Below are 60,948 nucleotides of genomic sequence, written 5' to 3' on the forward strand. Positions count from 1 at the left end.
TGTTGGGGTTTTTTTAAACATTATTTTGGAAGGTGTGAGCCCCCATTTGAATTTTTTTAAAAGACAATCAGGCTCTAACTGTTTATTAAAATAATATTTTGTTTGTTTCCACATTACATGAAAAACATCAATACCAGCTGTCATTTAGGAAAAACAAATAGGCAATATGGTTTTTCTGTTAATGAAGGCTCCCTATCTATAGGAATGATGTATGATCTTTTCATTGTGCATGAAGCTTTATTTCTGGATAGGCTGTACGTAATTCAATGTGTTGGGATTTATATGTGCATATTTATTCTTTGGGTTTATTGTAAAATTAGATTGTGAACAATGGAATAAGATTGCTCTCCACATTTTTTTTGCTGTTTTATCATAGCCAAAAATATAAAGATTTATGTCCATATAAATATGTATTTGATTAAACATTTAATATTTAAATGGCCATTTCAAATATTAAATGGCAGATGTGAATAGTTGCAGTGTATTCAAAATAGTTATAAAAATCTTTACAGCACAAATCCTTAAAAGTTTATTTAATATTAAATAGTACTTTTATACAAAATATCTAGCTAACATCTAAGTTAAGACATTTAATCCCTCATACAGCAACATTTGATTAATAAAAAAAAAATACAGCTGAAAACTACATCCTTCCTATAAGTAAGAATGTGATTTTTTAAATCTCTTTGTAAGCTGTCACTGATTATGGATTTAGCACTGTACCTATCTAGTCTTGCAAAAGGCGGGGAAAGATCTTGTTTATGAGAATAAAGAAATGCAGCACTGTATTATTTTTTCTCTTTGGTATTACATCACTATTTAGAGCTTCTATATCTGCCTTCCACTCAGGTCTCTTATACAGCCTATGTTCCCTTTTCTGGTTGTATCACAATATGGTAGAGAGATAAATACAGTAAAAGGGTATAAACAATAGAACTGCAATCCTACCTATTTCCTACTTCACTATAACAGTGAAGTAGTCCATGCTCACTTGAAGGTGGTATTGTTTTCACCTTATAAAAATCTGTAATTTTATGATGTTCCATGTAAATTTTCATGTGCTGGCATGCTTACAAGTTAATAGTGTTACAGAATGCTCAGCTCTCAATGACGGATTGTGGTGTACTGCATTACATATGTCATCTATTTGCTGAAAGAATATGGTGTTTAGCAAAACTACCTGCTGAGCAACATAATAAGATTTTTGTACAAAGTACAAATTACTAATTATTGTATTTTATTTTTCTATGATTTCCTAAGAGGCATTATCAGGGTCTTACAGATGGAGTAAGCCTGTTTATTACAATATCTATTAGCAAATAAAAGTTACAGTTCTGGTGGTTGAATGTGTTTCATTTTTGTATTTTATTGGTGCATATTTAATATTTATTGTTTTAAATATCTACTATGTTTAGATGCTCTGTAGATATATTAGAAATTCTGAATACAAAATCATAAGTGTAATTTTTCAAAATAATATCATTAAGGTCAAGACAAATTCACATAAATCAATATACATAATTGGTACATATTTTTGTAGTGATTTTATATGGGCAAAATGTTTTGTAACCTTCAGGTAAATTGTTCAGTGCAGAGGCACTACTGTATACAAATTGCCGATGACCAAAATATACACATAATGTCTAACTGCTCAAACAGCTTTAGACCATCAACATTCATTCCAAAACTACCATTAAATTACAAGTCAGGATTTTCTATATTATTTTTAAAGTTTCTGGTAAGAAAATACATAGAAAGTATCATGAATTAATCAGAATAGGATTGTATTCATCATCTCTCACTCTTACGTCTTTTATCATTCTACTACAGTTCCAAAAGCCAGTATGAAATTTAAACTGGTAATAAAGTACCTGAAACTTTCTTCCCTTATACTGGTATCTTAAGTAGCTTCCAGAAAATCACATACCATTTTTAAAACTGCTCGATCTCCTAACAAAATGAAGAGAGCCAAACTAACTTCTTAAATCAAGATGGAACAATTTTTATGCTGAGCCTTGAGTGTACTCTTAAAAGCTGTTTCAGTTGGCAAAGCACCAAACAACAGATTCAACATATGAAATATTTACTTTTTTTAAAGTTGATATTTTCAAAACTGGCATTTTCTAGAATATTGAGTAAACTGTGGCTATTTCATCTCTAATAATCATAAGCCATCACATCAACTATACTCATCTATTTATTTAGCTAATTTTTGGTAAAATAATTATATGTCTGCCTAAATTTACTGAAAAGTTAGATATTCAATCTCTCCATTATATTTCTAGTTTTCACCAAATGTTTTGTACTAACTAAAAGGTTCAGGTTGGGCCGGGGTCACACAGAATGAACTCAAGGTTCAGTGTAATCAGAATGGTATTTATTGCCCTAACCAGTTTGGCTCAGTGGATAAGAGCGTCAGACTAGGGACTGAAAGGTCCCAGGTTCGATTCCGGCCAAGGGGATGTACCTTGGTTGCAGGCACATCCCCAGTAGGAGGTGTGCAGGAGACAGCTGATCACCATGTTTCTCTCTCATCGATGTTCCAACTCTCTATCCCTCTCCCTTCCTCTCTGTAAAAATCAATAAAATGTATTTTTTTAAATGGTATTTATTCATGTCACGTGGGTGCAGGTGGACTGACTCAAGAAAGAGCCAGCGATGAATGGGGGGGGGGGGGGGGCGGAATGGCGAGCAGGCTTTTTGTGCGCTCAGGGAGAGCTACAGATGGGGCTTTGGCTTGACACAAATATCAGGTCCATAGTTTTACGGCCTTGCCCTTTGTCCTTCCGTCCTTCCTTGGGGGGGGGGGGGGGGGGTGCTGTAAGGAATTACGGCCTTCAGGCATTTCTATAAAATAATCACTCAAGGGGAGCATGTTTGTGCAAGGCTTCAGCTTGTAGAAAGAGCTTTCCCTTTGACATTTGTTAGATTTTGTAAGGCTCAAGCCTGGTGTTCTCCAGTTAACGCTTTCACTAACCAAAAATAGAACTCAACCTAGGGGCAGAATATAGCAACTCCAAACAGGAAAAATTAAGTCTGTCCACTAAAGTTTCCTAAAATATAAGATTTCTGCCTATGTTTAAGAGAAAGGAAAAAAAAAAAAAGTCAAATTATGGCTAAAAGCAAATTAGTTACCATCCCTTATCAACGTGAGTCATAATGCGTGGACATACAGAGGAAGAAGTTAAAGAACCACCACACTTAAAAATCGTATCCATATAATAAAAATTTCAGTACAAAGGGAAGACAGGAAATTATTTAATACCTACTATGTGCCAAACATATATACTTTTGTTACCTATTTTTTCCTCAAAACCTCTAGATGAGACAAATAGTCCTTTTGAAGATGAGATTACTAAAGCATAATGGAGGATTAATTGGCCTAAGGTCACAGAATAAGGATGAAAACATATTTTGCATATTCCATTATTACAAAGACATTTGTAAGTCAGTTCTTTTGGCTATGCAACTATATAAGGGTTTTGTTTTTTGTTAGTTTTTGCATTTCAACAGCCACCAGCCCTGGCCATGTTTCTTTTTCTTTCTTTTTTTCTTTTTTTTTTTTTCATTGTAAAAATACCAGCCACAGTTGGAAAAGTAATGAAACAAAAAGCATCCCATAATTATACACATAATGAGAAGGCTAAAAAGGGCTAATTTCAATGTAACCCTGATATTTGGGGCGCTAGCAATCTGGATTTTGCCAGCAAGTCCAGTGTACATTCTTGATAACCTATAATTAAGTCACTACCTCTTTCCCAGAAACTGGTCTTGCAGAATCTGTTACAGAGGCCATAAAACTGTGAACAGTGCACTGCCCCAGAGGGAGGGTTAGTAATACTGGCACCAGGCCAAAGCATCAGATATGGCCTGGAGACCCCCAACACCAGGCCAAAACATCTGATATGGCCTGGAGACTACCAACACCTGGGGGCCTTCTTGCAAACCCTGAAAAAAGGACCAGAAACATAATCCATATTCAAGGGATAAAGACCCCAGAAAGATATAAAAGAGAAGCCGCCTGCATGTTACTTTACTCAGATTTGGAAAGTTATTCCCTGAGTTTGCCAGCGAAAATAAACAGTGTCACTCCTTGTCTCTAAATCAGCGGTTCTCAACCTTTGGGTTGCGACCCCTTTGGGGGATCGAACGACCCTTTCACAGGGGTCGCCTAAGACCATCAGAAAACACATATATAATTACATATTGTTTTTGTGACTAATCACTACGCTTTAATTATGTTCAATTTGTAACAATGAATTTGGGGGTCACCACAACATGAAGAACTGTATTAAAGGGTCGCGGCATTAGGAAGGTTGAGAACCACTGCTCTAAAGCGTCACTTGGTTTTTCTCTGGTCTTCTGCAACAGTATAACCCTCCCCTTCCCCCATCATTACTTTTGTAAATTCTTTCTAGTCTCTTTTTTCACCCTCCATTTAATAGGCCAAATTAATTACTAATTTGGTAGTTAATTGCACTAGGTAGTTGGAGGAGGGATAAATCCTATACTTACGGTAACAACGTAGATGAGAAATGACAACTCTTTGAAGAACTTTTAAGTCAAGAACACCATTCATGGGGGGGGGGGGGGAGATTATGCCTATATAGGAAGATTAAAAGATTTACAGAAAAAAAAAATCCTAGACCTTTAAAACTATTGCATCTGTGTAACCAGGACAATCAATGGGTCCATGCTGCCTGTCACTACTTGAGCCAACTAAGCAGAGACAGGGTTGAATCATACATGAGTGTTTATTCCAGTACTGCCAGTTGTATGAGAGAGCAGCTGGTTGTCCACAAAAAGAAAAATCTGCTCTGCAGCCCCTCACAACCCAGCTGCTGATATAGGGTAGGACAAAGATTACATGGGGAAGTAGGCTGTGGTGGGGCTCCATTGTTTGGGCAACAAAGCTGTTAATCTTTCCAAGATAATAGGCAGGTCTTGAATGAGAATGGAAGGCATTCCAAGGTTGACTCCCAGGCCTCAGGGCATACAACTTCCAACCAAGATAGAATGTCCTTTCTTTAACCAGAACAAGGCAAGCATGGTTAATAGAGCATGATTAATATTTCCCATAATCATAACTAGCCCCCAATATTCTTTTTGCCCCTAACATCTGTAGTCTCCACTTTGGCAAGGATAGTAAAATGTGGAAAACGTGTATGTCAAAATATTTTCAATTGGAGGATCATGTGTTACTATAAAATCCCAGTTGCAAGCTAAGGTGGCTAACTTGAAGCACTGAGACTATTAATGTTTTTCTGACCACCTGCTGGGTTGGTTCCGGGGACTGTAATCCCCTCACAGGAGATGATGCCTCCTGGAACTCTGCAGATCAGAGCTGGGAAGCCAGGATGCAGGCATTCTTTGGCGGAACAACACCTGCGAGTTCATCTCTCTCCCAACCTACATTAACACCTTTACTTCGGCAGCATCCAGGGTCCCAGGCCTATCAGAGCCCAGAAGAGGGCGGGTGCGCAGGGCAGCGGGGCGCCTCCCGCACACACCTGGCCCCAGGGGACACAGCGCGTCCAGCGGTCGTTGCCACCACGCCGGGCCCGTGCCCGGCAACGGCGCACACTCCTCCGCGTTCAGGGCGCCGCCCGCACAGCCCGCTCCGGGCGCTGACATCCCGCAAAGACCAGGACGGAGAGCGGTGCAGCTACCGCAGGCGCCACACGCTTCCCAACAGGCTGTGCGCGCCTACAACTCCCATCGCGCCCCACGGGACCGCGCTCCCGCCTTCCTAACACTCCGGGCGGCGTTTCCGCCAGCTCTTCCAGACGCCGAGCGGGAGGACGGCGCAGGCTCGCTGTGACCGCGGAGGAAGCGTGGCTGCGGGACCGGAAGAGCCTCCGGTTGCCAGGGGAACGCCACGCGCCCAGCTTCTGCCCACGGACTGAGGCTCGGGCGCCGTGGGCGGCTACTCGTTCTCCCAACTTGTGGAGGCGGCTTTGCCCGGGACCGGGGAGCCTTCCGTGGTGGCCGAGAGAGGAAAGGCGGAGGGCCGCCCGCGGCAGATTCCGGTCCCCGGGAGGGACGAGCGAGCTCTCCCTCCCCGTCCCTCACCAGCTCCCGGGCCCGCAGGTATTTCCCCGCCGACGATTTTCGTGGCCAGCGGCGCCCACCACCTTGCCCTCGCCCGCTCCCGGCTGCATTAGGGTGGCTCTGCCCCCCGTTTTTCACTCTGTGGTTATTTTACCTTTTAAAAGGGGGGAGGGAGAAGGGCACTTCTGCGGTGGGTACTTGGGGACCCCAGAAAACTCATTCCACTAGTTTGGGCACGTTTGTGTGCTGTTTAGTGGCGGTGCTTGTTTTCGTACTGTCCAGTTGGGTGTTTTTATGTGGTGTGTGGCAAGTATAACTGAATTTTCATAATCAAAAACTGAAAGACGAGTAAAAATGTCTATTTGAGATAGAGTGTGCTGTCATTCACGCTAGAAACATTTTTTAAGGGTTAAAAAGTACAACTCATAGTGTTTTCTTTGCCTGACCACTGTCTCTGCAACTTATCTTCTAAGTTCTTAACTGTGAATAAAATCCTAATTCGTTAGGACTTCTTTGGCAACAAGTAGTCCGTTAGAAAGCAGTGTCTCGGATAACAGCCAAAAGAATTTGATTCGCTGGTGTGCAGCGGGAGGAAAACTGAGATACAAAACTGGAAAGGTAGATTGGAGCCAAATTGCGAACAACCTTAAAAGCTGTGCGTGCTAGTTTGGAATTTATTCTGAGAGCCAGTAGTTCTCAGTAGTGACTATACATCAGAAACACCGGGTGGCTTTTCAAAATGCGGATGTCTGATCCCATCTTCAGAAATACTAATCCAATAGCGTGCAGAAAACTTTCATTGTATTTCTCACTGTACACTTAGGGCATGATAAATAAATGTCGAGTAGTTTGAATTGTCTTTTTCCCCCTCCTTTCATGCACACAAGAGTCACCTTACAGAAATACATAATTACTAAGAAATAGAAGCATATGATGTGTTTATAAAGCAACTTCAATAAACGCAATTACACCTTTTAGAACAACTGACTGCTCTTTCAAATTGTATGTCACAAGCATTGGGGCCTTTGATAATCCGTGAAAAGCGGATGGAAAATCACAATCCAAGTTTCTGTGAAAAATGAATATTCAGTATCAGGCTTTTGACTATTGATGCTTTATAGTCGATGCCCAGAGGGGGATCATGAGAGAAGTCATCATGTTTTTTAAAATCGGTTCAAAATTGTATGGAAAACTATATATGTATGTCTTTATATCCGTATTTTACTACAGTAAACAACAAAGTGAATTATGGCAAATTTACTTTGAATTAAAATTGTGTGAATTGTTTTATGAGATCAAAAGGCTAGCTTAAAGTAGATCCTACAAATGCTTATCCTTAAGCTGAGATAAAAAATGAAAGAAATTTAAATCTCCACCACAAGGAGAAAAATGGATTCAGGCGGGACAAATGGAGTACCTGCCATCAACCCCATTCCTTGGGGAAGGCAGCTGGGGCTCTTCTATCAGCCCCATGCTTGGATGGGTCACTGCACCTTTTTTTCCTACACGTTACTAGAATTCCATTTTGAAACTTCTGTCCATAATGATCTCCCAAGGGTCCTAAGCAAAACTGATGCTGCAGCCTCCTTTCAAGTGCAGTTGTCTTGGAAGCCTCGTATGATTTACGTTGCTGGAGCCTCACATCCTTCGAAGTCTGACCTCATCTGGGATAAAAAGCACTGAAGGAGCTGTAAGATGACAGGCTTCTGGAACCTTAGATGGAAGTGAGAACAAATCAAATAAATGAGGTTAATATTTAGAGAACTTTAAAAATCATGGTTCAGAGAGTAATAGGAAATATTTGAAACATCGGTGTGTTATAGTTACTGCTATAGCAGTCCCTGTAGCAGTTAAGGGCTGGCAGAGAAATACATTTCTTCTCCCACTTACATAGTAATGTTTGGGTAGGCGATGGACCTGAAGGGAACACCTTTGGGAAATTTCATTTGGAAACCTGACATCTAAATTTGACAGTACCTTAGAAGGATACGAACAGGTGACCACATAGTGAGCAATATGTTATCAGCCGTTTTATTTGACTCCAAAATACTTCTGTTTGGATTTCTAATGGAGATTTATTTAAGGTTCGCATTGGAAGGATTTTTTCCCCCCAAAGAACGAATTAAACAAATGAACACGTCAGGGATGAGTTAAAGAAACTTTTACAGTATTTAAGAAAACTAGATTAAAATCTAAGATCGGTATTTACTTTCTTAAAATACTACTTAACAGGCTACTTCAGATACATTATTGTTTAAAAAAATAGATATTAAGGTTTGATAAAACTGTGTGTGTTCACGCATGTGTATATATTACACATAAACTTCTTCCTAAATGAGTTTGTAGTGGCTTTCCAGAAATAAATGTAAAAACTATGGAAAAATTAAGATAAATACAAGATGTCCAAAAAAAATGTATATACACTTAAATAGCTGATAGCTCAGTTTTGAAAATGAAATGTATTTTTAATATGCTTTTACTGATTTTTAGAGCGAGAGGAAGGGACAGGAATAGAGAGATAGAAACATCATTGAGAGAGAAACATCATTTGATTGGCTGCCTCCTGCATTCCCCCTACTGGGGATCAAGCCCACAACCTGACCAGGAATCGAACCAGTGACCTAGTGGTTCATGGGTCAGTGCTCAACCACTGAGCACACCAGCTGAGCGAAAATGAAATGTATTTTAATAAACACTGCCTTTATAATTATTCAAGGTGTGTGTAGACATTTTGGGAGGACATCCTGTATATCAGAATTCTTTGTTTCTAATAATAGGAAATGTAACCTAAACTGAATATTATCAAGCAAACAAACAAAAACATGAATTTAATATTTATTACTTCACATTCTTGCAAAATAAAACGTTGGAGCTGGCTTCAGAAAAAGATTTAGCCAGTGGGTTCAAATGATGTAGCCAGAGTCTCAATTTTTCTTTCTTTTTTTTCTTTTTCTTTTTGTTGTTGTTGTTGTTGTTAATCTTCACCCCAAGATATTTTTCCATTGATTTTTAGAGAGTGGAAGGGAAGGGGTGAGACAGAGAGAGAGAAAAGTCAATGTCAGAGACACATCGATTGGTTGCCTCATCAAGCCTGCAATCGAGGTAAGGTAACCGGAATCAAACCCGTATCCCTTCAGTCCTCCGGCTGATGCTCTCCAGTGGTTCTCAACCTTCCTAACGCCGCGACCCTTTAATACAGTTCCTCATGTTGTGGTGACCCCCAACCATAAAATTATTTTCGTTGCTACTTCATAACTGTAATTTTGCTACTGTTATGAATCGTAATGTAAATATCTGATATGCAGGATGTATTTACATTGTTCTCGACCTACAGGTTGAGAACCGCTGCTTAAGCCAAACGGGCTAGGGCCAAAAAATTTTTTTTAATCCTCACTCGATGGTATGTTTTCTATTGATTTTAGAAAGGAGAGGGAGAGGAAAAAACAGCTATGTGAGTGAGAAACATCAGTCAGTTGCCTCCCGTAGGTGCCCTGACCAGGAATTTAACACATCACCTTTCGGTGTCCGACACTCCAACCAACTGATCCACACTGGCCAGAGTTCTCTTTTTTTTTTTTTTTGTCTGCCTCCTACTTCTAAGCTTCAGCCTTAGGCTCCACATTAGAGGTGGGGAACGTCGGCCTGCAGGTTGTATAAGGTCTGCGAAATCATTTGGTCTGGGGTGAGTTAGTTAAATGTTTAGCCAAATACAGCAGGCTAATTTTTAAGTTGATAATTTTGTATGGCCCTCGAATGATGTAATAAATATCTAAATGGCCCTTGGCAGAGAAAGGTTCCCCACCCTGCCATGAACCCCATTGTCCATACATTGTTCCAAATTTCCAGAAAAGGCTGCAGATATTTTCATGTATCACAAATGGTGGACTCCACAGATACTGAGTTTAACCAGGATTTCTTCTTAAATATTACAAAATTACAGTGACAAATGTACAGCTATTTCCAGGGCATTATTCTGTGTTGCCAGGGGTTATAAGCTGCTGATCTGCATTTCAATTAAGGCTCCTTTCTGGTAATCAGCTTATACTCTGTTTACTAAATGCAAAGCTACCTTGACATGGTTTTCACATCATTGTGTCTTTATATTATTAAATATTTATATACATGCTCATATTTTCCATACTTAACGTGCCTGTGGATAATGTATTTTTTTTTCTGACTTGCAGCTGGTTTGTAAATACCTGAATCGCATTATGGGATTGCTAGACAGACTTTCAGGGTTGCTGGGCCTGAAGAAGAAGGAGGTCCATGTTCTGTGCCTTGGGCTGGATAATAGTGGCAAAACAACCATCATTAACAAACTCAAACCTTCAAATGTAAGTGTCTTTGTTCGGTGTTTTATGTGTTTTCTTCTAGAGAAAGTTAAAATGCAAAATTATTTTGCATTTTATAATGCCATTATAACTTCATGTAATCATGTTATGAAATCCTATTAACAGTAGGGGTGGGGAACTTATTAAATTAATAAGTATCAGTAAGCCATTGTTTGCAGTATTTTTTGCAGGTATATAGGTAAATCTTGATTATTTAAACTGGTATATTTTCCAAATGTCTTTTTTTCTCAAAAGATCTTCACAAATTTTCCCAGTTTACTTTCAGCTACTCTTGCTGTCTTTTTGGCTCTCTCTTTCTAAGAAGAGCAAAACAAAAGGAAAGGTGAATCATTTTTACAGGTTCTGTGGATAACTAGGCAGTTTCTCATGAGTATGGTATGCGTATCAGTAGTAATAAGCAAGATGACTTTTACGTCATTTAAGTAATAAGTGTATAAGTTTATTGTTTTAATAATTGAAAACTATATAAAGCTAGCACATTTAACACATGACGCATAAGTTACAGCTAGTTTCTGCTACATATAAAGGAAACCCACATAATAGTGGACTAAATAAAATAGAGCCTTCTTTTGCTATCATCTAAGTAAGTCCAGAGGAGGTATTCCAGGGCAGGATGGCAGATACACGGTCACGAGAGATCCAGGTACCTTCCATTTTTTTGCTCTGCTATTTTTAGTGCCTGGTTTTCATCCTCAAGATCTTCACATGGTCACTTTGGTTAACTATCATATCTCTATTCTAAGTCACAAGAAGGAGAAAAGACAGGACAATAAGCCTTCTTGGAAGAACTTACCCAGACACTCCAACTAATGACTCTTAGGCCTCAGTGGCTACTCCTCCCTGTAAATAAGGCTGGATCTTTTAAGCAGAACATATATTACTGCTTTTAAAAATAATAGGGGTCTTGTAAGTATAGAAGAAGGTGAAAGTGGATGTTGGAAGACAACCAACATTTACAGTTATAAATACTTTAATTTAGGTAAAAACTATTAGTCAATTAATTTCACTTAAACCATTAGTTGAATGAAAAGATAACATGGACTGTCCAGATAGGGCAAACATTAGGAAGCTGGTACTCTTAATGACTGAATGAGTAGAGAGTGGGGATATTGCCCCTAAATATGGTACTTAAAGGTAGACTTCATTAACTCCAAATAGTGCTTCAGGTTGGGTAGAATGACTTCTTGCTCCATTTCTTTTGCAACAGCTTCAGTTTTACTTCTATTTAGTTGGAGATTGCTTTGGAATTAAGAAAATGCCATTATTTCTTTTCTTCCGGTCATTATTCCCTACTTCTACATAGATGAGTTTGCCATTTAAAAACAACTAACCACTGGTGTATTTTCAGGTGGGAATTAGTTTGAAGTAGCTGGGATAAGAAGCTGAAAATGGATTTGGAAGGTAATATAGATGTTTTAAGGGGACTTCCCAGCTGAGTTGGGAATCATTGAGATGCTGAAATTAGGCAGAGGTCAAAAAAATAACAGCTTTATTGAAAAGGTTGATTTTGCAGGGCAAAGTTTAAGTCTGGCCAGAGGACTTGTTAACACACTCTTGAATTGAAATTTAGGCTTCCAAACTTTCAGTGTTTCCTCCTTAAGGAAGGATCTAGCTCTTCTAGGTCTACCGCATAGCTAAGAACAGGTGAGAATGCATGCTTGGGAAAAGCATGTGGCTCTCAAATGAGACAGACAGACAGACAGGCAGAACCAAGGATATTCAGTTCCATTTGACAAACTGAGCAAAGAAGTCATATTTCCCCCTCATGGGATAGGGGAGATAGAGAAACTAGGAGTGTCACTGTAATGGAGTTGTCTCTATATGGAAGCAGGGAAAAAGAGATTCTTCCCCAGTAAGGAAAAGAGCGGGTTAAAAAGCCAACATATATGGGAGTCTGTCTTCTGATCTAGGTGATTATAAGAAATTTCTCATCAGTTCTTAAGAGGAAGATATAGCATCCTATCTAATTGGAGGGGGTCCAGAATTGAATTTAGAGAACAATGGATATATGGAAAAAAAAAAAAAAAAAAGTAGAACCATACTCAACTGGCCTCAAAAGGAAATTTTTTAAAAAATTGTCTCCAATAAGTACAAAATGATGGAAACCAGAGCCACAGTTAATAGCCCCCCAATGGACCAACCCCCCAGTGTCTACTATACTCAAATACTCAATCACTATACTCAGTCACTATATTATACTCAATCACTATACTCAAATTGAGAGAAATAATATTCAAAGAACAAAATAAAAATTAGTCTGTTCCTCTATCACCCCCAAAGTATAGTGATTTCTACCCCAAAACATGGTTATTACTATAGGAATAATCTTTGATATGGATGGGAATAGCTTTCTCCCTAAACATTATTGGTCCCTTGAAGACACTTGCTCTTATTTTTTAACTTGAGAATTTATTTTCTGTGCTGTGTCAGCACAGCCAAGGGTTTGGTGAGCCTGAGGAGGGGTGGTGAAGAATTAAAGAAAAGACAGACAGCCCTAACTGGTTTGGCTCAGTGGATAGAGCATTGGCCTGCATACTCAAGAGTCCCAGGTTTGATTCCGGTCAGGGGCGTGTACCTTGGTTGCAGGCACATACCCAGTGAGGGGTGTGCAGGAGGCAGCTGATCGATGTTTCTCATCATGTTTCTAGCTCTCTATCCCTCTCCCTTCCTCTCTGTAAAAAATCAAAAATTTATATATATATATATATATATATATATATATATATATATATGAAAAGAAGGAAGGAAGGAGAAAGGAAGAAGAAAAAGAGAAGGAAGGAAGGAAGGAAGGAAGGAAGAAAAAGAGAAGGAAGGAAGGAGAAAGGAAGAAGAAAAAGAGAAGGGAGGGAGGGAGGGAGGGAGGGAGGGAGGGAGGGAGGGAGGACAAAGAGAATGTAGCTGGGGCTCAGTGGATCTCCTGTGCCTGGATGAGGCCATAGAGAAGGATCCAGCCAGCAAGCTGAGCCTTTATTTTATAGCCAGGGGTAAACAAGGTTGTGGTCACCACAGTTACAATGTTCTTGTGAGTTTCACTTGTTTTGGCAGCACTTGCAGCACCTCCCACAGCCCATTAGCTACCCAGGAAGGATCTAGGGAGAGGCATAAGGTCAAGCCTAATTATGCTAAGAGGGCTCTGCCCTCTAAGCTGGGGCTTGTTTGTGGCTCTGCCACAGGTCAATCGGAGGCATAACTCTAGAGCCGCTCCATACAATTTTCATAATTTATTCTGTCATTTCTAGAGATTTGGGGTAGAACAGGAAGGAAGCAGCATGTGCTCAATATGTCATCTTGAAATTTTCTGATATTCCCATTTTATACACCACATTAGTGAGAGCCTGCCGGAAAATCTGGATAGCCAGCCAGTGTTCTCTCTGGTGAATTATGGAACTAGCAACTATCCTTTTTCTTCAGAAAAATTGACCTCTAGTCTGAGAGCAGACTAAGTTGCTTGAAAGGGACTTCTTAAAGACCCCCAAACCTCTGTCACACAGGTATAGATACAATACTCGCTTCCTCCCTACCTTTGAACCAAAGAAGAGCCTCTTGTGAGTTTAGTCTTAGAAACATTACTTATAATAAATTAAGTGAATTATAGAAATCTTCAATACTGTATCAGAAATGTGCTACAAAAAAAATTACAAATCTCATTTTATTGGAATGTAGTCCCATATTTTTTTGTGGATAAAGTCAGTTGCTAGATAAGTAGTAAATAATTCTAGACCCAAACTGATTTCTAATATTAAGCCGTCCTAATGCTGATGTATTGTTTATATATTGAAGTTGCTGGTGTTTTCTAAACTGATGAATCGGGAGAGAAGGGGGAAATTTTAACATGTTATTCTTCTCAAGAATATGGTCTTAGCTATATTTCTTAGAGATAGATGCACTCTATAAACACATTTCTTTAAAATTCCTATTTTTTCTCCCATTCTCAACATAGCATGCTTTCATTCTACCACATCATCCAGTTTTGTATTCTTAGCATTTAAAGTAATCTGAAATTATCTAGGATTTTCAGTTGGTAACTTGTTTACTAAATTTCCTCCATAAATTTAAATTTAAATTCCATAAGAGCATGGATCTTATATTGTTTAACACTGAATCCCTAGAATATTGCTTGGCACTTAAATATAGTTTTGGACAAAGAGATTGATGGCTGATTTTTTTTTCATTTTTATTTTTAGACAGGCAAGGATGATTGCTGGCACCAAGGATACAATTTTTACTAGACTTACTGAAACTAACCAAATAGAGTCTCTCTCAGAAATCCCATTCTCTCCTTGTTGATGTTGGTCTATCCCTGGGCTGTCTCAGCCCTAAGAGGTCTTTCCCTCTTAAGTAATAATTCCTATGCTCTTTGTTGACTTCGTACCATTCCCTGTCCAATTTTGAGAATGATCAAAATTCATTTGTTCCTGGATAGAGCAGAGGAAGAGTAATGTTGGAGACTATTTTTTGAAATTCTTTAGAGGAAAATAAATCCCACTTTAATGTAGAAACATCAGCTTACATATCTCGTTCTATCCTGCTTAATTTTTGGAGTTTCTTTTTTCTAATTATCTTCCATTAGAACTTTAGAAGTAAGAAGAGGAAAACAAAGTTGATTAATTTTATCCCTATTAAGTAAAGTAGCAAGTTAAAAGGAGCTTCTCTGGGAACAAAAGAGTTTGTGAAGAAGTTAGGCAAGGCTTCAATTTTCAGAGATATCTTAAATCTTTTAACTTCCTCACTTTTTTTATTATTGGTATGTTTTTCCTAATAATAATAGCTGATGATTTTATCACAAGATTGGCACAAGAAACTTTTAAGATCAAAACAGTGGGGTATTTGGGGGCAATAAAAATTAGGAGACTATTCCAAATCTGTTGTGCAATGGAAGTATGAGACATGAATCTGAGTAGCAGGAATGAATTCTGCACAACATCATCAACAAAAAGAAAGCTATTTTTGGAAGAATACTAGGCACTTCATAAGAAGGAAGGAAAGGCTGAATAAACAAACTTCAGAAAGGCAAAACCAAGGTAGCTCTGAGAATGCCTTTTCACTGGCACATTGGTCCCATTAAAGGGACCAAGCTCCAGTGACTTTGCATTTTCTCTCTTTCCATTTTAATTTTAAACTAGAGGCCCCGTGCACGAATTCATGCACGGGCGGGGCCCCTCTGGGTGGCCTGCAGAGATTGGGCCAAAACCCGCAGTCCAACACCGCCTGCAGCTCCAACCTGCCACTCCCACTCATCCAGGCCCCACTGTGCCTGCCGCAGGCTCATGTCCTATCAGACCTGATTGAGAGAGGCTCACACTGCCACAGCAGCGCTTGTCAGCCATAAGCCCAGCTTCTGGCTCCCTCCCAAGGGAGTAGCCTGCAGGATCGGTCTGAAACTAGCTCTCCGACATCCCCTGAGGAGTCCCAGATTGTGAGAGGGCACAGGTCAGGCTGAGGGACCCCACTGGTGCACGATCGAGCCAGGGAGGGACTGCAGGAGGGCTCCAGGGCGTGCCAGCCCATCTTGCTCAGTCCCGATATGCCAGACCCCAGCAGCAAGCTAACCTACTGGTCAGAGCATCTGCCCCCCGGTGGTCAGTACACATCATAGCAAGTGGTTGAGCAGCCTTAGCATATCATTAGCATATTACACTTTGATTGGTTGTTCGGTTCTGCCGTTCGTTCTATTTGCATATTACCTTTTTATTATATAGGATTTCCAGTAGACTAGCAAAGTGAACTTATGGTGTGAGGCAACAATTTCTTCTCTATTCTTCCTGTTTTCACATAAAAGCAATCAAATGAACTGAAGGGGGATTTTTTTTTTTTTAAGTTAAACTTATGGGAGTATGGAGAAAATTGGGAATAGAATAAAATCACTGAGAGTAATTATAATAATAGCAAACGTTTGTTGAGTATTTGCTATGGACCAGACACTGTTGAGTATCTTGCATCCATTAACACATGTAATTTTCATGATAACTTTATTAGCTAAGGACAATATATTTTAAATTTGAGAAAACTAAGGCTTAGAGAAATTAAGTAAGGTAGCCTATTAGCAATTAGGAGTAATTAGGAGGCTGTTACAATAATTAAAAGCAAGAACTTATAAGGGTCTGACCTGAATTAGTAAGATGGAACTAATGAAGCTTATTGAATGGCTATATAGAGAATATAAAAAAGAAGAGAGTCAAGAATAACCTCTAGGCACCTGGATCAGAAGGTGGATGATTTTTAATCAAAGTAAGGAACAGTTTTGATGGTGGAATTGTTAGGAGACACTGTGTTAAGTTGCCAGTATAAGGCATGTTACTTGCCTGTGGGACTTGCCAGTGGGTCCCCTGCTGTACTCTTGCCCACCTACAGTCTCTCCACAAAGAATTCCTCATCATGGCCTTCAAGGCCGTACCTTCCTTACTTTGTTGCATACAGCTCTTTCTCTTATGTAATATGCCTTAGACATATAGGCTTTATACTTTTCCCAGGTAGTAAGTTTCTTCCTGTCTTAGGGTCATTTCACTGTAATGTTCTTTGCCAAGATCTTGTCATAACTTTTCCTCTTCTTGATATTCACTCCTTGGTCAGATATCACCTCCTCAGAGAAGCTTTTCCTGCGCACCCCTTTTCCATGCCTCCTAACAACCCTCTGCCCCATTGCCTCCCACCCCAAACACCTCATTGCACTTAATCGCAGCCCAAAATTGTGTTTGTCTATAACTTAATTGCTTATTTAGCAGGAAATGAATTCTGTCCAACATTATCAACAAAAAGAAAGATATTTTTGGAAGGATACTAGGCACTAATCATCTAGATTATAAATTCCATGAGAGCAGGGACTGTGTATAGCCCCCAGTCGGCAAGCTGCGGCTCGCAAGCCACATGCGGCTCTTTGGCCCCTTGAGTGTGGCTCTTCCACGAAATATCGACTTCTGCGCATGGGCCATGAAGTTTCAATTTTACTGTACATGCGCACCCACACGTGGTATTTTGTGGAAGAGCCACACTCAAGGGGCCAAAGAGCTGCATGTGGCTCTCGAGCCACAGTTTACTGACCACTGGTGTATACCATCCAGACATGAGGACATTCCCCATAGTGTATGTAAACCAATAAATAAGTATTGAAAGATTTAAAAATCCTGTATGTGAACTCAGCATGACTTATCAAACCACTTTAAGTGGTTTAACTTGCAGCAAGCCACAAAATGTGAATTAATACATGTCATAAAAATTCACAATTAGTAAACCTTAAACTTCTATAAAGAATTTACCCCCAGTGGTCCCATTACAAAACCTGCCATCTGTTTAGTAACAGATTTTTAGAATTGGAAAACCTGGATGCTCTTTTTTAACTTGAGGGAAAAAATTCATCTTTGATAATTGCAAATTTCTAAGCTTTGTCTTTTCTTATCTTAAAGGCTCAATCTCAAGATATAGTTCCAACAATAGGATTCAGCATAGAGAAATTCAAATCATCCAGGTAATTCACTTTGTTATATTTGTGACTAAGAACTGTGGGTGCCGAAACCGGTTTGGCTCAGTGGATAGAGCGTCGGCCTGCGGACTGAAAGGTCCCAGGTTCGATTCCGGTCAAGGGCATGTACCTGGGTTGCGAGCACATCCCCAGTGGGAGATGTGCAGGAGGCAGCTGATCGATGTTTCTCTCTCATCGATGTTTCTAACTATCTATCTCTCTCCCTTCCTCTCTGTAAAAAATCAATAAAATATATTAAAAAAAAGAACTGTGGGTAAAAATGATAATATTAGATCTTTCTAGTCATTCCTCCTATTCTTAGAAAAAGTACTTTGTTTTTTCAGGAGTCCATAGGTGTTAAAATATTTATACCAATTCCTCTGGATTATTTTTAGAATTTAGACTTTAGACAAATGTTGATAACCTCACTAGCAAAAAAAACCATTTTTTTTATGTTACTCATTACAAAATCATATTTCTATTCAACAAATTTATTTTATAGCATTTGTACTTGAAAATTGGCCCAAGTTGAATATTGTATATTCAAAAATGACTTCTTTTTTCTTTTTTTAAAAGATTTTTTATTGATTTTTAGAGGGGGAGGGAGAGAGAAAAAATAAACACCAATGTGAGAGCAGAACATTCATCAGCAGCCTCCTGCACGCCTACTACCAGGGACTGAGCCCACAACCAGGACTTGTGTCCTGACTGGGAATCGAACCAGCAACCTTTCAGGGCATGGGAGGGCACCCATCCAATTGAGCAACACTGGCCAAGGCTCAAGAGTGGTTTCTTTTATTGAAAGCAATTTAAAAGTTTAAGTAAAAGTTACACTTTAAAGTTAGTAGCTTATAATATAGTCATGGTTTTTTTTGTTGTTTTATTTTTTTTTAGTTTGTCTTTTACAGTGTTTGACATGTCAGGTCAAGGAAGATATAGAAACCTCTGGGAACACTATTATAAGTAAGTATAATCGTGAATGTTGGGTATATCGTAATAACAAATAATGATTAGAAATCCTAGTGATCACATGGGCTGGGTTGCAGTGTTTTATTTTATATACTTTAGTGCATTTTCTAATTTTATAAAAAGGACAGTCATACTTCACATTATTTCTCATATGCATGAAATCTTTTATAACTTTGGGCTTTTGCATGTGTTGTTCTACCTCTCTCTCTTTTTTGTTTTTTTTTTAAGAATAGTTTATTGGCCCAGCTGGCGTGTCTCAGTGATTGAGCATTGACCTATGAACCAGGAGGTCAGGGTTCAATTCCCAGTCAGGGCACATGCCCAGATTGTGGGCTCCATCCCCAGTGCAGCGTACAGGAGGCAGCCAGTCAGTGATTCTCTCTCATCATTGATGTTTCTATCTCTCCTTCTCCCTTCCTCTCTGAAATCAATAAAGATATATATATATTTTAAAAATTGTTTATTGCCCTAGCTGGTTTGGCTCAGTGGATAGTGTATCAGCCTGCAGACCAAAGGTTCCCAGATTCAATTCTGGTCAAGAGCACATACCTTGGTTGCTGGCTCTTCCCTGGCCCAGGCCCTGGTCGGAGCTCATGCAGGAGGCAACCAATTGATGTGTCTCTCTCACATCGATGTTTCTCTCTGTCTTTTCTTCTCACTCTCCCTAAAAATCAATGAGGAAATATCCTCGGGTGAGGATTAACAAAACAAACCAAAAACATCGTTTATTGGTTTTTTAGAGACAGAGGAAGGGACAAGAGAGAAACAATCATGTGCGAGCATAACATTGATCCGCTGTCTCCAGCACGCCCCTTACTAGAGATCCAGCCTTCAACCCCGGCATGTGCCCTGACTGGGAATCAAACCAGTGACCTGTTAGTGCATGGGTGATGCTCAGCCAACTGATCCACACCAGCCAGGACTGCTCTGTTTTTAACACCTAGTTCTACTATGCTCTGCTGCTTACGGTTAATATAGTCATACTTCAAGGCAGGGGTGGGGAACCTTTTTCTGCCAAGGGCCATTTGGACATTTATAACATCATTCGCAGGCCATACAAAATTATTAACTTAAAAATTAGCCTGCTATATTTGTTCAGACATTTAATTAACTCACCCCTCATGCCTTGACAGGGCCAGACCAAATGATTTCCTGAGCATTAGTCAGCCTGCAGGCCGAATGTTCCCCACCCTTGCATTAAGAACTTGCTCAAAAGTCCCCTCCTCTGTGAAATTTCACTATTTTGCCCAGTTATTCTGTCCCAGTGCTCACACAGTAGTTTCGCATCTCTGTAATCACACTTATTACATCTTAAAGTCTTGTGAACTCCTCTTCAAGGGCAGGGATTATTTTTCCTTCAGATTATTTCAAGGCCAAGTATAATGCTGGGTGCATGCGTCAGTAAATATTTATTGAATAAATTTAGTTAAAATAACAGTACTCTTGACCCATTTGTTCTATAAGCAATTCTAAAGATATTTTTCAGCGTATGCAAATCAAGCACTTGCTACTCACATTAGATTAACAGCTGTCAAGTTACTAGCATCCAGATGTGCTACACCCTCTCAGGGTTTCTATTCAGTGTTAAAATGAATTCATTAACTTCTAATATTACTAGGACTCTTCATTTAAAGGCAGTATAACTCACTTTTAGAATCTGAAATTTATAAGCAATATATCTTGACTAAATGCCTCTTATGAATACTTGCCTTGAAATGGTGTGTGATGACTGCCAGATCAGATTTTGATTTAGATTGGTTAATTTTTCCTGCTAATATGAGAACAAACATTTTATTTCTCAGATAGGAACCCAGAAGATTTACTTCAGATATTTTTCAATGAATATTTTAATAGATTGAAGTCCTCTTTAAATCAAATATTGATCCAGAGGACCTCTGAGGTAGAGGGAAAAGTGTATTTCAGATCTGAGGGTCAATTTGGAAAGGGGAAAGTGGCATGTGTGGTATCTTGCATTAAATTTCCTGGGGAAATGTGAGTTACTTTTTTTTTTTTTTTAAGAAACCCTGAGTTTTCAGTATAGAAACTTTAATTCCTGCTCCAATTAGTGGTTTTAGAAAAATTCTTTTTAAAATTAATGTATTTGTCCTGGCCAGTGTGGCATAGTTTGTTGGGCATCATCCCATGTACCGAGGTTACTGGTTTAATTCCCAGTGAGGACACATGCCCAGGTTGCAGGCTTAATCCCCAGTAGGGGGCATGCAGGAGGCAGCCAATCGATATTCCACTCTCATATCGATGTTTTTCTCCTTCTCCCTTCCTCTTTTTCTCTAAAAAATAAAGAAAAATATTTTTTAAATAAATAACAATTACATATTTACTTTAGCTACTTTTTAAAAAATAATTTTTATTCTAATTACTTTATAAAAAATAAAAAAATACGTAGAAAATAGTAAAACAAGGTAACTTTTTTTTATTTTAACTCCCTTCAAAATTTTTTTGGAAGAAGTTACTGGATTCATGAATATTATAGATAAATTGTAGGTTAAATAGTGAAATGGTTACTATCGAGTTTACAAAAATAGTAAATTTATTTTTTGTGTCTCTATACTTTTCTGATTATTAGAGAACAAGTGCATTTTGAGCTATTAAACTAAAAGATTTAAAAGATTGTTTTTGAAATATACAATTTACACTTTACATATTTGAGAAAGGAGCCTTCTAATATTATACACTATACACACTTTTTGTCCTTTTTCAGTTGACATTTTATAAGGGAAATCAGGAAAAACACACAAAGATTGTAACTCTAATGGCTGCCTATTATTATTCATATACTTGCGCCAAAATTTGCTCAATCATTTTTTTATTTGGGTAGGAAGGCTATTCTCAGTTTTTGAAGATTATAAACAATCCCTCAGTTAACATCTTAGTGAATAAATCTTTGTCACACTTTGTTTTTCCATAGAGTAAATAGCAGAAATAAAATTACTGTCTCAAAGTGATTGACTGTCTTTAAAGCTCTTGAAAGATATTTCTAGTTGTACCAGTGTAGTATATGACTGTGATAATCTGCATTTATTTTTTTAAGTGACAGGAGAAATGGTATTCAAAAGTTGTGTTAGCCCAGCCGGTGTGGCTCAGTGGTTGAGCATCAACCTGTGAACCAGGAGATCAGGGTTTGATTCCCAATCAGGGCACATGCCTGGTTGTGGGCTCGATCCCCAATGTGAGGCATGCAGGAAGCAGCTGATCAGTGATTCTTTCTCATCATTGATGTTTCTATCTCTCTGTGAAATAATACAAATATATATTTTTTAAGTATTTTTTAAAAGTTGTTTTAGTTTTATATTTATGTGATTAATAATGATATTGAACTTTAAAATCTTAATTTATGACTGAATAAGTGACTGACAAAAAAATATCAATGTCCAATAAATACATGAAAAGTTATTGAACTTCACTAGCAATTCATGAAATACAAAGTAAAATAATATACTGTTAGAGTTGCAAAAATTGAAAAGAATGATAAGGACCATGCTGAAAGAGGGTAGGAAAAATGCTGGGAGTAGTGTACATTGATATAGCGTTTCTGAAGGGCAGTTTATCAATGTTTATCTAAAACTTTAAATTTTATATATACTCCTAGAAATTTTATTTCTAAGAACAGATCTTTAAAATGTTAAGAAATTATAAAATGTATTTATAAGAATGCTTATCTTGAAGTTTTTCATAATTATGAAAATTAGAAATAACCTGTAAGTCCAATGATAGAAGATTGACAATATTTGATAGCACATCATGCAATGGAATACTTTACAACTATTAAAAGAAAGGGTAAGGAGGGAATCAGTGATTTTTGAAGTGCCACTGTGATCTGTAAGTGAACCCTTAAACTAGTTCAGTGATTAGCTATCAGCTTAAAAAATAAAATAGAGTAAAATAAAAGCTATTTGTAAGTATTGTTTCAGGGGACCTATTTCAAATATATTTACATATAGTTATGTGTCTGTTGCATCTTAATGTAAAATGTATGTCTCACTATGGTTATGGTAAAAATTATTTGAGAAACACTAGTGTAGAGCTTTAATATTAGTTTCATATAAAAGTGGTTTAAATTATACAGTGAAAAAGGTCAAGGAAATGTACATACATGTCAAAAAGGCAGTGTATAAAACAGGAGGATTCCATTTGTATAGATGTAGATATTCACATGTGACTACACACAGTGTCGAAATTGATTTACACAAAAAATTAATAATGGTTATATCTGTGTAATGGGTTGTGGTTTTACTTGTAATTTTTTTTTTTTTTTTTTTTTTTTTTTTTATATATTTTTATTGATTTTTTACAGAGAGGAAGGGAGAGAGATAGAGAGTTAGAAACATCGATGAGAGAGAAACATCGACCAGCTGCCTCCTGCACATCTCCTACTGGGGATGTGCCCGCAACCCAGGTACATGCCCTTGACCGGAATCGAACCTGGGACCTTTCAATCCGCAGGCCGACGCTCTATCCACTGAGCCAAACCGGTTTTGGCTACTTGTAATTTTTTAAATTATGAAATAACAAGTCATTAAATTTACCCTATTATCATCTAAGTGAAAAGAAATTATGTTATAACCACTAATGATTAATATATTAATCACTCATATGAACTAATAAGAAACAGTACCAAAGCCTATAATGATAAATGCACATAGGATATGAAGAGATAATACACAGGTTACAACATGCAAATGGAGAGCAAACATGGGAAATTGGGTAAGTTTATCTTTAATTTTTGTCATTCTTTATATTATACAGAGATGGACAAGCCATTATTTTTGTCATTGATAGTAGTGATAGATTAAGAATGGTTGTGGCCAAAGAAGAACTTGATACTCTTCTGAATCATCCAGGTATGTGTGTATGTGTGTGTGTGTGTGTGTGTGTGTGTGTGTGTGTATGTTTACATAGGATGTTTTGTCTTTGTTGTTGGCAAAAAGTATTGCCTGCACTATACAATTAACTTTTCTTAAACACTTTATGCATAACTCATAATATCTTTAGCTATAGCACCATATGTTTTTTAAATTGCAAAGCTTTTTGCAGTGTTTTTCAGGTCGGTGATATTTATTTTCCCCCAAATAAAAACATCCTTTTTTCTGATTATATAAATAACTAGAGGCATGTTGCACGAAGAGATTCGTGCAATAGGCCTTCCTTTCCCTTGGCTGCTGGCACCAGTTTTCCTCTGGCACCCGGGACCCAGGCCTTCGCTCTGGCTGGGCTCCGGCCAGAGCCCCGCCCCCCAGCCATCAGACCTCTCGGCTGCACTGATCCTGGGAGCGTGAAGCCTCGCAGCTCCGCTGATCCCGGGACGTGAGGCCTCGCTGCTTCGGATACCTTTGGCTTCTCTCCACCGCTTGGAGCCTAGTATGCAAATTAACTGCCATCTTTGTTTGCAGTTAATTTGCATATCGCCCTGATTAGCCAATGGGAAGCGTAGCGAAGGTGCGGTCAATTACCCTTTTTGTCTTTTATTAGATAGGATATGTGTCAATAGCAAATTATGCAGCTAGAAAGAAAGAATAAGGAAGAAAGTAAAAATCCATGTATCTCAATACTTATCAAAATGATTTTGGTTGCCATCTTTTCATGCATGTATGTATGTAAATATGTGTAATCACAGCATTTCTTACATATTTATTGTGGGAACTCTTTTAAAAATTCTTTCAAGATATAAATATTGATCATTTGGTATTTTTCTTTCAGACATTTATATATGCCATACCATGCATCTATATCTACTATCTATATGACATGCACACAGGCACCAAAAATAGATTGAGTTGGGGCAAAAGTAGATTTACAGTTGTGGGTACTCAAAATAGTTTATTCTTATATTACTAGGGGCCCGATACATGAAGATTCATGCAAGAATAGGCCTTCCTTCCCCTGGCTGCCAGCACGGCCTTCGCTCCAGCCTGGAGCCACCTTCCACCTCTCGCCTTGTCGAGTCAATTTGCATATTCCCTCCTTATTGGCTGTGGGCGCTGCCATCTTCATTGCGAAGTGGCAGTAAATGTGCATATTACTCTTATTAGATAGGACTAGAGGCCTGGTGCACAAAAATTTGTGCACTGGGGGGGCGGGATGCCCAGCCCGGCCTGTGCCCTCTCACAGTCTGGGACCCCTCAGGAGATAACGACCTGCTGGCTTAGGCCTGCTCCTGGGTGGCAGAGGGCAGGCCCAATCCCTAGGTGCAGCCCCTGGTGGGACTCAGAGCAGGGCCGATTGGGGAGTTGGGGCGCCGCCCCGTCATGCACAGAGCAGGGCGGATCAGGAGGTTGCTATGCCACCCTCAGTCATGCTCAGGGTAGGGCCGATTGGGGGGTTGGGGCACCGCCCCCTGTCACACTCAAGGCAGGGTCGATGGGGAGGTTGCGGCGCCACCCCCTGTCACGCACAGAGCAGGGCCGATCAGGGGGTTGGGGCTCTGCCCCCTGTCACTCACAGAGCAGGGCCCATCAGGGGTGTTGGGGCTCCGTACCCTGTCACGCACAGAGCAGGGCTGATCAGGGGGTTGGGGCGCTGCATCCTGTCACACTCAGGGCAGGGCCAATGGGGAGGTTATGGCTCTACCCTGTCACACACAGAGCAAGGCCCGTGGAGGGGGGTTGGGGCGCCACCCTCTATCACCCACAGAGCAGGGCCGATCAGGGGGTTGGGGCGCTGCCACTGTCACACTCGAGGCAGGGCCGATGGAGAGGTTATGGCTCTACCCTGTCACACACAGAGCAGGGCCCGTTGGGGGGGGGGGGTGGTTTGGGGCGCCGCACCCTGTCACACACAGAGCGGCAGGGCGATCAGGGGGTTTGGGCGCTGCCCCCTGTCACGCTGATCCCGGTGCCGGGAGCCTCACTGCTCTGCTGATCCCAGTGCTGGGAGGCATATTACCCTTTTACTATATAGGCCAGAGGCCTGGTGCACAGGTGGGAGCTGGCTGGTTTGCCCTGAAGGGTGTCCTGGATCAGGGTGGGGGTCCCCACTGGGGTGCCTGGCCAGTCTGGGTGAGGGGCTGAGGGCTATTTTCTGGAAGCGAGTGACTGAAGCTTCCAACCGCTCCTTGTTTTCTTTTTTTTTTTTTTTTTTATTCTGGGCCAGCTTTAGCTCTGAGGCCTGAGGCCTCGCTGCTGAAAACATCGATACAAAGTTTCTGTCCGCCTGGCTTTCAGTCCAGCTGGTTTCTGGAGTTTTGTTTATCTTCTTATTTGCAACATAGTACATAGTTGCTTAGAGTTGTAGCTCAGAGGCTGGTAAGTGAGGCGGGCAACGTTGGAGTCCGCAGCAAGCAAGCCTCATGTTCGCTTCCAGCTGCCTGGCTGCCGGCCGCCATCTTGGCTGACAGTTAATTTGCATATACTCACTGATTAGCCAATGAAAAGGGTAGCGGTCGTACGCTAATTACCATGTTTCTCTTTTATTAGTGTAGATTATTTATCAACTTGAGCAGTGATGGTGAACCTTTTGAGCTCGGCATGTCAGCATTTTGAAAAACCCTAACTTAACTCTGGTGCCGTTTGTCACATACAGAAATTTTTTGATATTTGCAACCATAGTAAAACAAAGACTTAGATTTTTTATATTTATTTTATATATTTAAATGCCATTTAACAAAGAAAAATCAACCAAAAAAATGAGTTTGTGTGTCACCTCTGACACACGTGTCATAGGTTCGCCATCACTGAACTAGAGGCCAGGTGCATGAAATTCATGCACAGGTAGGGTCCCTAGGCCTGGCCGGCAATCAGGGCTTATCAGGGCCTTCCTTCTGGCTGCCAGACGGGGCCTTCCTTCATTCCGCGCCGCCCCCTGGTGGTCAGCGCACGTCATAGCAAGCGATCGATCTCCCGGTCTCCCTGTCAAACTCCCGTGGGGACACTTTGCATGTTAGCCTTTTATATATATAGATTATTGTATTTCCATACAAACAACTGTAAACCTACTTTTGTCCCACCCTGTGTAGGGTTGGGGACTATAAGGACTGTCATTGTTATTTACTAAAATGGGATTATATTTTATACACTTTTCTGCATCTTTCCATTCTCAAGTAACACTAATAATGGAAATCTTTTCAAATCAGATTGCATATATTACATCAAATTATTTTTTTAATGGTGTCTAATATGCCATTCTATGAGTGAATCACAGTTTATTTACCTCTTGATGGATATTCTTTTTTTTCCCACACTACAATGTTCTAGTATGTATTGTGGAACTCAACATTTCTAGCCTTACTCATGCCTGGAAAAAAAAATTTTTTTAATCTTTATTGTTGAAAGCATTAGATATGTCCCTCATTTTCCCCCATTGATCTCTTCAAGCCTTCCCTGCCACCTGCCCCAGGCCTTCACCACCCTATTGTCTGTGTCCATGGATTATGCATATATGCATACAAGTTCTCTTTTTTTAAATATATTTTTATTGATTTCAGAGAGGAAGGGAAAGGGAGAGAGAGATAGAAACATCGATGATGAGAGAGAATCACTGATCGGCTGCCTCCTGCATGCCTCCCACTGGGGACTAAGCCCACAACCCGGACATGAACCCTGACCAGGAATCAAACTTTGAACTCCTGGTTCATAGGTCAACACTCAACCACTGAACCATGCCACCTGGGCTGCTTACAAGTTCTTTGGTTGATCTCTTCCCACCTACCCACCCCCCTCCCTTCCCTCTGAAATTCCACAAGAAAAAATATTTTTTAAGTGGTCTTTGTGCTAGGACTTTTAGAAAAGCATGGTTGTTTAAAGGAAGTATGGATATGTTTAGAAATGAGTCAGAAATAGTGTGGTGTGCCTTCTAACAATTCTTGCTATTTAACCCCAATATCTTTGGTATTTTTATCACACAATCTCAAGCTTATTCAGATATTTTTTAGGGAAATTATCCAGCCTTACTCTTTATGTGACTTTTTCACTTAAAAAAAAATTATTGGTCTTTTATATGGGTTGGGAATACATTTCTTTAAATCTTTATTATTGAGAGTATTACAGATGTTCGTCTTTTTTCCCCCTCACCACTCCCTTCCACCCAGTTCCCAACCCGCCCCCGACCTTCACTGCCCTACTGTTTGCGTCCATAAGTAAAGCATAAATGCATATGTTCTTTGGTTAATTTCTTACCACCTCCCGCCTTCCCTCTGAGATTTGTTAGTCTGTTCCATGCTTCCATGCCCCTGGTTCTATTTTATTCATTAGTTTATTCTGTTCATTAGATTCCTTGTTCGTTTAGTTTGGTTTTTAGATTCAATTGTTGTTGATAGATACTTATTTATTGCCATTTTATTGTTTGTATTTTTTATCTTTTTCTTCTTCTTCTTAAAAAATACCCTTCAACATTTCATGTAATACTGGTTTGGTGGTGATGAACTCCTTTAGCTTTTTCTTGTCTGTGAAGCTCTTAATCTGGCCTTCAATTCTAAATAACTTTACTGAGTAGAATAATCTTGGTTGTAGGTCTTTGCTATTTATCACTTTGAATATTTCTTGCCCCTCCCTTCTGGCCTGCAAAGTTTCTTTTGAGAAATCAGCTGATAGTCATATGGGCGCTCCCCTGTAGGTTACTAACTGTTTTTCTCTTGCTGCTTTTAAGACTCTCTCTGTGTATTTAACCTTTGGCATTTTAATTATGATGTGTCTTGGTCTGAACCTCTTTGGGTTCCTCTTGTTTGGGACTCTCTGCACTTCCTGACTTGTAAGGCTATTTTTTTCACCAGGTAGGGGAAGTTTTCTGTCATTATTTCTTCAAATAGGTGTTCAATATCTTGCTCTCTTGCTTCTCCTTCTGGCACCCCCATTATGTGAATGTTGGTACACTTGAAGTTGTCCCAAAGGCTCCTTACATTATCTTCATATTTTGGATTTTTTTTTCTTTTTGGTCTTCTGCCTGGGGGCTCCCAGCACAACCTATAGAGTGATCTGCAGATGGCTGCTACTTATGTTTGGCTTGAAGGTGCCCAGGAATGACGAAGCTGTGAGGCAAGGCAGGCTGGTGCTAGTGCCAGGTTTTGGGCCTCTTATTGAGAGATATGGGGTATGCTGGCGCCAGCTGCTACATGTTTGAGAGATTTTAGGAAAATCTAAAGCCTGAGCCAGAACAGGCCATTCCTTTTCCATGGATGCTTTGAGGATTTTTTTCTTTCTCACTAATTTTTGACAGCTTCATTACCAAGTGTCTTGGAGAGGGCCTCTTTGGATTGAGGTAACTAGGTGTTCTGTTTGCTTCTTGGATTTGAGGATCTAGTTCTTTCCATAGATTTGGGAAGTTCTCATCCACTATTTGTTTTAATAGACTATTCCATGTTCTCTCTCTCTCTCTTCCTCCTCTGCTTTCCTATGATTCTAATGTTAATTTTTTTTATGGAATCAGAGAGGTCTCGAAGGGCTATTTTGTATTTCTTTATTCTCAGGTCTCTCTCTTCTTCCCTCTGCATCATTTCTTGATTCCTATCTTCAATATCACTAGTTCTTTTCTCTAACTGGTTGGTTCTGTTTTCTATGCTCATTAGCTTGAAAGGGCGAGGGCTAGGCCCTCCATCTTGCCCCAGGATAAGGGCTACGCCCTCCATCTTATCTTGGCCATTTGCTTGGCAAGGAGCTTCTTCCCGGAAGTCTAAGCCTCTGCTAGCCACACCCAGGAACAAGACACCGACTTGCGCCTGGCCAATCGGCAAGGCCACAGCCCTTTCTCCTCCGCTTACTCCAACCCCCTATAAAACCCGTGGTCCCATCAGGCTTTTCTCTCTCTGCCACTTGGCTTGCCGTTGAGTCGGTAAGGAGGGTAGGGGAGCCAAACCTGGGTTTGAAATACAGACTCTTATGCTTTTGCATCGGACTGGCTGGCTCCCTGTTGGTCTGCTGGGGATCTTGAAATCTGGGCATAACAAGCTCACTCTTAAAATTTCTTGCTTCATTTCCAGGATTTCTGCTATATTCTTTTTTTAATTCAATTTCTTTGAAAAAATACTCATTTTGTTAATTGATTTGTTTTCTGAGTGAGCTGAATTGCTTGTCAGTATTTTCTCACATCTCATTGAGTATTTTCAGAACCGCAATCTTGAAATCTGTCATTCAACTCACATAATTCCATGTGTTCCAGCCTGTTTTCTGGGGATTTTTCATTTTCTTTCTGGTCATCGTTGTGCTGATGGTGGTGGTTCATGGTGGTCACTGTTGTCTTTTGTTTTCCCATTTATCTCTGAGGAGGCCTTTCTACTCTGTTCCAGTAGATGGCGCTGAATTGTAAGATTTTTGTCCTCTGTGGCCTCACAGTTTTGAGCCTCTGTAGCTTCCTTAGGGCTGTACCACCTTTGCTGCTTGGGGGTGAGGTTTGTTTTTCCTTCACAGTAATGATGACCCCTGACCTCCACAGGTCCAGCCCAAGCACCCCTTCTGGGGTTCAGTCACAGAGGGAAACTGTGTTTCTGCTGCAACAGCTCTTGGCCTACAGATAATACGCTCCTGAAGCCAATTCCAAGGGCAACAGGAAGTGAGATTTGGGAGTGTAATCAGTGCCAAGGCTCTGCTATTTATTTTATTTGTCTGAAAGCCCACAGCCAGTCCCAGCTGTAGGGAGCAACTCTGTAGGGAGGATGTCTGCTGACTCGCAGCTCACGCATGCTCAAATCCCATTCACAATGCACCCCCACGGTTCAGACACTCTCTCACTGTTTGTGGGTGACCACACAATGCCGCCACTCCAGTGGCTACTCCAACAGCCAGCCACTTGCCAGGTCAACTGTCTGTTTGTCTGACTGGCTGAGGAAAGTGCCCATAACTGCTGCTGCCGGTTCCCAGCTGTGCTGCACCCTGCTGCTGCTGCTATACTGTAGCCGTGTTTGGCTTCTCTCCCTTCTCATCTCTCTGCTTATTCCAAGGAGCCAACCTTAGTTGTTCCAGTGTGCAGGTCTCCCCGGCATGCATCCGTGTTGAGCAGGGACTTCTTTATTGAATTATAGGTAGTTATTTTGTTAAAATGTTAGGGGGAAAGGAAGACGTGCCCTTACACTGCCATTCCTCTGATATCGGTCATCTGTTTTTTGGACGGGTGATTTCTTTCGTTGGAATATGTGATTCCACTCTTAGCTAGTAGGCTTTGTGCTGAAAAAAAAATCCAATGATAATCTAATGGAATTTTCTTTATTGGTTACCATCTTCTTTTCCTGGCTGAATTCAGCCTTGAGAATTCTTTCTTTGTCATTAATTTTTGACAGTTTTAATATCATGTGCCTTTTTTCGATTAAGATAGTAAGGTGTTTTGTTATTGTCTTGGATTCAAGGATCCAGTTATTTTCATAGGATTGGGAAGTTCTCACCAACTATTTGTTTGAATAGGCTGTTTCCTTTCCCTGCTCTTCTTCTGGTTTACCCATTATTTTTATACTAGAGGCCCGGTGCACGAATTTGTGCACAGGTGGGGTCCCTCGGCCAGGACAGTGATCGGGACTGATCGGGGCCACAAGAGGTTGACCTGCATGGGGAGGGACCATTGGGGCCAGCCGGCTGGCGGGGGAAGGGCTGCAGGAGATTGGCCGGCAGCCCTGATCAGGGTCATCAGGGCCAGCCGGCCAGGGGGAAGGACCGCGGGAAGTTGACCGGCCAGGGGGAGTGGCTGCAGGAGGTTGCCAGCTGGGGGGAGAGGCCACGGGAGGTTGGCTGTGGAAGTGCACTGACCACCAAGGGATAGCTCCTGCGTTGAGTGTCTGCCCCCTGGTGGTCAGTGCGCATCATAGCGACCAGTCATTCAGTTGTTTGGTCGTTCGGTCACTTAGGCTTTTATATATATAGACTAGAGGCCAGGTGCATGAAATTTGTGCAAGGGTAGGCCCTTGAAGCCCTGGCCGCCTTGGCTGCCTCTCAGCCCTTGCAGCCCCAGCTGCCTCGCGCCCCCCTTCCCCCCTGGTTGTTCTGGAAGGTCATCTAGACCAGTGGTTCTCAACCTTCCTAATGCCACTACCCTTTAATGCAGTTCCTCATGTTATGGTGACCCCCAATTTCATTGTTACAAATTGAACATAATTAAAGCATAGTGATTAGTCACAAAAACAATATGCAATTATATATGTGTTTTCTGATGGTCTTAGGCGACCCCTATGAAAGGGTCGTTTGACCCCCAAAGGGGTCGCGACCCACAGGTTGAGAACCGCTGGTCTAGACAGTCATTCTGCTGTTCAGTCATTCAGTCAATTTGCATATCACACTTTTATTATAGATTGCTCTTTCTAATGTAATCAGATCATTCTCTTAGAGTGCTTTTTTTACCTCTCGATTCTCTTCTTCCACCTAAGTCATTTTTAGATTTGTATATTCTATGTCACTAATTCTTTCTTCCATCTGGTCTCTCCTAAGCTCACTAGTTTATCCTTCATTTCATTTAGTGAGTTCTTCAGCTCCAGAATTTCTGTTTGATGCTTTTTTATAGTTGTTCATTGATTTTTTTTTTAATCTTAGTTCATTCAATTGCCTTTATGAGTTTTCTTGTATCTTGTTGAGATTTTTGAGAACTGAAATCTTCAATTTTCTGTCATTTAAATTACATTCTTCTCATGTCTTTAAGTCTATTTTCTGGAAATTTTTCTTTCTGAATCCCCTTGTTATCTTGGTTACTCAGTGTGCTTGATGACTTACTTCTCTGCATGGGCACCCCTGAGGAATGAAAACTGTTTTGTGTTCTGTGTTTTTTAACCCCCACCTGGGAATATGTTTTTATTGATTTAAGAGAGAGAGAAGAAGGAAGAGAGAAAAAAAAAATCATGTGAGAGAAACGTTGATTGGTTGCCTCCCACAGCCTTAGGTATATGTCCTGATTGGGAATCAAACCAGCAACCCTTCGGTGCACAGGATTACACTCCAACCAACCCAGCCAGCAAGCCAGGGCAAAAACTGCTTTTTGAAAAACTTTAGACTTCAACTTAGAAGCCCAGTGTATGAAATCGTGCGCTGGGGGGCGGGCCCCTCAGCCCAGCCTGCGCCCTCTCACAGTCCGGGACCCCTCACTCCTTATTACTCGCCTGCTTGCTGCTCCTTACCATTCAGCTCGCTGCTCCTTAGCACTGCCGCGGAACTGGGAGGGGCTCCTGCCACCAATGCTGTGCTTGCCAACCATGAGCCCAGCTTCTGGCTGAGCTGCACTCCCGCTGTGGAGTGCACTGACCACCAAGAGGAAGCTCCTGCCTTAAGCCTGCCCCCTGGTAGTCAGCGCACATCTTAGCAACCGGTCATTCTAGTCGTTCCACCGTAATGGTTGCTTAGGCTTTTTTTATATAGATGTTAAGCAGGTTGATAAGTAGAGGTATTTCCATTGTTTTCCAGAATGTGGTACTGAAGCACAAGTTTTCTCTTACCTGCACTGCTGGGGCTCCTGGGATCTCTGTGGGTGTCACCTCCACTGGGGGAAAGGCTGTATATTCCCTTTACCACCTGGTCAACTCAGTCTCGAGGCTGCACTCCTGTGTATAGCAAGTGGCGGGGTTTGAACCTTCTTTGTATTCCTGGCACTGCCTTCCTGTAGCCAGAAGCCCCCAGCTGCCTCTATCAGGCTATTCTGCAATGGGTGAGGGATGGGTGGGCGGGATGAAGCGGTTCTTGCCTGTGCTTCTGCTCTTCCTCCTGAGTTTAGACCCGTGTCTACAGACTACTTAGGCTGGAATGGTTTTTTTTTACCCAGCTCTTTCGACATTTCCCTAGTTGAGGATTAAAGTGCCAGGTGGAACACGGGTTTAGGGTGGGCCAATTCCTGCGCATGCAGAATCCTTTGTTCAGTGCCAGCTGGCTTCAAGCACAGTGATTTTTTTGTACTGTTTCTCTGACCCTGGGCTCAGCCTCAGTGTGTGCCAGCCACCCAGGTCTGATTGCTATCTCTGCCCTCGAGTCCGGTCTGCCCACTGGGGGCTGCACCCCAGCCCTTCACTGCTATCATGCCTGCTGGGGTCCCATTACTTCTGTCTCTGTCCTTCTCCCTACCATTCTGTCTCCACTGTTTGCTAAATTAAGTCCACCTTCAGCTGTCTCAGTGCACAATTCTCAGACATGTTTGTGTTTTAAACAGAGAATCCTTGGTTGAATTATAGTTGTCCCACTTCAGTGGGAAAGAACTGGAGATCCTCTCATGCCAACATGATGCTGACTTTACCAGTTTTGGTTTTTTATTTTCTTTATGTCCTCATCTGATTTTGTATCAGAGATATAGAGGCTTCATAAAATGAGTTGAAGAGTATATACTTCTTTTTCTCTTTATTTTTTATTTTTGGATTTGTGTAGAATTGCTCTTATTTCTTCCTTAAATGCCAGATAGAATATAGCAATGATATACCAACATCAGTATTTGGTGTGTGTGTTGAAGGAGTGAGGGGCGTGAATTATGAATTCAAGTGCTTGAATGATATAAGACCATTAAAGTTATATTTATTCTCCGGTCACTTTTGGTAATTTGTGACCAAATTTATTAATGTACTATCTAAGTTGTCAGATTTATTGGCATAACATTGTTTATAACATCCTCTCCTTATCCTTTTAATGTCTACAAGATCCATTTGATATATCTTCTTTCATTCCTGGTATTAGTAATTTATGTTTCCTCCCTCTCTTCTTGCTCAATCTTTTTAAAAGTTTATTGGTTTTATTAATTTTCTAAGAACTTCTGGCATTTTAAATTTCCTTTTTTGTCATTATTCTCTCCTCTTGATTTATTATGAACTGTGTCTACTCCCTTGTATTTCATTGTCTCTTTTTCAGATGGAAGTGGAAAACATCGATTTTATCCCTTTTCTAATATAAGCATTTGAAGCAATACATATTCTCTGAGGATTTAGCTACATGTCACAAATTTCAATAACTTTTTTTTATTATCTAGGTCAAAGTATTTTCTAACTTACCTTGTGAATTCTTCTTTGACCCTTGGAATCTTTAGTAGTATATTATTTAATTTCCCAAATAATTGGGAAATTTGTATGTATCTTTTGTTATAGATTTTTAATTTAATTCCACTTGATCAAACAACGTTCTATATGATTTCACCCTTCAAAATACGTGGCCCAGTGTATATGGTCTAACTTGGTTTGTGTTTCATCTATGATTGTGGATTTCTTTGTATTTCCCTTTAATACTGTCATATTTTGCTTTATGTGTTTAGAACAGTGATGGCGAACCTATGACACACGTGTCAGAGGTGACACACAAACTAATTTTTTTGGTTTATTTTTCTTTGTTAAATAGCATTTAAATATGTAAAATAAATATCAAAAATATAAATCTTTGTTTTACTATGGTTGCAAATATCAAAAAATTTCTATATGTGACACGGCACCAGAGTTAAGTTAGGGTTTTTCAAAATGCTGACACGCCGAGCTCAAACAGTTCGCCATCACTGGTTTAGAAGCTTGTTTATTAGATACAAACACACTTAAAATTGTTTTGTCTTCTTGATTAATTGACCATTTTATAATTTTACTGCCTTTCTTTTTCTTTGATGATACCCTTCATCTTTTAAAGCTACTTTGTCTGATAGTAGTATAGCCATGCCAGCTTTCTTTCACTTACACGTAAGCATGTTTCCTTCCATCCTTTCACTTTCAGGTAATGTGTTCAAATTGTGTTTCTTATAAACATCATGTAGCTATCTTTCTTTTTCTTTTTATCTATTCTGACATTCTCTGCTCCAGAATAAGTTCCAGCTGGACTAATAGAAATGTAAAAATTACACTATTACAGCAGCAGAAGAAACTATGGGAGATTTTTAAAAATAATTTTGGGGCAACAGAGGGTCTTTCTAACTATAACACAAAATCCAGAATCCTACACACACACAAAAGGAAAGAAGGGAGGAAGGGGAGAGAGAGAGAGAGAGAGAAAGAGAGAGAGAGAGAGAGAGGAGAGAGGATATGAATATGAATGACTATGTCTCCATAAAAAGTTTTGAATTGCAAAATGGGCCATAAGCAGTCAAAGGCAAATGACAGACAAGAAAAACTATTTGTATTTCATGTCATAGCTACAAGACTTATTTCCTTACTACTTAAACCTTTTCTACAAATCAATAAGAAAATAAAGACAACAGAAAAATGGGGACATGATATGCCAAACTTGTTCATAAAAAAGGAATTATAAACATTTTGAATATATAGATTCTTGACTTTTCTCAGAACAATGTAAGTAAACACATTCTCATAGTACTTTTTTTACCTATCACTGAAAAACACTCGTATACAATGTTGTTTAAGTGTGAATTGATACCATTTTTAAGGGAAGGCAGTTTTGTAGATAATAGCTATCTGTCAGAATAGCAATTTATATATCCTTTGACCCAGTAATTCCATTTCTCAAATTTATCTAGTAGACATACTGGCCCATTTACAAAATGTTCTGCAGTTTATTCATCACAGCATTATTTATAGTTGTAAAATTGGCAACAACATAAATATATGTCAGTTGAATCCAGTTAGATAAATTATGATATATAGCACTAAAAGAGAATATTCCACAATAGTTAAAATAATGAAGAAACTGCTCTATATGTACTGATAATGAATAGTCTCCAAGATACGAAATGAAGTGAAAAGCAAAACGTATAAAAAGTGAGAATAGTCTGCTACTATTTCTATAAATAATCTATATATATAAAAGCCCAGCAGCTGGAACGGCGGAATGACCAGAGTGACCAGAACAACTGGTGGCTATGATGTGCACTGTGGCAGCCAACTAGCCTGATCTGGGCCCCAATGCCCCCCATCCCCACCGACCTGGCCCCCAATAGGTCCCAAACACCCCGATCAGGGGCGGGGTTAGCCAGCCAACCACCTGCGGCCCCTTCCCCACACCAGCCCGGTCCTATGGGCCCCCATCGGGGCGGGCCAGCCGGGCCCCACCCGTGCACGAATTTGTGCACCAGGCCTCTAGTTCTATATAATAAAAGCCTAATAAGCAAATCGACTGAATGGTGGAACAACTGGTCGCTATGACATGCACTGACCACCAGGGGGCAGACACTCAATGCAGGAGCTGCCTGCAGGCCCTAGGCCAGCCAGGGCGGGTGCCAGCAGGGACCCCCCAATTGCCCCACTGGTCACCCCACAGATCGGCCCTGATCACCAGCCAGGCCTAGGGACCCTACCCATGCACAAATTTCATGCACCGGGCCTCTAGTCATATATAATAACTATTTACAAACATATTAAATATTTCTAAAAAGACTCCATATAATGGATGCTATGGGTTGCCTCTTCTAGGGAGGACAAGTGAATGGCCTGGGACAAAGGTGAGAGGGAGATCCTTTTACTGCACAGCATTTTGTGTCTTCTGAGTTTTGAACTACTTAAATGAATTATCTATTCAAAACAGGGAGAAATGTTTCATACACTGTAACAAGTAAAAATATCTTCTTTTTTTTTTTTTAAATATATTTTATTGATTTTTTACAGAGAGGAAGGGAGAGAGATAGAGAGTTAGAAACATCGATGAGAGAGAAACATCGATCAGCTGCCTCCTGCACACTCCCCACTGGGGATGTGCCCGCAACCCAGGCACATGCCCCCGACCAGAATCGAACCCGGGACCCTTCAGTCCGCAGGCCGACGCTCCATCCACTGAGCCAAACCGGTTTCGGCTAAAAATATCTTCTTAAAATATTTAGCTTATTATAATACTGTAACTAAAAACTAAAATTTGGATGCAGTTCATCTTCCTCCTACTTCTAGTTTTCCTTCTTTGTGTTGACCGAAAAACAAAATAAACTAGTTGACCGTTTTGTAGGTGCAGCTCAGTAACTGCTTAATGAGCCCCCAGATCCACTTCTCTTGTCTTTGTTTTAAAACTCCAACCAGAAGGCTTGGAAGAAGTATTTTTTAAATTCTCATATCACTCAAATATGCCTGACAGTTTATGTCTTTAAAAGTTTATGTATGTGTGGTATAGAAAGAAGTGATTGGAAAACAATTTTAGTGACTTTCAATTTTAACGAATTAGGGGGAAATGATCATAAGGCTGGAAGTCTGACGAAAGTCTTATTTTCTATTTCAGATATTAAGCACCGCCGAATACCAATCTTATTCTTTGCAAACAAAATGGACCTTAGAGATGCAGTGACATCTGTAAAAGTGTCTCAGTTGCTGTGTTTAGAGAACATCAAAGATAAGCCATGGCACATTTGGTAAAGTTGTAGATTTATTTTTCATTTTATCATTTTGAAAAAATCTCCAACCTTCAGTGTTTCTTTTCCAAACTCATTTTATAAGTGATCTAACTCGGTAGGATGTAAGCTAAGGATTTTGTTTTATAGAATGTGGCATTGCAGGTATTTATGAACCTATTACTATTAAAACCTTCCAAATCTTTTTGGGGATAGAAAAACATAAATAACTCTTTAAAAGAATAAACAGCCTACTCACTCACCAACTTCAGCCATGCTGATTTCTTCTATACACTGAATTAGCCAGCTACAATCCCATCTCAAGGCATTTCCACTTGTTACTCCCTTTGTCTATCATTCTGCAAAATAATGTTCTTGGCTTGCTGCTGCAGTCCCTTCAGGAGAGGACCTCCCCTCATAATTGTCTAAAATATCACTGCCTTACCCTGCCTCGCTTTTTCCTTATTAATTTGCTTTTTCTGTTGTCATGTGACCTCTTTGTCTTGTTTTCTGTCTTAGAGTCTGTCTTCTTACACTAGTGCATTAGCACCATGAGATTGGGGTTTTATTTTCACTCTGCAACCCCTGTAATAATAGTACATGGTACTTAGGTTCGTAATAAATATTGTTTATATGAATAAATATAAATGGAAATACTAACTTTGTTTGAACATACTAATAAGGTTGAAATCATAAATAGTATCTGAACTTATTTTACATTGTTTGTTAGATAGTATTTTTTTTTTAGTGCCTGCTACTACCTGTCATTAAGCTCCCTCTATCCACCACCTACCTCCCCACCACTGCAAGATTCCCTTCTCCCTTTTTATAAGATAGTATCTATGGAAAAGGCTGCACACAGAGGCGGAGAAATCCACTGCCTTTAGAATAAGAAACAGAATATGAAGTGAAGAGTTAATAGAGCTCAGAGAAGAACGTGAAGAGCTAACCTTGGTGCTGAAAGAGTAATAGTATAGAAGAGAGCTGAGAAAACCCTTGAAAATCCTCAGTATTCACGACCTCTACCCAGGAGTGAAACACTGCATATCTCAGTTAAACCCTCCTTACTCCGGAATCAGAAGAAAAGTTAGTGTGTCCTAAATGCTTCTTCACTTGGAATTTGAGGTTCTGTGGTATTTTGTTGATAAAGAGAGGAAGGATTTGGGGGTAGAGAAATATCGTAAGATGTAACCTTCGCTTTTCTCTATATCATTTAGGTAAATCATATCTAAATTGATAATATCTAAAGTATAATAAAGTTTCATTTTTCCATTGTATTAAGTATTGTAAGTGCTTTGATAGAAAGCATAACGTTCAAAAACATGGGTGTAATTAGTAAAAGATGCAGTCCTTTTATTTTTGAAGTGGAAGTTAATTTTGCAAGTGGAAAAATCTCTACTTAAAATAATTAATTAGTCCTTGAAATTTAAAAAATTTATTCAGTTGTGACATCTAAATATTTTTCAGTGAGATACAAATATCCTGATGCTATAAAGATGTGGAATATTATATTTCCAGTTGCTGTTTTTTCTGTATAATTTATAGGAGAATGCCAAGTATTTCTTTAAATTTGCCTATAATTTTGACTTCTTTTTTTTTTTTTTTTTTTTTTTTTTTTTTTTTTTTTTTTTTATAATAATTTTTATTTCTTAAAGTATTACAAAGAGTGTTACATATGTCTCCTTTTTCCCCCCCATGACATTCCCTCGGCCCCTACCCCCCGCCCCCCCCCGTCCCGTGTCTTGTGTCCATTGGTTAATCTTATATGCATGCATATAGGTCCTTCAGTTGGTCTCTTAATCCCCCCCCCAACCCTCCCCAGGCTCCCCATTGTAGTTTAACATTCTGTTCAATGTTGCTCTGCTTCTGTATCTACACCTGTTCATCAGTCCATACTGGTCCCCTTTATTTGTCCCAGCCTCACTGGAGCAGTCTCAACCTCACCAGGGCCGTCTGAGCCTCACCAGGGCCGTTTCAACCTCACCGGGGTCGTCCCTACCTCACGGGGGCCGTTTCAACCTGACCGGGGTTGTCCCTACCACGCCGGGGCCGTTTCGACCTGACTGGGGTCGTCCCTACCTCACGGGGGCCGTTTCAACCTCACCGGGGTTGTCCCTACCACACCGGGGCTGTTACAACCTGACTGGAGTTGTCCCTACCACACCGGGGCCGTTTCAACCTGACCGGGGTCGTCCCTACCTCACGGGGGCCGTTTCAACCTGACTGGGGTTGTCCCTACCACGCCGGGGCCGTTTCGACCTGACTGGGGTCGTCCCTACCTCACGGGGGCCGTTTCAACCTCACCGGGGTCGTCCCTACCACACCGGGGCCGTTTCGACCTGACTGGGGTCGTCCCTACCTCACGGGGGCCGTTTCAACCTCACCGGGGTCGTCCCTACCACGCCGGGGCCGTTTCGACCTGACTGGGGTCGTCCCTACCTCACGGGGGCTGTTTCAACCTCACCGGGGTCGTCCCTACCACGCCGGGGCCGTTTCGACCTGACTGGGGTCGTCCCTACCTCACGGGGGCTGTTTCAACCTCACCGGGGTTGTCCCTACCACACCGGGGCCGTTTCAACCTGACCGGGGTTGTCCCTACCACGCCGGGGCCGTTTCGACCTGACTGGGGTCGTCCCTACCTCACGGGGGCTGTTTCAACCTCACCGGGGTCGTCCCTACCTCACGGGGGCCGTTTCAACCTGACTGGGGTTGTCCCTACCACGCCGGGGCCGTTTCGACCTGACTGGGGTCGTCCCTACCTCACGGGGGCTGTTTCAACCTCACCGGGGTCGTCCCTACCACACCGGGGCCGTTTCGACCTGACTGGGGTCGTCCCTACCTCACGGGGGCCGTTTCATCCTGACCGGGGTTGTCCCTACCACGCCGGGGCCGTTTCGACCTGACTGGGGTCGTCCCTACCTCACGGGGGCCGTTTCAACCTCACCGGGGTTGTCCCTACCACACCGGGGCTGTTTCAACCTGACCGGAGTTGTCCCTACCACACCGGGGCCATTTCAACCTGACTGGGGTTGTCCCTACCTCACGGGGGCCGTTTCAACCTGACTGGGGTTGTCCCTACCACGCCGGGGCCGTTTCGACCTGACTGGGGTCGTCCCTACCTCACGGGGGCTGTTTCAACCTCACCGGGGTCGTCCCTACCACACCGGGGCCGTTTCGACCTGACTGGGGTCGTCCCTACCTCACGGGGGCCGTTTCAACCTCACCGGGGTTGTCCCTACCACGCCGGGGCTGTTTCAACCTGACCGGAGTTGTCCCTACCACACCGGGGCCATTTCAACCTGACTGGGGTTGTCCCTACCTCACGGGGGCCGTTTCAACCTGACTGGGGTTGTCCCTACCTCACGGGGGCCGTTTCAACCTGACTGGGGTTGTCCCTACCACGCCGGGGCCGTTTCGACCTGACTGGGGTCGTCCCTACCTCACGGGGGCTGTTTCAACCTCACCGGGGTCGTCCCTACCACACCGGGGCCGTTTCGACCTGACTGGGGTCGTCCCTACCTCACGGGGGCCGTTTCAACCTGACCGGAGTTGTCCCTACCACACCGGGGCCATTTCAACCTGACTGGGGTTGTCCCTACCTCACGGGGGCCGTTTCAACCTGACTGGGGTTGTCCCTACCACGCCGGGGCCGTTTCGACCTGACTGGGGTCGTCCCTACCTCACGGGGGCTGTTTCAACCTCACCGGGGTCGTCCCTACCACACCGGGGCCGTTTCGACCTGACTGGGGTCGTCCCTACCTCACGGGGGCTGTTTCAACCTCACCGGGGTCGTCCCTACCACACCGGGGCCGTTTCGACCTGACTGGGGTCGTCCCTACCTCACGGGGGCTGTTTCAACCTCACCGGGGTCGTCCCTACCTCACGGGGGCCGTTTCAACCTGACTGGGGTTGTCCCTACCACACCGGGGCCGTTTCGACCTGACTGGGGTCGTCCCTACCTCACGGGGGCTGTTTCAACCTCACCGGGGTCGTCCCTACCACACCGGGGCCGTTTCGACCTGACTGGGGTCGTCCCTACCTCACGGGGGCTGTTTCAACCTCACCGGGGTCGTCCCTACCACACCGGGGCCGTTTCGACCTGACTGGGGTCGTCCCTACCTCACGGGGGCTGTTTCAACCTCACCGGGGTCGTCCCTACCACACCGGGGCCGTTTCGACCTGACTGGGGTCGTCCCTACCTCACGGGGGCTGTTTCAACCTCACCGGGGTCGTCCCTACCACACCGGGGCCGTTTCGACCTGACTGGGGTCGTCCCTACCTCACGGGGGCTGTTTCAACCTCACCGGGGTTGTCCCTACCACACCGGGGCCGTTTCAACCTGACCGGGGTTGTCCCTACCACGCCGGGGCCGTTCCGACCTGACTGGGGTCGTCCCTACCTCACGGGGGCTGTTTCAACCTCACCGGGGTCGTCCCTACCTCACGGGGGCCGTTTCAACCTGACTGGGGTTGTCCCTACCACGCCGGGGCCGTTTCGACCTGACTGGGGTCGTCCCTACCTCACGGGGGCCGTTTCAACCTGACTGGGGTCGTCCCTACCTCACGGGGGCTGTTTCAACCTCACCGGGGTCGTCCCTACCACACCGGGGCCGTTTCGACCTGACTGGGGTCGTCCCTACCTCACGGGGGCTGTTTCAACCTCACCGGGGTTGTCCCTACCACACCGGGGCCGTTTCAACCTCACCGGGGTTGTCCCTACCACGCCGGGGCCGTTTCGACCTGACTGGGGTCGTCCCTACCTCACGGGGGCTGTTTCAACCTCATCGGGGTCGTCCCTACCTCACGGGGGCCGTTTCAACCTGACTGGGGTTGTCCCTACCACGCCGGGGCCGTTCCGACCTGACTGGGGTCGTCCCTACCTCACGGGGGCTGTTTCAACCTCACCGGGGTCGTCCCTACCTCACGGGGGCCGTTTCAACCTCACCGGGGTTGTCCCTACCACACCGGGGCTGTTTCGACCTGACTGGGGTCGTCCCTACCTCACGGGGGCTGTTTCAACCTCACCGGGGCCATCCCAGCCTTACCGGGGAAACAGGAAGTTTGGCCTTCTGTCCCCTGCCGGCGGCTCCCCACTAGACAAAATCTCCAGGCGTTCCTGGTGGTTGCACATCCAGCGCTCCTGCCCTCCACCAAGTGCACAGACTGCTTGTCTGCTGTCCCGCAGCGCCCCACCAGAGACTGGGACCAGTGGGCATGTTTGTGCGCTTGCTGGTACAGCAGTTCCACAGTGCCGGCCGAGTCAAGCCCAGCCCTGGCCGGCCCCGGACCCGACTCTGCCCCCCGATTGCGTCCCTCCCAGATGCAAGGAGCTGAAATCTGCAGCCTGCTGGGATGGGCTCTGTACTTGGTGCTTCAGCACATCCTACTCAGTCTCTATGCGCTTCTTTCTATGCGAGGAGTTGAAATCTGCAGTTTGTTGGGTTGGGCTCTGTACTTGGTGTCACATCCTACTCAGTCTCAATGTTCTTTCTCTCCTTCCAGTTGTAGAGCTTCCACTGGGCCAAGTTTCCCATGGTTCTGTATGATAGGTGTTTGTCTGATATTTGGTAGTTTCGATGTTGTTGTGTGAGGTAGCACGCACAGGTCTCTTCCTTATGCCGCCATCCTGGTTCTCCTGGGTCTGCTTCTTGAGTGTGTCTCTCATGGCTGCGAGCAGTTGAAGTCTGCAATTTGTTGGGATAGGCTGCAAAAGCGCAGGTGGGTCTTTTTGTGCACCTGGCACAGCTTGGATGGGGATGTAAATTGATTAGGGCTGAGTCTCAGGGAGTCACCATGGCGGAGCAAATAGCACTGGCTGAGTCTCCGCGGCCCCTTGACTCTCTGCCAGGGCTTTGTGTCCCCCAGTGCCGGTGAGCAGCTGTGCAACAGAGTCTCCCTCGCTTTCTGATGGCTGCAAGGCCGTGCTGCCTCTCCCCGTAGGGTCTGGTGCTTCATGATCCCGCCTGAACCAGCTCAGTGGATTTGAAAGTTTGCAGAAGAAGGCGCTTCTACTTGTGGGTCTGGCACACCCCAGATGGGAATGTAAATTGCGTAGGGCGGGGTCACAGGGAGTCGCCGGGGCGGAGACTCAGCGGCCCCTTGCCTATCCAGGACACCAGGGCTTTGCGTCCCCCAGTGCCGGCGAGCAGCCGAGCGCCAGAGCCTCCCTCGCTTCCTGACCGCTGGAAGGCCGTGCCGTCTCTCGCCTTGGAGCCTGGGGCCTCAGAGACCCGCCCGAACCAGCTCAGTGGATTTGAGAGTTTGTAAAAGCACAGTCATTCCCTCTTGTGCCTCTGGCACAGCCCTGAGGGTAGGGCGGGGTCACAGGGAGTCACCAGCGTGGAGGAAATAGCGATGGCGGCGTCTCCGCGCCCCTCGCCTCTCCGGGACACCAGGACTTCTTGTCCCTCGGTGCCGGCGAGCAGCCGCGTATCAGAGCTTCCCTCGCTCTCCGACCACTGCAAGGCCGTGGCCGCCTCTCCCTGTGGGATCTGGGGCCTCAGAGACCCGCCCCGAGCAAGCCCAGAGGATTCGAGGGTTCGTAAAAAACCGAGAATCCATTTGCAGCCCGCGTGGCGTGTGACTGCGTACCTCTGGTTTTGGTGCCTCCGTAGCTCCCACTCAGTCTCACTGCGCTTCTTTCTTTTCCTCCAGTTGTAGATCTCCCACTGGGCCAACTTCCCCATGGTTCTGAGTGGCGGTTGTTTACTTCATAGTTGATAGTTTCAATGATGCTGTGAGAGAGCAGCACACACAGGTCCGCTCCCTACGCCGCCATCTTGGTTCTCCCTAATTTTGACTTCTTAATTCAAACTGGACATTTCTTTTTTTTTTTTTCTTTCTTTTTATTTTTTATTTTTTTTTTATTTTTTATTTATTTATTTATTTTTATTTTTTTTTGAATTTTTTTTTTTAAATAATTTTTATTTCTTAAATTATTACAAAGAGTATTTACATATGTCTCCTTTTTTCCCCCCTTGACATTCCCCCGGCCCCTACCCACCGCCCCCCCCAACCCCCCCCCACCCCCGTGTCTTGTGTCCATTGGTTAATCTTATATGCATGCATATAAGTCCTTCGGTTGATCTCTTAATCCCCCCCAAACCCTCCCAAAGCTTCCCACTGTAGTTTGACAGTCTGTTCAATGTTGCTCTGCCTCTGTATCTACTCCTGTTCATCAGTCTATACTGGTCCCCTTTGTCTGTCCCAACCTAACTGGAGTAGTCACAACCTCACCAGGGCCGTCTGAGCCTCACCAGGGCCGTTACAGCCTCACCAGGGTCGTCCTGACCTCACCGGGGCCGTCCCGACCTCACAGGGGCCGTTGCAACCTCACCGGGGCCGTCCTTACCTCACGGGGGTCGCTGCAACCTCACCGGGGCCGTCCCTACCTCACGGGGGCCGTTTCAACCTCACCGGGGCCGTCCCTACCACACCGGGGCAGTTTCAACCTCACCGGGGCCGTCCCTACCACACCGGGGCAGTTTCAACCTCACCAGGGCCGTCCCTACCTCACGGGGGCCGTCAAACTGGACATTTCACTAAGTTTTAATTACTGCTTCATTTGTTTTAAGTGTTCTTATGTTTTTGCAATATTTTTTAAACGATGTATAAAATTGAAAATATATCCTTCTTTTACAATTTTAGAGATAAAGGTAATGTACAGTGATGTAGAGATAAAATATTGCATCTCACCTTCGGTACAAGTAAATTTACTGGCAATAAAAGTTTATAGAGATGTATAGTCAACTCTGATTTTCAGGATCTGATTGCAGTATTGTTCTTCCTGTGTATTCTTTGACTCAGTCCCTGCTGTGATATGTGTATAGTTTTGCTTATTTACTACCTTGTAAGAGAGACAGATAATAAAAGAGGTAAATAAATGTATAAAATGTCAGCTGGGAAAGGTGAGAAAAATAAAGTAGGACAATAAGATAAAAATGATAAGAGATACTCCCTCTCTGGAATCTAATTGAAGTCAGGGAGCAGTTCACACAGGTGTGGAGGAATAGCTTTCCAGGTGGACAGCCAGCAAGTGGCTCTTGGATGAGGATATACCTGGTGTATTTCAGGAATAGCAAGAAATCCAAGCTGACTGAAGCAAGAGATCTAGAGCCTTGGTGGACGTGGTGAAGACTTTGCTTTTATTTAGTTACAGGTCTTATCATTTATTTGAAGAGAAAGTAAAATTCAAACGGTTGGAAATTAGTAGGAAAAGATGCAGGGTTTTAGTAAGGTAGTGACTCCTCCACCAAAAGGGAAGGATTTCCTCATTGTTACTTATTTGATACTGTAGTCTTACTTGGGACTATAGGTGTGTGATAAAATCAATACATTGATTTTTTTTTATATAAATATTTTAATTACTGCCAGGACCGGTTTGGCTCAGTGGATAGAGCGTCGGCCTGCGGACTGAGGGGTCCCGGGTTCGATTCCGGTCAAGGGCATGTACCTGGGTTGCGGGCACATCCCCTGTGGGAGATGTGCAGGAGGCAGCTGGTCGATGTTTCTCTCCCATCGATGTTTCTAACTATCTATCTCTCTCCCTTCCTCTCTGTAAAAAATCAATAAAATATATTAAAAAAAAAATATTTTAATTACTGATGTTTTGCTGTTGATATGGGTAATCCACAGTTTGCTTTGAATAATTTTGTATCATGCTGTTTGTTTCTGTCTTCCTGTTTTAAAATATGTCATATTCTTAATCTAATAAGTAGTTCCTTAGAAGAAATTTCTGATTTGATTAGAATCAAATTAACTCCTTTAGGTTATTTAGTACATTTTAAAATCATGCTTCAGCACACTAAAAGAAACCCTAATTCAGAAAATCTAATTATATATACTAACTGCTATTATATGATTACATTTTGAAAGGAAATAACTACTAGATCAGTAAAATGTTATGAGAAACTATCAGTCTGTGTCTTGGAAAAAATTGATACTCAAAAAATCCTTTGTATTTTATTCTCTTAGTTTATAATTTAATTATAATTATTTATAAAATATCACAATAAGGATTTAAGTTCATTCTAAGACCGTGAAAAGACCCCTGTTTTATATACATATCTCAGATATTTAATTTCCTTAATAACCATATGAAGTCAATTATAATACCTCCCCATTTTACAGATGCTAAAACTGAAGACAACAGAATTAAGTAACCTATTTAGGTTCCTGAAACCAATAAGTAAAAAACTATTATTGAAATCTACTGGGATTTTTTTTTTTTATTTCTACCAGTTTACCAAAGTTATAATTACAGGTTTATACTCTATTGTTATAAAACTCCATTTCAAAAAAAGTTACTGCATCCTGTGGCTAAATTACAACCTAAGTCAAGCATTTCTAATAATTAACTGCTCTTGAGTCATTGGGGCTGGGCAAGATAGGAAGGGGGACTCTATAAAACTTTTCCACCACTGGAAAAATTACTCAAAGTAATGTCAGTCTGAGTACTGTTTCTAAAATAACATTTTATTGATATACTTTTCCAAATGTCATAAAAATTATGTCAATATAAGTTATGGATAATTTTCTTGCTCCAAGATGCTCAGACTTTTGTTTTTTTATATATATTCAGTTTCATTGCTTAACCAGTTTTGCTCAGATATGTGTTACTAGAAGATATTGATTTGCCACGTGGAAAAATTGCAATTACTTATTTTTATAGTTCTACGATGTAATGAAATAGATATGTTTCTTGTGGATTTTATTTCAGTGCTAGTGATGCCATAAAAGGAGAAGGATTGCAAGAAGGTGTAGACTGGCTTCAAGGTACATCACAAAATACTGTCCATCTTCAGCCTGCATTTCCTTTCCATTGACATTTTTCTTTCCTTTTATAACATTTTATTTTTGTTATATCACTGCCTTTTTCTCCTCTTGTTTCCATTTATTTCTGCTATCAGAAAATACACTACAGTAAGTATCCAATACCTTGCTCCATTTACTTCTATTACATTTTTCTAAAGGATTTATTTAAAGTGTTTGCTTTTTACAGTCGATATAGTGACAACTGTAGAAATATTTTTAATTTATAGCAATAAATTTCTAAGAGATCTGATAATGGAAGCACATTTGAAGTTTGGGACAAATGTTAGCCTTACTGTCTATAATTAAAATAAGTCTGCATGGCATATATTTAAAGAATGCCCTGCTCCATAAATATCTTAATCCTGTATAATAAAACCCTAATATGCAAATCAACTGGATAGCTGAATGACTGGTCGCTATGATGCACACTGACCACCAGGGGGCAGACGCTCGATGCAGGAGCTGCCCCCTGGTGGTCAGTGCAGCCCCACAGGGGGAGCGCCGCTCAGACAGAAGCCAGGCTCATGGCTGGAAAGCGCAGTGGTGGTGGCGGGAGCCTCTCCTGCCTCCACGGCATCGCTAAGGAGCAGCGAGCTGAGTGGTAAGGAGCAGCGAGCAGGCAGGGCGGTAAGGAGCGAGGGGTCCTGGACTGCGAGAGGGATTCCGGACTGCGAGAGGGCACAGGCCGGGCTGAGGGGGGCGCCCCCCCCCCCCCCCCCCCCGCACAAATTTCGTGCACCGGGCCTCTAGTTTATATATAACATTTACGCAACTTTTAACACTCATATTGAGAATTGTAAATACTGGTATTCTATTGATTTGTATATAGCAGCTGTATTTGTTATTCATCAAAAATAGCTATCATATGTTGGTACAAGCTTACTATATCAGGAATAAATTAAGATATATTATTTTAAGGTAGGGGAGGGTGGTTAGAAATCAACCAAAGGACTTGTATGCATGCATATTAGCATAACCAATGGACACAGACACTGGGGTGGTGGGGGCTTGCCCTCAGGGGATGGGAGTGGCAGGGGGGGAGGGGGGCTCAATCCGGGAAAAAAGAGACATGTAATACTTTAAACAATAAAAAAAAAAATAAAAAGATATAGTATTTTTCCTAAGTTTACATTGTCTACTAATTACAGGAATCGCTGGAAGCACAGTGGCCCACAAAGAGCAGTAAAAATGAATGGAACCGAGTTCTTTAGGTTTCAGGACCCTGAGAGTCAGGCCAAGAAATTTTTGCTTATGAGCAGAACAACTAAGGATCATTCCTATTAGGCATCTCCCTGCTCTTAATAAGGGTGAACAACAATATATTATAAATTCAGGTTTTAGTCTTGGGCTATCAACTCTTTCTACACTAACCTTTTTTTTAATTCTCACTTGAGGGTATGTTTTTATTGTTTTAGAGAGACAGGAAGGGAAAGAGAGAGAGAGAAACATCAATGTGAGAGAGAAACATTGATTAGTTGCCTCCCATACACACCCCGGCTGGGGATTGAACCCACAACCTAGGTATGTGCCTTGACCAGGAATGGAACCTGCAACCTTTTGGTGCATGGCACAATGCTCCAACCAACTGAGCCACCAGGCTAGGGCTAAACTAACATTTTGATTATAGTTATGTGTGATTCTTTTTCCTCTTCTGCATGTCATGTTGGATCTTTGAACCAAATATTAAGTTTATGTCTGGACAAGCTTACTATATCAGGGAATAAATTAAGATATATTTAGCTGCTTACCCATACAATGACATAATATTTCTTTGGTTCAAAGTACTAAGTGTACATCTGATAAATATTTTTCATGTGTTAGTAAAATATGGTATTTTAATTAACTGCACAGACTATTATCGGTTTTTCTCATTTGTAACCATCATGACAGTTACCATTGAAGTGCAAAGAACACCCTGGCCAGTGTGGCTCAGTTTGTTGGAGCATCGTCCTGTACACCAAAAAGTTGCCAGTTTGATTCCCAGTCAGGGCACGTACCCAGGTTTTGGGTTCAATCCCATGTTGGGATGCATGTGGGAGGTAACCAATCGATCTCTCTCTCTCTCTCTCTCTCTCTCCCTCCCTCCGGCCTCCCCCCTTCTCTCTCTCTCTCTCTTTCTCTCTCTCTCTCTTTTCCCCCCTCCTTTCCTCCTTCCCTTCCTCTCTAAAAAAAATCAATAAAAAATAAATAAACTAAGAAAAGTTAAAACATTAAAAAATAAACTGCAAAGAACATTCTAGTCATAATTTTATAATTAAGTGAAACTTAATTGAGAACCTCTAGTGATTCTAGAATAACTACTAGAATTTTTCTGTGAACACACCAAGTTAGTTTTTTGGATTGTGGTAAAGAATTAGTAAAAGTTAAGGAACTGATTCCCACATAAACATAGGTTGCAGAGGAACATTCCAGAAAAGACACCAAAAGCATATTTTCAGCCCTGATTCTTATTTACAAGTGCTTATTATTGCTCACAGTGAAGATATAGCATGGATCAAACTCAACTGTTGTTCATAAAGTAATTCAAAGCACAGTAACCACTAAAAATAGGTTGATATAGTCATCTGAATTTTACATCACAGCCCTCCACTCTATCATAGTTCTCTCTTCCCTTTATTTTTATTTTTATTTTTTATTTTTATTTTTTATTTTTATTTTTTATTTTGTAACTGAGGCCACTAGGTGTCAGTAATAATCCAACATCACTGTGCCACTTGCCAACTCTGGTCTTGTCACCTAATCTTTGTGTCTGACTTTCCTGATTCGTTATCTTTGCATCTTAGTTCCCAAGTCTTTGTAAGGAGAGTATGTTGTTGGAAATACTTTTGTGCCCTTGTGTTGCCATATTTTTTTTATGTAACTGTTAACAACAGTTTTCTGCAAGGTTAGCTAGTTGTCCCAATTTTATGTAGGCATCATGGAATAGTAGTTAAAAAGCAGTTGGGCCCTGACCGATTTGGCTCAGTGGATAGAGCGTCGGCCTGCGGACTGAAGGGTCCCAGGTTCGATTCTGGCCAAGGGCATGTACCTCGGTTGCGGGCACATCCCCAATAGGGGCTGTGCAGGCGGCAGCTGATCGATGTTTCTCTTTCATCGATGTTTCTAACTCTCTATCCCTCTCCCTTCCTCTCTGTAAAAAAATCAATAAAATGTATTTTTTTAAAAAAAAGCAGTTGGGCTTTTGAGTGTAGAGATTCATTCCACTACTTACTATTAACTAACATCTCTTTTGAAGATAATTGTCTTCATCTGTAAAATTGAAAAAATAAATGTAAAAATTGTGGTACAGATTTAATGAAACACTGTATGTGTTAAAATCACTGCCATTAGAAAACACTCAGTAAATGTTAAATGTACCATTTTACCTAAATGCTCTATTTAATAACGAAGGAAACTTTGTACATAGATTAAAAAGTATGTTGGTTTGGTTTTGAATAGATCTTATGTAATAGCAAATAGTTTGCAATTTGATGCTCCTATCTCTCTGGATTCAAAAAAAGGCAAAAACCTATTTTATAAAATAGCTAACAGCATACAAGAGATTTGTCTGTGCCTTTAACTAACTTATTAGCCAAAAGTTTTTACGTAAATCTATCTGTGAAAGATATTCTGAGTTTATCTCTTCATTTTGCTTTCAAAATTCTAAAATTTCCTAGCATTATAAACAAGAAGGCCCTTGGACCAATTTCTTTCCTTTTTCTTCTTTTTTTTGTTTTTTTTGTTTTGTTTTGAAAATTGACTTTTCTATTTATTTTGTTGTTTTGTTTTGTTTTTAATTCTTGATCGTTGAAAATATTACATATGTCTTCTTTTCCCCCATTGACCTCTCCCAGCCCGCTCCTGCCTCCAAGCACAGACCCTCACCCCCCTACTGTCTGTGCCCATGGAATATGCTCATATGCATGCATACAAGTCCTTTGGTTGCTTTCTTATCCCTCCCCCTCCCTCACCTTCCCTCTGAGGTTGGATGGTCTGTTTGATGCTTCTATATCTCCGGATCTATTTTTCATTAGTTTATGTTGTTCATTATATTCCACAAATGAGTGGGATTATGTGATATTTATCTTTCTCAGACTGGCTTATTTCGCTTAGCATAGTTTTATTATTTAGAGTTTAAGGCTGGAATTTTGGAGCTAGAATATTAAATGAAACATTTTGTGCCATGATTCCATTCTTTTTCAGAAGGATTCACAATGATTTGCTCTGTATTGCAGCCCAAAGACAAGAATCCCTGAGTGGACTATGAAGTATTTTTAAAAACCAACAGAGAATATATAGAAACTATTGCAGAGATATAAGTTGTTTTCTAGCTCTGAAACTTTGAAGTGAGATATTTATAAAAAGAAATTCTCCCATGTGACTAAGGAAACTTACTCATTTTATTACTTTTTTAGAGGCCCAGTGCACAAAATTCGTGCACGGGGGGGGGGGGGGGGTCCCCTCAGCCCAGCCTGCACCCTCTCAATCTGGGACCCCTCGGGGGATGTCGGACTGCCGGTGTAGGCCCGATCCCTGCGGGCCTAAACTGGCAGTCAGACATCCCTCTCACAATCTGGGACTGCTGGCTCCTAACCTCTGGCTTGCCTGCCTGATTGTCCCTAACTGCTTCTGCCTGCCAGCCTGATCGCCCCCTAACTGCTCCCCTGCAGGCCTGATTGACACCTAACTGCTCCCCTACCGGCCAGTCACCCCTAACTGCCCTCCCCTGCAGGCCTGGCCCCCCCCAACTGCCCTCCCCTGCAGGCCTGGTCCTCCCCAACTGCCCTCCCCTGCAGGCCTGCCCCCCCCCCCAACTGCCCTCCCCTGCAGGCCTGGTCCTCCCCAACTGCCCTCCCCTGCAGGCCTGGTCCTCCCCAACTGCCCTCCCCTACCAGCCAGTCACCCCCAACTGCCCTCCCCTGCAGGCCTGGTCCTCCCCAACTGCCCTCCCCTGCAGGCCTGGTCCCCCCCAACTGCCCTCCCCTGCAGGCCTGGTCCCCCCCAACTGCCCTCCCCTGCAGGCCTGGTCCTCCCCAACTGCCCTCCCCTGCAGGCCTGGTCCTCCCCAACTGCCCTCCCCTGCAGGCCTGGTCCTCCCCAACTGCCCTCCCCTGCAGGCCTGGTCCTCCCCAACTGCCCTCCCCTGCAGGCCTGGTCCTCCCCAACTGCCCTCCCCTGCAGGCCTGGTCCTCCCCAACTGCCCTCCCCTGCAGGCCTGGTCCCCCCCAACTGCCCTCCCCTGCAGGCCTGGTCCCCCCCAACTGCCCTCCCCTGCCAGCCCAATTGCCCCCAACTGCCCTCGCCTGCCGGCCATCTTGTGACAATGTGGCAGCAGCCATTTTGTGATGATGTAGGGTGGCCATCTTGCAGCGGCCATCTTGTGATGACGTGGGGGCGGTCATCTTGTGACAATATGGGGGCGGCCATATTGTGATGGCATGAGGGTGCGAGGGCCACCTAGGCTTTTATTAGTATAGATCTGTATGGGAAAGGTTTATGCTTTCAGGTTTAGTAAAGCACATTAACTACTCATATGGTGTTCCAATGACACAACTTCATCTCCTCCTCAAATGTCACTAACAGTTAAGGGACTTTTGTTTAAAGACATTAACCCACAAGGACAAAAGGAATGGGAATGACAAAAATGGCAACCAAAATAGAACAAAAAACAGTGGCACCCAGATTTTGGAAGCTGGATATCTGATGAATGTTGATCCGATCTGATAAATAATGAATACCTAACAGACTTAAAGACCTTTTCTCTTAACAGAGAAAGCTGAATTCTAAGCCAGCACTGAGGAAAGCTGGGAGGCTAATTTACATTGCAGATCCCCACAAAGGCTCGATATTGGTAGAAATTGGAAATTAGAGGGGTGGGGCTGAAAAGAGAACACACAGTCTTACATCCTTATCCCAAAAGAAGGTTGAAGGTTCATTCTCTGCAGAGCATCAAACAGAGTATCTCTGGACTGGAGAACAGCAAGCACAACTGTGTGTGGTAGTGCTGAACTGAAAATGAGTAACTGAAAGTTTCATACCAAATATTATAACCCTCTTCTACCTTCTGTTTCCCCCAGAAGACACTGGTGGTAGGCAGGAGATACAAAGTCGTCTTTGAGGAATCAGACCAGCCTAAGAGAAAAGAACTAGTGGTATTAACATCAGAGATTCCCAAGGAAGTGGCTTAGCTAGATACTCTAGAATGGAGGCCACATTTGACAAGCCTAACATGCGTATCACAATTCCAGTTCAGCTTTACAGTGTTCGTTAACACGTATGAGAGGATGGCAAAGGATCACCAGGCATTTGAGAACCAAAACATGAATTAAGGGACATAAACAGGAAAAATATATTAGAGGAAGTAGAATTTATTTAGGGGAACATTTCAAAAACCTAGTAGAGTATGCATTAGCTGGTTTTGCTCAGCGGTTAGAGCGTTGGCCTGTGGACTGGCTGCGGGTTCCATGCCAGTCAAGGACATGTACCTTGATTGTAGGCTCAATCCAGACCCCAGTCGGGGTGCATGTGGAAGGCAACCAATCGATGTGTCTCTTTCACATCGATGTTTCTCTCTGTCTCCCAGTCCCTCCCACTCTCTGAAAAATCAATGGAAAAAATATCCTCAGGTGAGGATTAACAAAACAAACAAACAACAAAAAAAAAACTTGTAGCGTATCAAGAACAAAGAACCTAAAAATGAGTTTTTAGGAAATAATAGAATAGTAGAAATTGAAACCCCGATTAAAAGAAGATAAAATAGAGGCACTCTCTCAGAAAGTAGAGCAAAAAGAGAAAGAATAGAAAATTGGAAAGAAAAGATAAGAAAGTTTGGGAGGCTTAATATCCAAATAATAGGATCTCAGAAAAAGAGAACAGAAAATAGAGGGGAGAAAAATCAGCAAACAGTATTTTCAAGAACTAAATGTGAGTTTTTAGTTAAAAGTCCTTTTGAAAGCTCAATGTAGTGGATGAAAATATCCCCACACCATGGCACATCATTAGTAACAGTCAACACTGAAGACAATGGGAGAGTCTACAGACTTCATGAGAAGAAAAGGAGGTTTCGTGAGAGGATAAGGATACAGAATAGCATCAAACTTTTTCAATAGCAACCCTTGGAAGCTGTAATATGATGGGGCAGTGCCTGGAACAGTCAAAGGAGAAAATGGAATTGTGTTCTCAGGCTGTATCAATGTATTGTGACTGTAGAATTAAAACATCTTCAGCCATGCAAAGTCTTTAGAATTTACTTTCTGTACCTTTTACTAAGGTAGCCACTGAGAGGAGTACTCCTCAAAAACAAGGGAGTAAACTAAGGGAAAAGGGGGGCGGCTCCTGAAAGAGGAAAATAAGCACAAGAGAGGGGGGAAGGAATCCCCTGGATGAGAGTGGAGATCCTAGAGTGATAGTGAAAGATCTCTTGTGAAAATAACTGGGCAAGCAGAGGAAACTGGTCCAGATTAGAGAGTTTGGGAAGGCTGTAGTGAAATGGATGGACTCTGTACTGTGCTTCATAATAATAAGGATTTAAACTGTAGAGTAATGGGATTGAAGTGGTATTGGGTACATAAAAAAGCAGAGAGGCAGAGCTGGAGATAAGGAACAATTATTAACTCCAGGGAAAACAAAATGTAGTTGAAGACAGGAAAAGTAACCGAGGTATGCTACCTGTCTCAGGTGTGATCAGCACTTACAGACTCATTATATTGATGATGACTACATTACTTGGTTAGGAGGATGGGAGTATTGAAAGCATTATGTGGGTTGCAGATAGCAGCATAGAGATACTTAAAAACTGAGGCCTCATATTAAATGGAAGAAACTGGTATTTCAACAAGTAATACAAATATTATTTAGAGAGAAAGAGGTAATGACCTAAAAGGGAGTTGGAAGTAGTTGCCTATGAAAGGGACGGAGATGAGGCAAGGGACTGCTAATTTTTATACATCATACAGAACTGGTTAACTGGCTCTATGCATATATAACTGTGACGAAAATAAAAACTATAGTATGATTTGTGCTTTTTTTAAAACAATGTACATAGATTTCTACTGTGTTATAGATTTGTCTCAGGTTATGTTAAATAGATTATGTCCTGTAGAGACCAATAATGTCTTTCTGTTTTTGTTATCAGATCAGATCCAAGCTGTGAAGACATGAAAAGATAGTATTTGGAAACCTCAACAATTGTCAATTCAAGGAATATATCTTAAGGCAAACTAAATACATTAATATTTTTAAAGATGCACCAACATAAGAATACTTTATAATCTGCTTGCATTTATGGACTCTGAATAAAGTTTATAAGAATATAAGACTTCATGTATGCTAATCTGGCCATTAATTATATGAAAATAAATCCTCAGAAAGGATCCCCAGAATATCAACCTCTTGGTAAAGGTCTACACTTATTCATAATGAGAATGTTAAAATCCATCTCAATATCTCATTGTGAATTATGATATCTTTAATGTATTTTTTAATTGTTTTCGAAAAAGCTTATAGTATGACTGTAGTGGGATTGTGCTTGTGAAAAAGAACTTTAAATATTTATAAGGGACCATGGGTGATAAATGTATATTAGATTTTTACTATATGTCACCATCAATAAAACATAAAATGTAATGTACCAACTAGTGTGCTTTGTTTATGCTGAAATAATGCTGTGTTAATATGGTATTTGGTGTTTTACTGTCAAATATTTGTCAACCTGAGACCAAGTTATGCTGAAGTTATTTATCCAGTGAATAAGTATTGGATAGCTCTACACCTGTAGTAGTCTGGCACCATCCTACGCAATGGTGATAGAAGGTAAATTAAACATATTCCTTATCCTCAGAGAACTTAAAATTTAATGAGGCAGAATTTTAGAATTTTTTAATATATCATATATAATTTTTTATCTCATTGCTGAATGAAAATATTTTATCCTAAGATTGAGTCATTAAAATTAATGTGCGATTCTTCAATAATTATAACTGACTTTCTTTAAAATTCCTCCAGTTTACTATAGCACTTTGTTGAAATAGATTGTGACTGACCAAACTGTTCTGTTTTTTTTCTGAACAAAAACTGCCACATAAATGTTCTTTAGAATTTTAGACATATCTCAGGTATCCACAGTATGCAAATTGTATTATTCTCAAAACTTAGAGACCACTGAAAATTATGAACTCTAAATAGAAGCTTTGGTTTTAAATTAATCACTGGGAAACTGTAGAAAGCCACGGTGTCAATTCTGGAAAATATTGCATATAAAGAAAAACTGGAATGTTTGATGTGTAGCATCTTAAACATACTTAGCTGTGGAAATGATAAAAAACAGAGGCAAAAGGTGAGCATTAAAGATGTGAGGTAATAACCGGTAGTGGTATGTTCAGAAATTTGAATAAAATAATTTTAAAACTACAATAAAAGTTCTGTAATATACTTTCTCACAGTCCTGAAATCCCAGTGACTTGGAATTTGTCAAGTTCAAAGTTATCCAGGATATTCTACTGGTTCCGCATTTTCAGCTAGCTTGCCAGCCTTTCATAAACTGTTTTGATGAGGATAAAAAGTGAGACTCATTAATTGAGCGGACTCACATATAAAAAGGACATTATGAAAACACTGAATGTGATTTAACAAAAAAACTAGTATTCTGTAACTATTTTAGGAGGATGCAGTACAGTAACAACACTAATAGTTATTACTCTGTGATCACTACATTTTGAGCAAAATATCTCACACATGATTTTGTATCACTTAATTCTCACAATAGCCTTATGTGATACGTTATATTATTTGTTTTATAGATAAGAAAACTGAAGCCTAAAGAAGTTAAGTCATTTGGTGAAGGTCACAGAGCTAGTAAATGGTGATGCTGGGAATCAGAACCATTCTGTTTAAAGCAGATGATTAAAGAAACAAGAATATTACAGATATTAGAAATATAGAGGTGTCTGCCATAAAAATAGTTAAAAGTACTGAAAAGGTTCTTGCTGTGGAAGGAGACCAGGATGGGGATGGGAGGTGGTCAGAGATAAGGGACTCGTTTTTTGTTTTTTTTCTTTTTGCTTGTTTTAAGTCTATTAACACTTCAGGTTTTAAATTGTGGGCACAAATGACTGATAAAAATAATTCTTAGGTTGATACTCAATTAATTGCTATCCCACAGACTAACTCGTACCTATGCAAATATTTAGACAAAAGAGAATATTTTTCCTTTGATTTCATGTTCTCCAAATATAAATATCAATTCTTACTCTAAACTTTTAAGTCAAGATTATGTAGAAGCAAGTTGGGCAACAATAGCCACACGATGCCATGTAAGTGTGTACTAGTGTAAGCTGAGGCTATTGGGTTTGTATTTAACATGCAATTAAAATTTACTGCATTCTAAAGCTCAAGCAGGTGCTTTTTCATGTTTAGGCATCACTGTAACATTTTACTTTATAAGCTCTCCATTTCAATATAACACCTCATAAAGTGTTCAAAACATCCTGTTATATTTTTTCATTTAAATATTTATATATGGCCCTATTCAGCTTGTGTTTTGTAAATCATGAAAGGGCTGAGTTTTATATATTTGTTTTTCATTTATAGGTTGCCAGCTAAAAATCAGGAATTGTCTCCTGATTCCTCAAGTCATTTTTTCCCTTTGGAATTTTTGGCACACCATATTGTTATTTACTCTTGCGGATAGCTATGACAGATACGTTCTGCCATGTACCTCTCGTACATCTAAAATACTGTAGTATTTTAACTGACTTTGTACATATTTTCTGCTTTCTGATTATTCCCTCTTCTCAGTTGAAAAAATAAAAGTGATATTAAAATTTTACTTAAATGGATGTTAAAATACGTTTTTATTTCTGTGCCTGAAAAAAAAAATACTATAATGATTGGAAAATGGTTATTGTACTTTTTCTGTCTGGGAGAAAGCTGCCCCTCCTGCTCTCACCCTGATGCCAGATAATTCAGTTCCTCCCCATAAGTCCTCGGTGCCTTTCAAGCTGCTGTCCAAGCACTGGAGCTCAGAGTGAGTGAGTCAAAGTAAGTTTGTGCTTGGGCCCTTTAGTAGGAACTTCCTGGGACTCCATGAGCCTCTGTCTCCCTCAGCCTCAATTCCCACTGGTGTTTATGGCCAAAAATTATGGGGACTCCTCTTCCGGGCACTGAAACTCTGGACTTGGGGGCCTGGTGTAGGGCTGGGACCCCTTCACTCCTCAGGAGGAATCTTCACAGCTGAGATATCCCTCCTGATTTTTATCCACCACGTGTGGGTGGGGGACAAGACTATTTCAGGTTTCCATCCCTCCTACCGTCTCATTGTGGCTTTTTAGCTCCCTTGTTGTAGGACGTCATTCAGCTAGTTTTCAGGAGTTTCTGAATGATAGTTGTTCTGTACGTTAGCTGTAATTTTAATGCGGTTGTGGGAGGATGCAAGTACCACATTTACCTATGCCGCCATCTTGACCAGAAGTCTAAAGCAGCGGTTCTCAACCTGTGGGTCACGACCCCTGAAAATACATCCTGCCCATCAGATACTTACATTAAGATTCATAACAGTAGCAAAATTACAGTTATGAAGTAGCAACAAAAATAATTTTATGGTTGGGGGTCACCACAACATGAGGAACTGTATTAAAGGGTCGCAGCATTAGGAAGGTTGAGAACCACTGAAGCATTCTTAAAAAAAAAAGAAAGTAAAAAGGAGAAGCAATAGATACTATATGCAGCCCCAAAGCCTGGAATTACTTACTGTCTGGTGCTTTACATAAAAACTTTGCCAACCAATATCATAGATGATGAAACTGAGGCAAGAGAGGTTACAACTTGCCTACGGTCATAGTGCAAATAAAGAGAGAACCCCAGCTTTGAGTCTAGACAATCTGGCTACAGAATCTGTATTAACTTCTGATGGCTTATCAAAAAGCTATAGACTCAAATGGCTGAAAAGTCATGCTCTTTTCCCCCCCAATAAGATTGACGTATTGGCCTTCTAAAGCCTTTTTCCTTCCTCTTCTTTATTAATCCTCACCTGAGGCCATTTTTTTTCACTGATTTTTGTGGGGGGTTTTTTAGAGAGTGGAAGGGAGGGGGAGAGGGGGAGAGAAACAGCTAGAGAGAAACAGCTATGTGAGAGAGACACATCAATTGGTTGCCTCTCACACGTGCCCCCACCAGGGTCCGGGATCAAGCCTACACCCAAGGTACATGCCCTTGACCAGAATTGAACCCAAGACCCCTCAATCCGCAGGCTGATGCTCTATCCACTGAGCCAAATTGGCAAGAGCTTTCCTTCCTCTTTAAATGGGTGGCAGCAGATGGCGTAGATTCTGAAACAACAATTGTATTAATGTATTTAAGTGAATCACAGAAACATCCCCACGCATCTGGCTTAGACTTCAGCTTTCATGATTTTTACCAGTATTTTGAGGTAAATGATAACTAGTGTTGATAAATATGGAAACATTTATCATTCAGGTTGTTCATGTGCATTTTAAGTTAGGTGACTGACCACAAGGAACAAACTATACCTAGAGAAATACCATCCTATATAATAAAGAGGTAATATGCAAATTAACCCTCACACTCTCACAAGATGACTGCCTACGACCAGGCTGGCAGGGGGGTTAGTGAGGGACAACCACACAACTGAACAAGCAGGCTGTGTCGGGCAACCAGGCCGGCAGGGGGGTTAGTGAGGGACGACCAAACTACTGACCAAGCAGGCTGTGTCGGGCAACCAGGCCGGCAGGGGGGTTAGTGAGCGATGACCAAACGACTGAACAGCAGGCTGCATGGGGCAACCAGGCTGGCGGGGGGGGGGGGGGGGGGGGCCTCAGGGGCAACCAAGCCAACAGGGAGGACAGTTGGGGGCGATTAGGCCAGTGGGTGGGGGGTCAGTTGGGGGTAACCTGGCTGGCGTGGGAGACAGGGGTGACCAGGCCAGTGGGGAGGATGCTGTTGGGGGCAACCAGGCCAGCAGGGGAGGCAGGGGCAACTAGGCTGGCAGGGAGGGGGCAGTTGGGGGTGACCTGGCTGGCAGCGGGGGTCAGTTATGGGCAACCAGGCTGGCGGGGTGGGGGGGGGCAGTTAGGGGTGATCAGGCCAGCACGCAGAGGCAGTGAGGGGAAATCAGGTTGGTGGGGAGAGGGGCAGTTAGGGGTGACCAGGCAGGCAGGCAGGTGAGTGATTAGGAGCCAGTGGTCCAGGA

At 41.9% G+C, this 60,948-nt stretch overlaps 1 protein-coding gene across 2 annotated transcripts; it reads left to right on the forward strand.

Annotated features, from left to right (window-relative positions):
- The first annotated feature begins 5,797 nt into the window (after positions 1 to 5,797).
- ARL6 (ARF like GTPase 6) lies at positions 5,798 to 58,545 on the forward strand. 2 transcript variants are annotated; one of them, XM_070406048.1, is made up of 8 exons: positions 5,798 to 6,090; positions 10,236 to 10,385; positions 17,804 to 17,865; positions 18,754 to 18,822; positions 23,593 to 23,687; positions 37,845 to 37,974; positions 47,671 to 47,726; positions 55,879 to 58,545. In XM_070406048.1, exons 2-8 carry the CDS (start codon positions 10,263 to 10,265, stop codon positions 55,902 to 55,904), a joined length of 561 nt encoding a protein of 186 aa, XP_070262149.1. In that variant the 5' UTR covers positions 5,798 to 6,090; positions 10,236 to 10,262; the 3' UTR covers positions 55,905 to 58,545. The 2 variants fall into 2 exon arrangements, with proteins under 2 accessions (XP_070262149.1, XP_070262150.1); XM_070406049.1 differs by lacking the exon at positions 47,671 to 47,726.
- Positions 58,546 to 60,948: the final 2,403 nt, after the last annotated feature.

The sequence above is a fragment of the Myotis yumanensis genome, unplaced genomic scaffold (genome assembly GCF_028538775.1).
Source record: "Myotis yumanensis isolate MYYU_CA2020_CCGP unplaced genomic scaffold, mMyoYum1.0.hap1 SCAF_2, whole genome shotgun sequence".
Lineage (NCBI taxonomy): Eukaryota > Metazoa > Chordata > Mammalia > Chiroptera > Vespertilionidae > Myotis > Myotis yumanensis.

Bases quoted from the DNA above. Each gene is read 5' to 3' on its own strand.
- ARL6 (XM_070406048.1), top strand. From the start codon at position 10,263: ATGGGATTGCTAGACAGACTTTCAGGGTTGCTGGGCCTGAAGAAGAAG. The intron at 23,688-37,844 runs GTATGTGTGTAT...TTTCTATTTCAG, and splicing joins TACTCTTCTGAATCATCCAG to ATATTAAGCACCGCCGAATA. The intron at 47,727-55,878 runs GTACATCACAAA...TTTTGTTATCAG, and splicing joins AGGTGTAGACTGGCTTCAAG to ATCAGATCCAAGCTGTGAAG.